This window comes from Panthera pardus, unplaced genomic scaffold (assembly GCF_024362965.1).
Source record: "Panthera pardus isolate Hobbes unplaced genomic scaffold, ASM2436296v1 HiC_scaffold_11, whole genome shotgun sequence".
Classification (NCBI taxonomy): Eukaryota; Metazoa; Chordata; class Mammalia; order Carnivora; family Felidae; genus Panthera; species Panthera pardus.
The window spans coordinates 75,561,713-75,619,389 of record NW_026526666.1 but is presented as its reverse complement, the minus strand read 5'-3'; the positions used below and the strand labels follow the sequence as shown (position 1 = coordinate 75,619,389).

The 57,677-nt window shown below is 41.5% G+C and overlaps 2 protein-coding genes and 1 pseudogene across 4 annotated transcripts; all 3 read left to right on the top strand.

Annotated features, from left to right (window-relative positions):
- Positions 1-3,099: 3,099 nt before the first annotated feature.
- Positions 3,100-6,868, top strand: TMCO2 (transmembrane and coiled-coil domains 2). The gene is made up of 2 exons (XM_019429104.1): positions 3,100-3,436; positions 6,465-6,868. Exons 1-2 carry the CDS (start codon positions 3,194-3,196, stop codon positions 6,777-6,779), a joined length of 558 nt encoding a protein of 185 aa, XP_019284649.1. The 5' UTR covers positions 3,100-3,193; the 3' UTR covers positions 6,780-6,868.
- Positions 6,869-13,587: 6,719 nt separating this feature from the next.
- On the top strand, positions 13,588-54,585 carry ZMPSTE24 (zinc metallopeptidase STE24). Of its 3 annotated transcripts, none has more exons than XM_019429108.2 (10): positions 13,589-13,901; positions 16,289-16,435; positions 23,066-23,152; positions 24,796-24,912; positions 25,726-25,878; positions 27,401-27,542; positions 33,575-33,759; positions 45,096-45,200; positions 48,081-48,224; positions 53,677-54,585. In XM_019429108.2, the coding sequence occupies exons 1-10, from the start codon at positions 13,779-13,781 to the stop codon at positions 53,716-53,718; spliced, it is 1,245 nt and encodes a 414-aa protein (XP_019284653.1). In that variant the 5' UTR covers positions 13,589-13,778; the 3' UTR covers positions 53,719-54,585. The 3 variants fall into 3 exon arrangements, with proteins under 3 accessions (XP_019284652.1, XP_019284653.1, XP_019284650.1); XM_019429105.2 differs by lacking the exon at positions 53,677-54,585 and adding an exon at positions 51,886-53,624 and having other exon boundaries at positions 13,590-13,901; XM_019429107.2 differs by lacking the exons at positions 16,289-16,435; positions 53,677-54,585 and adding an exon at positions 51,886-53,624 and having other exon boundaries at positions 13,588-13,901.
- LOC109254857 (60S ribosomal protein L30-like) lies at positions 27,555-31,152 on the top strand (annotated as a pseudogene).
- Positions 54,586-57,677: the final 3,092 nt, after the last annotated feature.

Here is a 57,677-nt window from a genome sequence, read left to right as displayed (position 1 = left end):
GTTGAGTGTCTGACTTCAGCTCAGGTCATGATCTCACAGCTGGTGACTTCAAGCCCCGCGTCGGACTCTGTGCTGACAGCTCAGCTGGCATGCTCTGTCCCTCTGTCTCTCAAAAGTAAATAAACATTTAAAATTAAAAAATTAAATGTGGGGGGCGCCTGGGTGGCTCAGTCGGTTAAGCAGCCGACTTCAGCTCAGGTCATGAACTCTCGGTCTGTGAGTTCGAGCCCCGCGTCAGGCTCTGTGCTGACAGCTCAGAGCCTGGAGCCTGTTTCAGATTCTGTGTCTCCCTCTCTCTGACCCTCCCCCGTTCATGCTCTGTCTCTCTCTGTCTCAAAAATAAATAAACATTTAAAAAATTAAAAAAAATAATAAAAAAAATAAAAAATGTGGGCTGAGATGTCTTGCATAGTGATAATTCATCTTTGGATATGTTCAGGTGTCTAAGAAGGAAGTCAAACTATAAATGGGTTTTTGGACTAGGTTCTTTTTAATTTTTTTTTAACATTTATTATTCATTTTTGAGAGACAGAGACAGAGCATGAGCGGGGAAGGGGCAGAGAGAGAAGGAGACACAGAATCCGAAGCAGGCTCCAGGCTCCGAGCTGTCAGCACAGAGCCCGACGCGGGGCTTGAACTCACGAACTGCAAGATCATGACCTGAACCGGAGTCGGACGCTCAACCGACTGAGCCACCCAGGTGCCCCTGGACTAGGTTCTTTTAAGGTATGTTATAGTATGGAGATTTACAATACCTTGCATTTGTTTGTAAATGTCACTACAAATAATAGTTGCACTTACCTCTATGTGTAGCTTATTCTTTTACACAAATTTTCAACTTCTCACTACAGGCCTACAAGGTAGAAGTTACCCCACGTCACAAGGTATTAAGGCTTGAGTTAAGTAATTTGCTCAAGGTAACAAGGTTAGTGAATAGGAGAGCCAAAAGTTTTAACCCAGATCCATTGTATTCCCAAAGGCCTATCCTCTTAACAGTTACTCTATAAAGATTCTATCCAGGGGCACCTGGGTGGCTCAGTCAGTTAAGCATCCAACTCAAGTTCAACTCAGGTCATCATCTATGGTTTGTGAGTTCCAGCCCTGCAGCGGCTGTAAGCTAACAGTGTGGAGCCTGCTTGGGATTCTCTCTCTCTTCCTCTCCCTCTGCCCCTCCCCCACTTTCTCTCTCTCCTTCCCTCTCTCTCTCTCAAATAAACTTTAAAAAATAAATAAATAAAAGGATTCTACCCAAACAAGTGCACAGATATGGTAATAGGCACTTGATGAATGAGCAGTGTAGGCCATAAAGATATTTTTAATTCTTCCAGGGGACTTTGCATTCATCTAATATTTTATTTTAAAAAGTTTTTAATGTTTATTTTTGAGAAAGAAAGAGTGTGAGCAAGGGAAGGGCAGAGAGAGAAGGAGACAAAGAATCTGAAGCAGGCTCCAGGCTCTGAGCTGTCAGCACAGAGCCCAATGCGGGGCTTGAACTCATGAACCGTGCGATCATGACCTGAGCTGAAGTTGGACACTTAACAGACTGAGCCACCCAGGCACCCCTCACTTAATATTTAGACTTCTCCTATGTGCCAAGCCCTAGAGATACAGTAGTCAATAAAAGGGACATGGTCCCTGTCTTCAAGTTGATAATAGGAAAGACAGATGTTAAACCAAAAATTTCACAAATAACTATAATTGTGTTAAGTGCTTTGAAAGTAAAGTGAGAGGTGCCATGTAACAGGGGGTCTAATCTAGTATAGAGATTCTCAAGCAATGATTTAGTTGTCACAGCCCTATCTTTCTCCAAAAAGTTTCTGGTTGGCATTCTTTAATAGTTTCTGACCTATTTTAACCTTTAATAGCCAAATCCAAAGTCTTATCTGAGTCCCTTTTATGCCTTGCTAGAAAAGATTTTGCGTTCAGTCACTAGGAGACTGTGGGTTTAACATCAATAGCAGTCACTCCTGAACCAGTAGGTCATTTCACCCTGATGCAAGTACATTTCCAACGGCACTCTGGACTCCATATTCTGGATGTGTCTCTGGCACCTCAAGCAACTTGCCTTACCTCCCCTTCTTGCAAGAACAAAACAGTTCTTGCCTCTACCAGGCCTCCCTCTTGCTGTCCTTTCAACCAGAATGAGCAGATTGGAATAGCATCAGACAATATTTTTCCAAAAATTGTCATAACTGACCCCTTTTCTTCCTTTTTCTGCCTCTCCCTCTTCTTGGTGCAAACCCACTTTTGGATTCTTGGCTGTCTTCACAATTGATCTCACAGTTCATACGCTTGTGTGTGAACTCTTTTCATGTAAGTTTTTTAGGTACAGACTATACATTTTGTATTTTCATACCTCCTTGTTGAAAGTACATAGGTAGTAGCCAGTAAATAGTTGTTTTGATAACATGTGATTTAAGTTATTGTACAGCACGCCACTGTTTACCAAGTGTTTAGAAAATGATATCATTTGTTTCCAACATAAACCTTGCAAAAGATGTGGCATTCCCATCTGTAAAGAGATGAGCAAAATGAGGCTCAAATATGTTTAAAGTCTTCCCAAAGATCACAATTTCTAAACAACAGTGACATGTGAAAAAAGGGAATGCGACAAAATGATCCAATAATATCCCCCCTCCACATTTGCCTAATCCCTAAAGAGCAAACTATTCAGTCTTCAGGAAAACTTTCTTTAAATCCTCAAATCTCCACTTAACCTCAGTTAATAATTGCTGTCTCTCAGTGTATTGTTGGAAGTGTTTTATATCTACACTCCCCAAGAAAGTGACCGCTAGCCACATTGGCTAAATAATTAAATTTATCTAATTATAATTAAATAAAATGTAAAATCCAATTCTTTGGCCACACTGTTCACATCGGACAGAGCAGATATAGAATATTCCCATCATTGCAGAAAGTTCGATTGGACAGTGCTGGGCTAGAGCTAGAACTTGCCAAAGATCAGAGAAAGCAGTATGACTGAACCGAAAATCTAGGCCAGTAGCTGGTTGGTTCTGAGTGAGAAAGTTCACTGGGTGAGTGGGAAGCAAGCTGACCTTTGAAACAGTGACATCACAATGTACAGTTCACAATGGCTCCAGAACACCTCGGCTCCAAGGCCACGCTCCCTAGCCCATATCTAGGTTCCTGAAGCCTCTGCACATGTAATTCCAGGAGCTGCTGTCTTACTAAAATGTCAACATCTTTGTCCTCATCTTCTGTCTGGGACAACCTCGTAGAATATCTCTCTCTGAGCTCAATATGGAAGTGGCTACAAGCAACTCTTCTGGGAGAGACTAGTCCACCTCAGCAAACAAATTTTGGAGTACTAGATACCCTTGCTCCAATTGTGCAAGTTATCCTGGGGATTTCTTTTTTGCTTTTGTTGGGAGTAGGAGTATATATCTTATGGAAACGAAGTGTTCGGTCAATTCAGGTCATACTCTTTTGTTTCAGAGGAATTTAAATAGTTAGAAATTGAAACTTGGTTAGTTCTCTCCCGCATTGCTGCCATACCCGTATTTTAAGACCATGCAGATGAGGAAAGGATGAACCCTAATCTCTGAAATTGGTTGAAACTAGGTTATCCTTAAAAACTTTTGCCAGTTAGGTTTCGAGCATAAAACGCTCTCTCTCTCACAGTGGTTTTTGGCCTGTTTTAGAATAAAACAGATGAAACAAGCTTATAAACTGAGAAGGCAGCTTAACCTCAAACTTATTTGATCACATATTCATCTTTGAGTTTTTACTATGTGCCTGACACCATTAGGGGCACCTTTTCATAGAATAGGCATTGCAAGGATAATTGGGATCTTGGGTTTGGCTTTGCGTTCTTACTGTGACATTGCTCTGTACCTGATGTCAAGGCATGTATATTCATTAGGCACCGATATTTTCATTATTTCTTTGTTTTCACAATATCAGGCTTGGGCACCTGACTGGCTCAGTCAGTTAAGCATCTGACATCGGCTCGGGTCATGATCTTGCTGTTCATGAGTCTGAGCCTCACGTCAGGCTCTCCGCTGAGAGCACAGAGCCTGCTTCAGATCCTGTCTCCCTCTCTCTATGCCCCCCACCCCCGCCTGCTCATGCTCTCTCTCTCTCTCTCTCTCTCTCTCTCTCTCTCTCTCTCACACACACACACACACACACACACACACACACACACATAAATAAATAAATAAATAAATAAATAAAACATTGAAAAAAAAACCAACAGGGGCGCCTGGGTGGCTCAGTCGGTTAAGCGGCCGACTTCACCTCAGGTCATGATCTCGTACTCCGTGAGTTCGAGCCCCGCGTCGGGCTCTGTGCTGACAGCTCGGAGCCTGGAGCCTGTTTCGGATTCTGTGTCTCCCTCTCTCTGACCCTCCCCCGTTCATGCTCTGTCTCTCTCTGTCTCAAAAATAAAATAAATGTTAAAAAAAATTTTTTTTAATAAAAAAAAGAAAAAAAAACCAACAATATCAGACTCAATAAATAGGGATTCTTCTAGGGAATAGGAGCATAATTGGCTGGGATTGTAAGAAACGAGGATTTTACATACTTCTAATCACCAATAATAATAACTTCATAGTTTTATCACCAGCAATAATAGCTATATTTACAATGTAGTCAAATGCTTTCTTTTTTTTTTTAATGTTTATTTGTTTCTGAGAGAGAGAGGGAGAGAGAGAATCCTAAGCAGACTCTGCCTGTCAGCAGAGCCCAATGGGGGACTCTAACCCATAAACCATGAGATCATGACCTGAACTGAAATCAGGAGTCTGACACTTAACCAACTGAGCTAGCCAGGATCCCCCCAATTTTTTTTAAGTTTATATGAGAGAGAGAATGTATGTGCGAAAGTATGCTCGGGGGAGGGGCAGAGAGAGAAGGAGAGAGGATCCCAAGCAGAACCCACGAACTGTGAGATCATGACTTGAGCCACAGCCAAGAGTCAGACACTTAACTGACTGAGCCACCCAGAAGCCCCTAGTCAAAATGTTTTTAGAATCCCAACAATAACATGAAGCGGATAGAGGTTGTTTTCATATAGAGGTTTCATTTTCATTATCATCTCCATTTTGTAGGCAAGCGAACTTGGTTATCACTGAACCAAGTTGACATAGACTGTAAAAACTGGCAAATCTGAGATTTGAACCCAACTTTTAGGATGCCAAATTCAAATCTCCAAAATCTCATTTAATGTAATCTAACTAATGTAAATCCCCAACAGAGATATGCGTGTATACATGCACTTCAGTTAGCTAATAGAAGAATATAAGGCCAAAAACCCAAACTGTTTTCTATAATTCTGGGTTCTGCTCTTGTCTGGTTAATGTTCAGCTCAATTAGATGAACCCGCAGCCCTCTGGACACCTCAGCCAAGAAAAAGAGTTGGTATAACAAGTGGTTAACAGCAAGGGCTTTGGAGTCGGACTGCGGGGGCTCAAACCTTGGTTCTGTAGCTTGCTGTGTTGACTGACAGCAACCAGCCTCCAAAACCCCACTTTCCTTTATCTGTAGGATGGGTTTGCTAACAGTGCCTCTCTTAGAGTTGTAGTGAGGGTTAAAGGAGATATTGTGTATGTAAAGCTCAGCACGCACTAAGTACTCAATAAACAGGGCCAGTTATCATAACAAGGAAGAAAGATGATTGGTTGTTTTTTTTTTTTTTTATCCTGACAGGAATCTATCCTAGATCATTAAAAATTTTCCCCCAGGGGCACCTGGGTGGCTCAGCCAGTTAAGCGGCCAACATGGGCTCAGGTCATGATCTCGTGGTCCGTGGGTTCGAGCCCCACGTCGTGCTCTGTGCTGACAGCTCAGAGCCTGGAGCCTGTTTCAGATTCTGTGTCTCCCTCTCTCTGACCCTCCCCCGTTCATGCTCTGTCTCTCTCTGTCTCAAAAATAAATAAACGTTAAAAAAAAAAATAAAAATAAAAAAAAGGTAAGGTAGGCTAAACTGAAAAAAAAAAAAAAAAAAATTCCCCCAGGACCAGGAAACCTAGTTTTTCAGACCACTGTGTCCTGAGGGAACCTACACGGAAGTCAGAATTCCTGGGTTTCAGTCCTGGCTCTACCATTCCCAAGTATACGACCTTGGACAATGGTAGGGTCCAAACTGGAAGGTATTTAAATGGCTACCCAGTTCTGGTTTTTTTCTACATAAACAGGTCATACATAGGCAAAACGCCCTCCTAGCACAGATCCCTGCCTGTGACAAATTTTTAGTAAATGGTATCTATTATTATCATCTTCACTAATTAAATGCAAATAATAATCCCTGACCTGCGTATCACTGTGTTTTGTGGTGAAGATCAAAAGACGAAAAGGATGTGAAGGTGTTTTGTTAAACAGAAGCCTTGGTGTAGGGATGAGGGATTATTGTTACTGTTAGGTTTTTGTTTTGATTCTGTTAGTAAACTGAGGCATTCGTGCGAATAAACAAGTAACGTTCAACTTCTGTTGTTTTATTTTAGAAAATATTGTTGTTTGTCATCACACTCTACAAACTTTACAAGAAGAGCGCAGATTTTTTTCAGGCTTTGCTGGTCAACCCAGAAGGGAACACTCTCCCGGGTCAAGACAATAACTTCTTCCTGTCCTTGGGTCTGCAAGAGAGAATTTTGAAAAAACTTCAGATGGTGGAAAACAAAGTGAAGGACCTGGAGGGGATGATCATTTCCCACAAACCTGCCATGAAGAGGGATTGCTCCTCTGAGCCCTACTGCAGCTGCTCTGACTGCCAGAGTCCCTTGCCCGCATCAGGATTTACTTCCACATCTGAAATGTGACGGACTCCAATCTCTTCCAGAAAAGCACTGTTTTTTCCCTCATGTGTGTGGTGGTGTATCAATAAAGATAGAGAACTATATTGAAATTACCCTGCAAGGACGGGCTCTCTATTCACTAGGGCCCAGCTTCTACTGACGTGTGCGGTGGGGTAATGTGGGGTATAGTCGTCGTTAAAAATGTCTCTGAGATACTGATGTCACTTGGTAGGCTGGAGACCATAAACAGGCATATTGCAACAAGGATGACCAAACCGGAATATGTGGGATGGGAAAAGAAGGGAAGGTGGGTCAGGGATGCAACCTTGGGCTCCACGCTGAAGAGGTTGGATTGGATACAATAAAAACAGCAAGAAAGTGCTGTTGAAGGGCAATGGTGTGGACTGTCCTGTAGAGGTAGGCTGGCTCTTGTGCTGGTCTTTGGTCTGAAGGTAAATAATGTGGCCTGGGAATCTGTGTTCATTAATTACTCAGAGGTGGACAAGGGTGGGGTGGACATAAAGGACACTATAATTTTATCCAACTTTTATTGATACTTAATCTGGGCTAAGCATTATAACCCTTGGGAATCTGTCCTGAGTGCTTCAGGAGCACCCAGTTTGGCTGGTTGGGCAGTTAATTTCAGAACAAGGAGTTATATGTGATACAGTGGGGTTATACCAACTTGAACTTAGCTGAATTCTCCTATGTGAATCCCAGCTAGGCAGGGAGGGAAGGAGGCACCTACCTGCCATTTCACTTGATGGGTGTGCCCCCCCGATAGGAAGGAGGGCCCACGGAGGGAGGGATGGTAGTAAATCATCCCTTCAGTGGGTGGGTCTCAGATTCCCCAAGCCTTATAGTGTGTGCATTTTTGCCACAATAAATGTGATTATAGTCATTGAAATACTTTGCAACTCTCTGCCACCCAAATGAAATACTTGGGCAAAGAAAGCAGCAGTGATTTATGGCCATCCTGGAGAAAAACTGGCTGTGCTGTTCAACAGGATACGATATAACAATCTCCCAAGCTGGCATCTTCCTAAGGGATTTCCAAGGGTAATTTTGATCATAAGTTTTTTCCAGTGCACTGGCATTAAAATGCAACCTCTGTAAGATGAGACATCACGGTATAGTGTACTCAGTGTAAAAACAGGTTAGTAAATACAAGGTAGGGCCAGGAAAGGCTTTGCAGAAGTGACACCTGAGTAGTCCCATAAAGGGTTACATAGGCAGACAATGAAATGGAAGGTATTTCTGCTGGTGAATCACCACAGAGCCATATAAAAAAGAGGGTGGCTTGGCTGGAGAAGGAGAGTTTCAGGGTGGCTAAAGCACTGGCTATTTTCTAAGCTACAATGAAGGATTTGGGCTTCAGGGTAAGACACACTAACTTCATCCTCAGATCAGCTTTAATTGATGATGTGGTGGGGCGCCTGGGTGGCTCAATGGGTGAATCATCCAACTTCGGCTCAGGTCATGATCTCATGGTTCGCGAGTTCATGTCAGTGCATGCTGACAGCTCAGAGCCTAGAGCTTGCTTCAGATCCTGTGTCTCCCTCTCTCCCTGCCCCTCCCCTGCTCATACACTGTCTCTCTCTGTCTCCCTCTCTCTCTCTCTCTCAAAATAAGTAAACATTACATTTTTTTTTTTTAAATTCATGATGTGGTGGGGGCGCCCGGGTGGCTCAGTCAGTTGGGCGTCCAACTTCGGCTCAGGTCATGATCTCGCGGTCTGTGAGTTCGAGCCCCGCGTCAGGCTCTGTGCTGACAGCTCAGAGCCTGGAGCCTGTTTCAGATTCTGTGTCTCCCTCTCTCTCTGACCCTCCCCCGTTTATGCTCTGTCTCAAAAATAAATAAACATTTAAAAAAAATTCATGATGTGGTGAACAGAAGACGGAAGTTACCAAGTATGCATTATCTGTTAGTGCAGGTGAGGAGTTTGTTCACTATGCTGCTTAAAGAGTGCCATGCAATCTTTTAAATAAAGTCAAAGTCTCAAGGCACCTGGCTGACTCTGTCAGTGGAGAATGTGACTCTTGATATCGGGGTCCTGAGTTTGAGCCCCATGTTGGATAGGAGACTGCTTTAAAAAAATTTTTTTTTAATTGAAGTCATTATCTCCATTTTTGCACAGTCCACATTTAAGTGTCTTCCTACATAGTTCTAGTCATCTTGTTTCAGTTACTTTTCTGGGGTATTTCAAAGAAAGTGTCAGAAGAAGGGCCCAGAAGAGTAGACTGATGTCATGTAATGAAGGGCCTTAAAGGTCATACCATATTGTTGGAAATGGGTCATTGTAGGTTTTTAGACAGGAGAGTGACATAGATTTGGTAGTCCGTATGGGAGACAGAATAGAATGATCTAGATGTAAAAGATAAAACAGGCTGGCTGCTTGTATGAGGATGCACGGTGTGGTAGAAACTGATGGAGTCACCTTGTTTCTGGCTCTCAGCTATCCAGAAAGGGTGTGTGGGTCACACCACAGTCACAAGAGACTGATACCAAGTGTTCGTTCCCAGTGTGGGGAGTGGGTCATTCTTGAGACCAGAGTACTTATGTCCAGGGCATCAATTAAGGAAACTTGGATGTGTGGCGAGCAGAAAATCAAGGCAAAATGGGGAAAGGGCTTGAGAGCTACTCTGTCGTTCAGGTCAGTTGGGCTAGACCAACTATCCTCCACCACTCCATAGGGAGGAGAATCCTTCCCCTCCACATTCAGTCTGCCTCCTTTGGGAAAACCCTGATGACAGCCTGTTGGGAGGCTCCCGTTTCAGTCTTCACACACACCAACCCTTCTATTTACAAACACTATCTCTCTGCACAGGGTAGGAAAGGATTCACTTTCCATAATTCACTTCTCCCTTTACTGCTACCACCCTAGTCAAAGCCCCCATCATTTCTCACCTGGATTCTCAAAATGGCCTTCTAACTGGACTCCCTGCTTCCATCTGTGTCCCCATTCAATTTATTCTCCACACAGAGGGCAAAGATACATTACTCCTCTGCTTAAAACCTTCCAATGGCTTCTTAGTTCACCCTGAGTAGAAGAGGTCAAGTTCTTGTCTAAAGGACTGTGCTTGATGACATGATCTGCCTCACCCTCCTTCTTACTCTCTCCTCTTTCCACACCCTCTTATTCCTTACATACTAAGCATTATCTGACCTTAGGGTCTCTGCACTTTCCCCAGATACCTATGTGGCTTCTTCTCTTACTTTCTTTTGGGTGTATGCTCAACTGTCAATCTGAGAGGTCTTCCTTGCTTATTTTATGTAAAGAAGGTGCCCCTCATGCCAACATAGTATAGCCCCCTTTTCCTGCTTTTTCTTCACAGTACCTATCACCTCCTCCACTTCTGTCATGCATTTGCTTATAATCTGTCTTCCCCTCTATCTACCCCAGCCTACTAAGAACGTAAGCTTCAGTAGAGAAAGGGGTTTTGTCTAGTTCACTGTTATATCCCAGGCACTCAAAACAATGCCTAATACTTAGCAGATATTCAATATTCATTGAATGAATGAGCGAATTCCAGTCTTGACTTTTAGCAACCTCTTACCAGCTTCCTGTTCCTCCATTTCTTTTTCTTTCTTTTTTTTTTATTTTTAAAGATTTTTTAAAAAAATTTTTACATTGATTTATTTTTGAGAAACAGAGTGAGACAAAGCGTGAGCAGGGGAGGGGCAGAGAGAGAAGGAGACACAGAATCTGAAGCAGGCTCCAGGCTCTGAGCAAGCAGTTAGCACAGAGCCTGATGCGGGGCTCGAACTCACAAACTGTGAGGTCATGACCTGAGCCAAAGTCGGACGCTCAACCGACTGAGCCACCCAGGCGCCCCTGTTCCTCCATTTCTTCAGATACATGGTGACAGATAACACTGTGATGCAGTTCTCTCGAGCTGGGGGAGCCTGTAGCTAGTCCTTTTTGTTTGTTTTGTTTTGAGAGAGAGGGAATAAGCTGGGGAGGGGCAGAGAGAGAGAGGGAGAGAGAAAGAATCCAAAGCAGGCTCCATACTGTCAGCACGGAGCCAGACGCAGGACTTGATCCCACAAACCGTGAGATCATGACCTGGGCCAAAATCAAGAGTTGGACGCTTAACTGACTGAGCCATCCAGGTGCCCCTGCTTTGTTTTTTTTTTTGTTTGTTTGTTTGGTTTTTTTAAAGTAGGTTTCACGCCAGTGCAGAGCCCAACGTGGGGCTTGAACTCATGATCCTGAGATCAAGACCCGAGCTGGGATCAAGAATCAGACACGTAACTGATGGAACGACCCAGGGACCCAGGTGCCCGAGTAGCTAGTCTTTATAAGGCACTTGTTCAGAGCCATATACATTGCTGAAAGCTTTACATGATTTTTCTCATTTGATCTTCACAATAGGAGGCGGTAAGTACTATTATTCTCATTTCACTGATGAGCAACCAATGCACAGAGAGGTTAAGTAACTTGCTAATATGTGGTGCAACTGTGGCTGGCAATCAAGCAGCCTGATTCTAAACCTGTGCTCGCTTTAGTCACAGCATTTGGTTGGCGGGAGTTTCTGTGAGGCTTTTGGACAAACTGCAGCAGGATGGAGCTAGATGAACCCAGACAGGTGAAGGCAAGAAAAACAAAGAGGGCGTGGCAATGATAGCCCAAGGGACAGGGAATTTTGAAAAAGTGTTTATCCCCTCATATTTTTAAGTTGATAGCTAAAGTTTTCATCACAAATGTATTAATTTTTTTAATGTTTTTATTTTATTTTTGAGAGAGAGACAGAGTGTGAGTGGGGGAGGGGTAGAGAGAGAGGGAGACAGAACCTGAAGTAGGCTCCAGGCTCTGAGCTGTCAGCGCAGAGCCTTGACGTGGGGCTTGAACTCACAGACCACGAGATCATGACCTGAGCCAAAGGGATGCCCAACCGACTGAGCCACCCAGGGACCCCCGATCACAAATTTCAATAGTTGCAATGAATGTAAACTCTGGCAAACTGTAAATAATGACAATTTAAGATAACACTGTCAAATCACTTTTTATAATGTATCCAACAGACTCTATGTTACAATTCAGTGACCACCATCATCCATTTAAAATTACACACAAGCTCTTTAACATTTGGTAATTCTATATTGTTCTTTCATCTCTAAATTATATTTACTCCACAAAATGTTATCCAAAGACAATAATTTTTACATTTCAAAAACCTTTTACTGATCACTTATTCGTGATAAAAATATGTATCAAGGGAAATTAAAAACATTTTTTCCCTGTAATTGTATGGCTTTATGTATTTGAGTTATTCTGAGCTGAGTAATATTACAATTATCTTTAATATACAGCTGCTCAAAATGACATGATTATAAATTTTGATAGTACATAAATATAAAAGGTAAAATTCTACTGGAAACACATCTCTCAGTGAGATAGATGAGGGTTCCCCAGAAATTAATTCATGTATCTAAATGACTGTTTCTTACTGCTAGATTAACAGGGTTTTTGCTTCAATTTTCTTTTTTGTTTTCATAGATACAGTGCCAAGAAATATGACTCACGAGGGAATGCTGGTAATTCTGTTACAGAATTGTCGATCAATTCTTTGGTTTTCTTCTGAGTGATAGCCAAAAGTCAAAGAGTGCTCCTTCCTCAGTGGGCAGTTCAAATAGACCTACTACCAATTCTGTTAAAAGCAAAGCAAACCAAGCAAAAACCCGGAAACAATCTAACAAAAGAACTTGTTATCCAGTCATTAGAGTCCTTCACTTTCTCAAGTGATTTTTAATTATACTGATTACTTTTCTCTTCGAGGCATTTAGGAAGAGTTGGGAAATTCGAGATATTGTTAATTTCAACACATCTTTAGCATTACAATATTACTGTAATTTAAATATATTTTAGTTGCAGCTGCAGATTTAGCTCAACTTATTGTAAATAATAATTATGCAAATTAGCAACGCCAGCCTCTTTGACAAACCAACTAACCAAATTAGGCTTCTCTTTGGGGAGAAAAAAATTTCCCTTTTCAAGTCAAATAAATGTGTTAACAGGCGCCCCCGTGACCACATGTCACTTCTCAATCCCAAAATAAACATGGCACTGAGCTTTGACAGGGGTTGGTCCCTAAGGAAAGTAAGGCTCTTTCAGTTCAGGTGTTTTTAACCCACGCCTTCCTTGCTTTGTTCCAGGACACACTCTCTTAGGCAAGATGCCACCCCGCCTTCACGTGGGGTGGCAGAGGCGACATCTTTAAACGCAAATCTCATCACTACCGCCCACTGTCTAACAGGTCTGCACTCGGAACACCCCAATATGGGCCCAAATCCCGCACTAAGAATGCCTAGTCTCGCTCTCCGCTCTCCCTTTCAGCCCTAAGGTGTCCCGGGCACGCCAAGCCACAGTTTGATCTGCGCCAGGTCAGAAGCACGGTTTCCAGAGCCGGCGAAGTCGGCCCCTCTGCGGCTCTTCCCCGCTTCCTCACGGCGGGAGTGGCGGCCCCCTCTGAGTCAGCCCCAGCTCAGTCCCGACCACCAGTGGGCTTGCGCTGGCCGGGAAGGTCCCGCGCAGGCTGCAGCCCTGCCAGGGCAAGCCAGGGACCGAACGACGCCACCTCCCCCTCGGGGGAAAGCGACAGCTCTGCTGCGTTGCCGGGCCCAGGAGGGAGGCCGGAACCCTCGGCGAGAGGGCGGCGTGGGAGGGAGGGAGGGGGAAGAATGTTGGTGCAACGCAGCTCCGAGTGATCTGACCTGGCGGCCGAGCCGCAGCGGCCGCAGGCCGGAACTCGGCGTGTGGACTTCGGCCCGCCTTGGGCCGGAAGTGGGGAAGGCGGGATTGTCCTTTTCCTGCAGAAAGTAGGAGGAACCGGGGGCGTCGCCGTGGGGAAGAGTGTTGGTGTAACACTGCCGGCTGCGCCGAGGGGTAGGATGGAGGCGGGTGTCGGTGTAGGGGCGCTCGGAAGGGACGGATATCGCTGTGGCACTGCGGGGACGCTCTGAGGGGACTGGTGTCGGTGTGGCACCGGTGCACGCTGAAGGAGCTGGCGGAACCGGGTGGCCATGGGGATGTGGGCGTCGCTGGACGCGATGTGGGAGATGCCGGCCGAGAAGCGTATTTTCGGGGCCGTGCTGCTCTTCTCCTGGACAGTGTATCTTTGGGAGACCTTCCTAGCGCAGCGACAGGTGAGCCTAGACGGGGCCCACCTGACCCCGACACCTGACCTGCCCGGGCCAGCGTCGGTCTCGACCCGCAAATCCCTGGATGATTGCTGCGGCTCCAGCATCAGCCTCGACCCTATGGGTCCCTACTAGGCCTCCTAACTTGGCCCGATGGCGGGCTTGGCCTTGAGGGTATCTGGTGCCTCTGGGAGGTTTTCCGCGACGTGATCCTGGGACCCAGGCCGGTTAGGGCCTGGTGAAAGGGAAGTCAGGGCCGACTTGAGTTGACTTGAGTCGTGCCTGGCGCACAGCTTTCTTAGGATCCTCAGGCCCAGACTTATCTCCTTTACCTTTGGCAGAGACCCATGAGCCTTTAAAAGGAAGATGCAACATTTTTACCAGTCACAGCTTCCCGGTGATGCTCAACCATGGGATTAGGACACCATTTTCTGAAAATAAAGACTTAACAAATCCTTCTAAGGACCTGAACTTTTTTCCCTTAAAAAACAAACAAACAAACAAACAAACAAACATGTATACAGTATGTTGGTTTGCCCAAAGAACAATATGTTCTTTTGTTTAAACAATTAGAGCTGTAAAATAGAAACTGGAAGTTACTTAATAACAGTTTCCTGGAGGTAATCATAATGAACGGCCTGCTGTTGGAGATGCAAACTTTTAAATGAGATAGATCTTAAGTTTGTCTGCTTTATTGTCTCTGATTGCTGATTTGTTTTATCTACATTCTTCTATGTTGTCATTGTGTCAACCTGATGGCTATGAGAACCTTTTTTTTAACTGCCAGAACTCTTTCTTGAGCATTACCTTCCTCTACAGTACACATTTCTTCTCTCGGGTTACTTTCTGCATGAATCTTTAAATTGGAATTTTTAGTTTTTCATCAGTGGCTGAGTTGTGTCTTGATCTCTTCTGTTAGCCCAGGATCTTTTTTTGTTTACTTATTTTTTAGTCTTTTGAGTCTTTTTTTTTTTTTTTTTTGTCTTTTTAAAAAGTAATCTCTATGCCCAATGTGGGGCTCAAACTCATGACCCCAGGATCAAGAGTCACATGCTCTACCAACTGAGCCAGCTGGGTGCCCCCTAGTTCAGGATCTTTAAAGAGGTATTAAGCTGTATAGCACTAAGTTCTCTGACATAGATATCTTTGGATAACTTTATTAGTACAGAATCTTGAGGTCCTAAAGAAGATCCTTTGGATAAGGTAAACACAGTATATAGTGTCTAAATTGAGGGGCTTATTGAACATCCATCTGTCTTACTTTAACGATAAGCCCAGTTACAGTAACTGCTTTTTGAGAATGTCTCCTTTACTCAATTATGCTTTAATTTTTTAAATGTTTTTTATTTATTTTTGAGAGAGCGACAGAGAATGACTGGGGATGGGGCAGAGAGAGGCTCCAGGCTCTTAACTGTCAGCACAGAGCCTGACGTGGGGCTTGATCCCAAACTGTGAGATCATGACTTGAGCCGAAGTCAGATACTTAACCGACTGAGCCATCCAGGCGCCTCCTCAGTTATGCTTTAATGTAATGCCTTTTATTGAGGGTTTGGTAAGGTGCCCAACAACGTATAGGGAAGCCATGTGTCATAAAACCATTGTAGGAGATACTGTCCATTATATTGCTTAGTTTCTGTGCCCTGTATTATGTCCCGTGGTCTGAAATTTACCATTTCGAATTTGGCATAATGATAAAGTTTGTCTTTTATTTTTTTAATTTTAGAGATAAGAGTGTGTGAGCAGGGGGGAGGGGTAAAGGGGAGAGATAGAGAACCTTAAGCAGGCTCCATGCTCAGTGCCAAGCTCCACCCTGGGCTCGATCCCACTACCCTGGAATCATGATCTGAGCCAAAATCTAGAGTTGGGTGTTCAACTGACTGAGCCACCCAGGTGCCCCAAGTCTGTCTCTCTTGAAGACCTGATCTGTTTCCATTTGTCATTCCTCAGATTTCTCTGAATTTAGCTTCCAGGACCAAGTTTAGTAATTAGCTACAATATCTGTTAATACTTATGGCTAGCATGGCTTCCTTCTCCTTTCCATGAATTTGTTTTCTATATTATATAGGATGTATGTTTTTCTTGGAGTGAGTGGTACCCTTTGTGATGTACAGTTTTGGTTTACATGTGCAGACTGAAGTGTGATGACAGCCCTGATTTTAATTTTCCCTTGTCAGCTAGCCTCCGAGTCTCTTGTTCTGCTTTTACTTTGCTGTGTCAGTTGTCTTCGCGGTCAATGCACTTGATCAAACGTAATATTTGTGTATCTGTAAAGCAAATTCAGTAGGCTTAAGTGACAGGTTAAGGCTGTAACTACTCAGTGTTTGATCATAAATGACTGTTGTAATAAAGCGTTGGCTTGAGTGTCTCAAAGTGTTTTCTTCAAAATATTTCAGAGACGGATATATAAAACAACAACTCATGTACCACTGGAGTTAGGACAGATCATGGATTCAGAAACCTTTGAGAAATCCCGACTGTATCAGCTGGATAAAAGTACTTTCAGCTTCTGGTCAGGACTCTATTCAGAGATTGAAGGCACTGTGAGTAAATTACTTTCTGGAGAGACAACTTATCGAAATGTTTAGTACTCTGTAATGTTGGTTTTCATTTTGTATTCTTATGACACAAAAGAGGGTACCATATCTACACATCCCAGAATGTTTTTTAACCTTTGTTACCAGTAATAATGGGTGTGGAGCAAAAGAGGCTCATACATAATTGTTAGTGAGTTGAAAACTGTGGCATATGATAACTATCGTAGGTCAGGTGTGAAAAAGAACCTTCTATTATAAGATATTAAGATCTTCTTCTTCTTCTTTTTTTTTTTTTTTTTAGTTTATTTATTTATTTTGAGAGAGAGAGAATCCCAAGCAGGCTCTGCACATGAGGTCAGTGCGCAGGGCCTGACACAGGACTCGAACCCACAAAACCGTGAGATCGTGACCTGAGCCAAAATTCAAGAGTTGGATGTTAAACCAACTGAAGCACCCAGGCGCCCCTCTGAGATATTCAGCAGTCTTTACAGGCCTTCCTGCCTCCGTCTTAACTTTTCTTTTTTTTTTTTTTTTAATTTTTTTTTTTAACGTTTATTTATTTTTGAGACAGAGAGAGACAAAGCATGAATGGGGGAGGGGCAGAGAGAGAGGGAAACACAGAATCGGAAGCAGGCTCCAGGCTCCGAGCCATCAGCCCAGAGCCCGACGCGGGGCTTGAACTCACGGACCGCGAGATCGTGACCTGAGCTGAAGTCGGACGCTCAACCGACTGAGCCACCCAGGCGCCCCCCGTCTTAACTTTTCTACTGCCCTTCACACGGCAGCCAGAGGAACCCTGAAGGATAATTCTGATCATGCTGTTCTCCTACATAAAACCCATCACTGGCTCACTGTTTCCTTCTGGGTGCAGTCCAGATTTTTTGGCATGAGTTTTGGGGGTACTTTTGACCTGGCCGTTGCTTACTTCAGCTTCATCTTTTTATTCGTTCCCCCAAATTCTTTCTCCTTTTTTGTCCAGCTTGGTTTCTTGTAACTTTGAATTTTTTCACATGCTAGTATCTATCAGGGGTGCTCACCTCTACAAGTCCACTCTCTTGCTGGAGGCTGATTAATCCCCACTCTTCCATTAGGTTCCAGCTGAGACATCATCTCTTCTAAGAAACAGTTTGAGGGGCGCCTGGGTGGCTTAGTCAGTTAAGCCTCTGATTTCACTCATGTCATGATCTCACGTTTCGTGAGTTTGAGCCCCACATCAGGCTCTCTGCTATCAGCACGGAGCCCACTTTGGATCCTCTCTCTCTCTGCCCCTCCCCAGCTCACGTGTGTGCAACGTGCTCTCTCTCTCAAAAATAAACATTTAGAAAAATTATTAAAAAAAATAAAAGAAACCATTTGAATCTTCCCCTGTCCCTCGAGACTGGTTAAGGCAGCATTCTTCCATTATTCCTGTCAGTACTTATCACATGGTGAGACTGATAGTTCTTTATTTTTATTTTTTTAAAGTTTATTTCTTTATCTTGAGAGAGAGAGAGGAAGGGAGAGGATCCCAAGCAGGCTCCGCATCAGGAGCATGGAGCCTGACATGGGGCTTAAACTCGCGAACTGTGAGATCATGACCTGAGCTGAAACCAAGAGTCAGATGCTCAACCAACTGAGCCACCCAGGCACTCCAGACTGATAATTCCTTAAAGAAAGGATACTTTAAGGTCTTGTAATCATTTGGCATCTAGTGACTGGCATAAAATAAGCATATAATCCATATTTCTTCAATGAAACAAGTGATGGGTCATTTTTTACTTAGTAAAACAGACCCAGTCTTCCCCCCATGCTGAAAGAAGAGAGGCTGTATAGTGTAGAGCAGTGTTTCTCGGTCTTTTTCTCATGATCACCCCTGGCCCTGTATCTTTTTAGACATTTTTTTCTTTTATTAAAAAAAAATTTTAAAAAGTATCTATTTTTGAGAGAGAGACAGAGCGTGAGTGGGGGAGGGGCAGAGAGAGAGGGAGACACAGAATCCGAAGCAGGCTCCAGGCTCTCGGCTGTCAGCACAGAGCCCAACATGGAGCTCGAACTCACGGACCGTGAGATCATGACCTGAGCCAAAGTTGGATGCTTAACCGTCTGAGCCACCCAGGTGCCCCTAGACATTTTTTTTCTTAATCACCCCTCCATGAAATTTTAATACCACAGATAAACTGTATATCTGTTTCTGTACTGTATGTATGTATATCTGTGCTTTATAAATAAAATGAGTAAGGTTTCTTTTCATTCCCAAACACCAGTTGTTGGTTTTCCACCTCCAAGAACAATTGAAGGTACATGGTGTGGAGGTTAAGAACCCAGGTGGCTTGAGTCTGAATCTCAGTTCTGCCATACCAGCTCTGGGGCCTCAAGCAAGCCACCGCTTCTGTGCCTCAGTTTTCTCGTCTGTTAAAATTGTGTAGTGATATTTCCTCATTTGTAGTGTTGTTGAGAGGATTAAATGAGTTAATATGTGTGAGAAGATTCGAACAGTGCCTGATCCATTATCAATGCTCTGTAAGTGTTGGCCATTATTATTTTTATCATCATGATCGAGATTGTCATCACTATTCCTCTAGACCTCTTTTAAATCTCCAGTACCACTAAGAGAAAGATTCCTAAATTGAAAATAAATGAGGTCAGCTACCATAATTGTTTCCTCAGTTATAGAGAAGAAACCAGCTGTTCAGAGCTTTGTTAAATGATGAAAACATTTCCAGCTAGTTTTCCTTGACAGTTACGGACTAGTGTGATTAGAACCAAATTATTACAAGTCTTTCCTATTTCCTCAGGATGATGCAAAGTAGCGAAAAGTTAAGGAGAAGAGTTAAATCTTATCTGAAAAACAAAATTCATTTGGCTTTTAGGATATGTTGCAATTACTAGTAATTAGTCTTCTCAATGTTGATTTTTTAAATTATATTTTTTACAAGTCCAAGCCTGGTTTAGTTACAGAGATATTGAAGATTAGTATCGAAACTTGATGCTTTCCAACCAAGCCAGGCTTTATTGTGGTTTATATTTGGCTTTGATTAGTTTATCTGAAGCATTTCTTTTGTTAAGGTCCAACTGTGAAATCATCCTTCAGAGGGAGAGATGGAAGCAGAGGTGGTGAATTTAGACACCGTTCTCTTTCCTCACTGATGTTTGATTCTGTGAAGTTCTTTGGCTTACCCCTCACAGGGCCATTATAAAAAGACAGGCAAAACATTTTCAGTCTCTTTCGTTGTCACTAGTAAACAGTTCCAGGAAAGATGGGCAGTAGCTTGGTTGTTATAGTTGGTGAGCATGGGAGTGGTCTAGTTTGTTCCAGGAGATGACAGAGACAGGGAAAACACATATAGAGAGTTTTGTAATGTGCCTGTTTGATGTTACAACAGTGCTTTGAGGTAGAAAGGGTAGGCATTGTTATTCCCTTTTTGTGGATGAGAAGGTGGAGGCTCAGAGAAATTAAATGGCTTGTCCATTTAACGGCCAAGTGACGATAATAAGTGGGAGAAGTGGGTTTCAAACTCTGCTCTTCTGAGTCTTTAAAATTGCATTGAAGAAACCATTCTTAAAACTCTAGGGACCACATCATAAATGTGCTGAATTTATCCTTGAGGAATTAGTAGCTCTATTTACCGTTCGATGGGAAGCATTTTGTGTTACTTTGAAATCCTGTTCTGTTTGAAGACAGGTTCATTAATTCCTATTTTGTGTTGATTAAAGTTAATAAGTTTTTATATTTTGGTCACAAAGAACAAGTGCAAAGATTGATTTAAACTTTTTGTTGCCTCTTTTCTTCTATCCGAAGGAACATAAGCAGAGGCCTTGTGTGACCAATTACAGGTGCCACTGTTCACGCAAATGTGACAGAGCACCCAGAGAGAAGGTGTCCAGCCTTTCTGAGACAGGCTTTCCTGGTGTCTCACAAATGTCAGTGAAGAGCCTGATCAGGAAGTGGAAGGGCTGGACAGTCGAGGAGGGCAGTGTAGAAACATTGAAATTGTTGCTTTTCCAATTTCTGTGGGTTTCTGAGTGAGCACCTTGGCCTTCTTGAGCCTCGTTTTTTCCCCCCTCTTTGTGATGAGAAGCCGATACATATTATACCATATCTCACATGGTTTGTGGCAAGGACTGAATGAGTGAGATGATGTCGATGAAGCCATTAGTACACTGCTCAATACATAGCAGTCACTTCGTCACTGGGTTTCTTTGGGCAAGTAACTTTAACCTCTGATTTTCAGGTGTCTCATCTATAATGTGGTAATGACTATATGTCTTGCCTGCTTTCCAAGAGTCTAGTGGGATCTTATGTTTAAGAGTGATGGAGTTGTGGGGCGCCTGGGTGGCTCAGTCGGTTAAGCATCCGACTTCGGCTCAGGTCATGATCTCACAGTCCGTGAGTTCAAGCCCCGCATCAGGCTCTGTGCTGACAGCTCAGAGCCTGGAGCCTGTTTCAGATTCTGTGTCTCCCTCTGTCTCTGACCCTCCCCCATTCATGCTCTGTCTCTGTTTCAAAAATAAATAAACGTTAAAAAAATATTATAAAAAAAAAGTGCTGGAGTTGTTTTTGTTCAGCTCATTAGTTCTTGTTATAAGACATCCCAGCAGCCTGCTCAGTGAGATTATCAATAGAGGGAAACTTTACTGTACTGGGTTTTATATTTCATTTCCCAAAGTATACTAAACAAGGTTTGCCACAGCAGTTTCTAAAAGCATTCCGAGATGCATTTGAAGTTCATATTAAAACTACCCTTGATACATACTTAAAAGCTGGACTTTTAATAATAGGTGTTTTAACGTTTCACCAGAAGGCTTATAAATCCTTAATTTTGCATTATTTATTAGGATTAAGAACAGGATGAAAGAAGTGCCGTCTCAAGTCGATTAGTTCAACAGGCGGTGCATATACCAGACAGTGGTGCCAAAGCATATCTTTTGGGAAGACGGGGTTTACATTCAAGATTGGGTTAGGTGAAATAGCTGGACGAAGAGTTAAGGGAGCCTTTAAGACAGCAATTTATTAAACCCAAGATTTTCAGACTTTGGTGACTGGGCCTGGAGACTGCTGGGCTCCACTTCCAGTTCCTGATTCAGTGGTTCTGGGGTGGAGCCCGAGTATTTGCATTTCTAACACATTCCCAGGTGATGCTGCTGCTGCTGCTGCTGCTGTACAGAAACTATATTTGAGGTCCATGGTATTAAACCAACCCAGCATACAGGGAAACATCTAAAAGATGGATGGCACCAAGTGTGGGTGAGATTGTAGGGAACAGGAGCCCTCAAGTACTGCCGATGAGGGTGTAATTTGGCGTAAACACTGCAGAGAACAAGCTGATAATAATAACAAATACATTTACCAATCATCGTCGATCGATCTAAAAATATGTAGAGTGCAAAAAGCAAGTTGTAGAATAAGTACAATATGATGTTATTTATATATAGTCTCAAAAAGCATATATAAATCACTATATTATTTATGGATACATATATAAAAATGGAAAGTAGATTGGAAGGCTTCCCGTGAAATATACGATAGTGCCAAAACCTGTCAAAACCACAATGAACCGTGTGTGAACCAATGAGAATATTGTGCTTCTAACCAAGGAGTGTGATTGATCGTTGTGTTCCTGAGACTCCAGGGAAAGGAAAACTAAACCGATTCCTCTTTAGTTCCATAAACTTAGTATCTGTTGTGGCAGGTTGTGTTTTGTAAGCATGCGTTCTTTTCAGATTTTAAGAGCAGCTTGCTCATTCGAATGTCATGGTGATTTGGTGAATATCTTTGTTCACTTTATCTGCCCAAGACAAAGGGTGGTGCTGAGAAGGGGGCCTCCTCCTATGAAACCCTGACTCCTACCTCAAGATTCACCTTTTCCTTACCTGGGGAAAGCACAGATATCCCATTCTGTCCCTCAGTTTGGTAAGTGGACCTGACTCTCCACTTACACTGATACTAATACTTTGTCCTGACGGATGGGGGCTGTTTCCTTTTAGGCGAAAGCCACTTAGGGAGCCACATAGCCTTGGTCAGATCCCATTTATGTGACTCATTAGCCGTGAGATTCTGGATAAATTGCTTACCTTTTCTAAGTTTAGTCCCTGATCCATAAAACTTTTGTTGTGGTCTTTTGTCAAATTTATTGATTTATTTATTTATTCATTCATTCATTCATTCATTCATTTATTTATTTTACAGCTTCACTTTATAGAGACATAATTCACATACCATGCTAATTTATCCGTATAAAATGTACAGGCATAAATACTTTACCAGGCTAAACTTAGTATCTCAATTGGTTTGTATCCACGTAAATGCATATTTTAGCCTAAATAAGATAGGTCTCTTTTTTCTTCAGAGATAATTATTTTGTCGTTTTTTTCTTTTCTTTTTTATGTTTTATCTATATTTTGAGAGAGTACGAGTGGGGGAGGGGCAGAAAGAGAGGGGGACAGAGGATCTGAAGCAGGTTCTGCACTGATAGGCTGACAACAGAGAACCCAATGCAGGGCTTGAAGTCACGGACCACAAGATCATGACCTGAGCCGAAGCAGGATGATCAACCAACTGAGCTACCCAGGCGCCCCCTGTCCCTTTTTCTTTATGAAATGTTCTCATCTGATAATTTCTAGTCTTCAAATTTAACCAAAGTATGTCTTGTTTTATAGCTTATTCTTCTTTTTGGAGGAATTCCTTATCTCTGGAGACTTTCTGGACGGTTCTGTGGCTATGCTGGCTTTGGACCAGAATATGAGGTATGTGATTCATTAGCATATATTTTTTAGAGTCTTACTTTTTGCTTGGCCAGCTATATATGGAAGTTAATTTTTTGGCTCTGTCTTAGGCTTGCTTCTCCGTTTGTACAATCCTTGTCCACACATGCTATGTTAGGATAATGCTAGTTATTGTAGCACACTCCAGAATTTCAATAGCTTATCACAATACTTTATTTCTCAATCACAGAATAGCCTCGCATGAGTATTTTTGGCCAACAGGTGACATTCTTCCACATGGGGAGCCAGGGACCCAGTCTCTTTTCATCTTATGGCTGTGCCGTCTCCTGAGTGCCCCAGAGTTCTCTGCGTCCAACAGGCAGGTGGAATGAGGGGGTGGAGAAAGTACACCCTCTTCTTAATTCCCTTGGCTCTGTAGTATCCTTTGCATTCACATCCTGCTGGTGAACCAGTCATTTAGTCTCAGATGTAAGGGAACTGGGGAATGTGTGCTTCAGTTAGGCAAGCTATTTCTCAGGGACAACCCCTTCCAGTGAAAGGGGAAACAAGAATTTCGTTGAACCCACTCAACAGACGCTCTGTACCATACGCAGTTAGCAGATACTTCAAACAAGGACAGAGAATGTATCTTTCAGAGTCTCCTTGGAGCTCTTTGAGTCGACTACCCATTCTTACAGAAGTTCCATTCCCTGGGCAAAGCCCTAAGCCTGAGACTCCCTGACCTGTGGTGGATGCTAGGACACTGCCTCCTGACTTCTTGTTGGAAATTGCCAACTCTCTTCCCTCTTTCCTGATTGTTTATTTGAAATGATGGCTCTCTTCTACATGTATAGGTACCTTGGGTTTTAATTCAGCTCATCCTGTGTCCCTTTTCTGTATACCTTTTTCTAAATCAGCCAAACTCTTTAATTTTTTTTTTTTTTTTTGACATTTATTCATCTTTGAGATGACAGAGAGAGACAGAGCATGAGCGGGGAAGGGGAAGAGAGAGAGGGAGACACAGAATCCGAAGCAGGCTCCAGGCTCTGAGCTGTCAACACAGAGCCCGACGTGGACTCAAACTCACACACCGCGAGATCATGACCTGAGCCGAAGTCGGACGCTCAACCGACTGAGCCACCCAGGCGCCCCTCAGCCAAACTCTTTAAAGACGTGATCTAGTATAAGTTTCTCTGCCTTGTCCCAACCAGGCTTGCCATCTTGTCCTCTTCCACTTACAGGGTGCTCTTTTCTCTCTCCATGCTTTTGTAAATTCCAAGGAGTTCTTCCTTTCCTTGTCTCTCCTGTCCCTTTAGTTTACCTCTTCAGAGTGGCATCCTGAGTCTCCTCAGCTTTGTAAGCCTTGCAAGCCTTGCTTGAATTCACCAGCATATGTAGCTGTCTCTCATTTTTTCGTTCTTTTAACCATTTTGTCTATATGGCTTCAGGTGACTTTCACATAGTGCCTATGTAATAAAAGAAACATTGTTTTATTGCCTCCTCTGGCAAGTAAACTCTGAGGTACAGATGTTGTTTCAGACTTTGTAACCCATAGAATCAAGCACATTGCTTGAAATCCTGTAAGTACTCAGCAACTACCTATTGATTTGTTCACTGATCATTCATTTGAAGAAGGAATTAATATTACAGTATAAAAACCGCTGCTGTTTTCTTCTTGTGTTTAGATCACTCAGTCCTTGGTGTTTCTCCTGTTGGCTACGCTTTTCAGTGCATTGACTGGTTTGCCATGGAGTCTTTATAACACTTTTGTGATAGAAGAAAAACATGGTTTCAATCAACAGGTAAACTAGAGAATACAAATATTCTCTTTTATTTATTTTTTTATTAAAAGTTGTTTTTAATGTTTATTTATTTTTGAGAGAGAGGGAGAGAGAGTGCGAGCAGGGAAGGGGAGGAGAGAAAGGGAGAGAAAGGGAAGGGAGAGAGAAAGGAGACACATGACCTGAGCCAAAGTTGGACGACCAACTGACTGAGCCACCCAGGCAGGCGCCCCTCAGATATTCTCCTGTAAATATAAAGACTTCTTTGTGCTTTTTTTCCCCTCTGCTGGTAATAATTGAAGCATAATTTGCTATTTTAGAGCATGAATTCAGTGAAGGAAAAGGAACTACAGATCATAGGTTAAAGTCTTGCCATAAACTTTTCTAGTACTAAAGTCTAGTATCCTTTTGCTAACATTTAAATGGGTTGATTTTGAACTGTAAAATGCCAGACATTTACTTGTCGTCTTAGACTACCTAGTGTCATATAATATAGACTCACTGCCTTTTAACTGTTAAAATTGCTTTAATAGGGGCGCCTGGGTGGCTCAGTTGGTGAAGCATCCGACTTCGGCTCAGGTCATGATCTCATGGCTCATGAGTTCGAGCCCCGTGTTGGGCTCTGTGCTGACAGCTCAGAGCCTGGAGCCTGCTTCAGGTTCTGTGTCTCTCTCTCTCTGCTCCTCCCCGACTTGTGCTCTGTCTCACTCTCTCTCTCTCAAAAATAAATAAACATTAAAAAAAATTAAAAATAAAATTATGTATCCTTTATATTCACTTATTTACTTTAAAAGCAGTTTCTCATTTTCTTGTGATGATCTTTTCTTTTTTCAGACTTTGGGCTTCTTCATGAAAGATGCAGTCAAGAAATTTATCGTGACTCAGTGCATTTTATTGCCTGTGTCTTCACTTCTACTTTATATTATTAAAATTGGGGGAGACTATTTTTTTATATATGCCTGGCTGTTCACATTAGTTGTTTCTCTGGTGAGTAAAATCTTTGTTTCATTTTCTTTTACAAAATTTTCTTGGCAAGATAACTATGATTTAATCTTCATTAGCATGTAAACAGTTCTTGAGAAGCAAATGAAATATAAATAAGTGGTCATCTAAATTTCCCCCTTGGTTTCTGCTTTTGGGTATAGAAATAGGAGAACTGACCCTGACCGTAGATTTTTTTCTCCTTATGCTGACTCGGATCCTAGAAGCTGGTTATTAGTTACCGTTAATAGTTGTCAGGCAGTTTTGGGCTGTGCATTTGTGAGTTGTCACCAGAATGGGTGACTAGGTTTGATCATTCAGTCATTCTTTACTGAGCTCCAGTGCCTAAACATCATGGATGTTTTGAAGGGAGACTAGATTTAAGAGCGATAAGAAAAAGAAACCCTAAACCTGCCTGATTTTTTTCTGCCCTCTTTCCCCTGCTTTTTCCCTCCTCCATTCTTGCTTTTTTATCCCTTCTTCTCTGTTCCTTTCCCCTTTGCTCCTCACTTCTCTTCTCCCTTTTCTCCCCTCCCCTCTCTTCCTTCTCCCTCCCTTCCCTCTCACCCCGCATCTTCCCTTCCTCACATCTTTGCTTCTTCTCTCTACCATATTCTAAACCACTTCACAACGCACACACTACAACACAATGAAAGCAGTCTGTTCACAGCTCCCAGAAAATAGCATCTATCAGCTCTTCAACTCCTCTGATGATGAGGTGTATTTTAGTCTGAATTGCCATGGTGCTCACTGCTTCACTTTCCACTGGTGGGATCAAGCTCCAAGAACAGGTGCTAGTTGGATTTGCACATATCTGTGTATGGCCAATGAAGTGAGAGGAAAGAGCAGACGGAATGTTCCAGAAATGCTTAAGGAAGTGCCATTTCAACCTCAGTGTACACTGTGGGTAATTAATTTTGTACACTACAGGTAATTAATTTTAGTAGACCACCCAAATAACAGCACACAATCAAGGTCTAGTAATTAATTTTTAGCAAAGAATGCAGGTCTCTCGTGATTACTCTGAAAGGCAGAATTCCAAGTTATGATGGGCTTATGAAGTAGCAGAAAGTCCCAAGATAGTTTTTGAATGGACCATTTGACTTTTCAATTATTACCACATAGAGACTACTCACTTTGATTTAATTTAACAGATACTGAGCACTTATTATCTGGTAGTATTTGGGTTGGGAATACCAGAACAAATGAAAAGATCCATGTTCTCAAGGCTAAATCGTGTAGTTGTTTCAATGATTGAATCTGTATAAATAGCAGTGTTTCTTCAAGAACATATTCATAGGGCCGCCTAGGTGGCTTACCCCGGTGGGGCTCTACTGACAGTTCGGAGCCTGCTTAGGATTCTCTGTCTCCCCTTCTCTCTTTGTCTGTCTCTCCATCCTCCCCTGTGCATTCTCTTTCTCTCTCTCTCTCTCTCTCTCAGAAATAAACATTTAAAAAAATGATGGAAAATCAGATTTCTAAAAAAAAAAAAGCATACTCATAGGTTGTTCTGACATTTATTTTTCAGGTGCTTGTCACAATCTATGCTGATTATATTGCCCCTTTATTTGACAAGTTCACACCTCTCCCTGAGGGAAAGCTTAAACAAGAAATTGAAGTAATGGCAAAGAGTATTGACTTTCCTTTGACTAAGGTGTATGTTGTTGAAGGTAAGGCTATCCGGGGGTAAGGAGGTTTTACTCAAGTGTTTTGATTTGTTAGGATTTTACATTTTGGCTTCTGAAGATTTCTAGGACTTGGTGGCAGAGTCCAGGGATAGAAACTGGTAGCCTGATACCAAGCCTGCTCTTACCTGCAGCTGTGTTGGGTTGGCTTTACCGTGTTGGTTTTAAGTTTTGGCCAAGGCCTTTTTCACTGCTAGTTGTATCGTGTATATGACACTGGTTTATATACTTCTGTTACCTTCCTGGCTCCCTCAGGGAATGGAGTTGGACTTTCGCATAGTCCAGTTCCACTTAGCTCTAGTTGGGGGCTTATAAAATAAAACCAGTGATGCTGGCTTTGTCTCATCCAACAAAACTTCCAGTGTTCTGGAGGAGTCCGATTTCACTTGCACGTACACCAGAAACTGTAGTACCATTGGATACTTCAGATTAGTAGTTCTCTGCTTTTTTGATGATTGCTTTTGAGAGTTAAGCTCTGTATTAGCTTACATAAGACTACTAAAGTCTCAAGCCCAAAAAGACATAGAGTAAAACTGTTGTATGATACCATGACTTTCAGAATCTATAATTAAAGGCCATGTAAATGTGTGAGGCACTGGTTCTGCCTCTGCCAGTGGGATCTTGGACGAATCCCTTCACGCCTCTCGGTTTCGCTTTTGCTTCTCCTAAACCATAGTTTGGCAAACGTTTTCTGAAAAGGGCTAGTCAATAGATATTTGAGGCTTTGTGGGCCACATGGTCTCTGTTGCAGCTGTTGAACCCTGCCATTAATTAGTACAGAAGCAGTCACAGATAATGCATAAGCAAATGAGCATGGCTATGTTCTAATAAAATTTTATTTATAAAACCAGGTGGGAAATTAAATTTGTCCTGCAAACCATACTTTGCCCATCACTCCTTTAAATAAAAAAAGAAAAAAAAAATCAGTGAGAAACAGCTGTACTGAATGAAGGACTAGAACCTGAGAAGTAACTGCAGGGCCAGGGAGAAGAGATGACTGCGATGGGAAAGAATGAATTAACAGCAACTAGAAGAGCATAGAAATCTCAGACTTGTAGTGGCTTCTGAGGTTATACAGCCTGGCTGACTGCACAATTGGGACATTTCCATGGGGGAAATGGTAGAAGAATGACAATTCACACTACTTTTTTAGCCTCTGGGATCACTATTTTAGTGAATAGTAAACTGGAAGTGCAGTAATCAGTGCAGAAGCATGGTCTCTGAGGGGTTTTTATTGAAGGGGGTGGCCTGAGTTGCTTATCACTTAAGTTATAATCAGAGAATATGAAATGACAGCTAATGATACCAGAATAGAGGTAATCGATGTGTAAATATATACTGTCAGTGCCATATGGTTTTAGATGAAATAAGGACGGCTTTATGGAGAATTACAACATGAGCTGGGACTTTATGGAAAATAAGGATTTTTTTTTTTTTTTTCTTTTTTCTCACTCCCTGGCCATCTTGTGGGGCCAGCCCACACCTAAGGCAGGAAGATGGTGGCCGCAAAGATGAAAAAGCCACTGGAGTTGATTAACTCTGGGCTGCAAATCAATATGAAAAGTGGAAAGTATGTGCTGGGATACAGGCAGACTCTGAAAATGGTCATCCTGGCCAACAACTGCCTAGCCTTGAGGAAATCTGAACTAGAGTATTATGCCATCCTGGCTAAAACTGGTGTCTGTCCCTACAGTGGCAATAGTATTGAACCGGGCATAGAACGTGGAAAATACTGTGGCGTATGCACACTGGCTATCATTGATCCAGGTGATCCTGATACAATCAAAGCATTCCAGAACAGACCAGTGAAAAGTAAATCATGCAACTTTTTTTTTTTTAATATAACTGGCCAGAGCGTGTTTAAAAAAAAAAAAAAAAAAGATTTGAGTAGGTGGAGGGTGGCATATGAGAGGTCAGGTTGTGACATCAATAGGCTTGGGTTTGAATGCTGTTTTGTTCTGTTTTTTTATAGTTTATTTTTTAATTTACATCCAGGTCAGTTAGCATATAGTGCAACAATGATTTCAGGAGTAGATTCCTTAATGCCCCTTCCCCATTTAGCCCATCCCCCCGGAATCCTGTTTTTATCACAAATTACCTGTGTGACTTTGACAACTTACCTTTGCTAAATGGAAGTTTACTGATCTGTAATGTATGTTTTTGTTCTTAATGATGATCACAGTCCTCAGAAATACTTTGAATGACTAAGTGTTGTTACTACTAATAACAATACACATTATGGATTTGTAAATTGACAGGGATATTGTAGTGAAAAGTCAACAACATTCTGTTCTCAGAAGGTACCAGATAGCAGGTGCTGGGCAGAGAATCTAGTGTGATGTGATGCAGGATGACTGCGTAGATACTTTATTGGGTCATCAGGCAGGACCTCTCTGAGCAGATGCGTGTTAGCTGACACCTGAAGGAAGGAGCCATCCATGCTGAGATTAGTAGGAAGACCTTCTAGAGCTTTGTGTCTTCAAGAAACAGAAGAAAGTCCAGTGTGACTCAGCACCGCAGAAGGGTGTTGTGACATGAACAGTGTGAGATATACACAGGAGTCAGTCCACACAGGCCTTTGTAAATCACAGTAGGACCTTGGGTTTTATGTTAAGTTCAAGGGGGGAAAATCCATTAAAGATTTTAGTGACATGGTCTGGTTTGTAGTTTTTAAATATTGTGGGTTGCTGTGTGGAGAAAAGGTTGTAGTGGGAGGGCAAGAGTAGCAGCAGGACGAGCAGTTAGGAGACTGTGGTAGGGGTCAGCGAGGAGGTAGGGCAGCTTAGACTAGGACAGTAATTTCCAGAGTGAAGTGGATGCATTGGAGATATGTTTCAGAGGTAGAGTTGATGGAATTTATTCAGAGATTACCTGTGAAGGAATTGGGGAAAGGGAGACACTTAGGGTAATGACCTAGATTTTTGGCCTGAGCAGCTGAAAAATGATAGTTTACTGAGATGGGAAAACTGAGCAAAGAGCAGGTTTGTGGGGGATTAAGTTCTACTGGATTAAGTTCTACATTTTGAGGTATCTGTTGAACACTGTATTAGAGTTCCTCAAGCAATGATTAGCTCTGAGTGAGCAGTAGAACCAACTGTGGCTAAGTGAAGCAGGAAAATTCCTTATTGAATCAATGTTTGATAACTCACAAAGTCACCGGGAAAGTTAAGTTTACAAGCTTGGAAAATGGACTGTTCCCAGGGAGATGAGGAGGTTAGAATCACATTGTAGAACCAGTCTGGTGTGGACCCTGCTCTTGCCTCCTGCTGTTGAATTCAGTAGTTTGCTCCCTTATATCATCCCTACCACTGGTATCCATAGCATTAATTCCTCACTGCCCTGGTTCTTTGCATAATTAGCTAAATCTTGAGAGTCCCCAGTAGGTGCATCTGATTGAACCAGGGCACGGGCTAACTGCCAGAAGTGCTGGGGATGTGAATATCTGGCCTTTTAGATTTCTCAAATGAGAAGCAGTCTCCCACAAGACTTACATGGTGAGAAATTTCCTAAACTCTGAAAGGAGAATTCAGCATGGAGCAGGAAAACACACACACACACACACACACACACACACACACACACACGAATATAAATAACAAATCTGCATTAAAGACCTCCTTGTGGAGATATGCAGATGTCAGATAGGCAGCTGGATATGAGTCTGGAGTTCTAGGGAGAGGTCAGGGCCAGAATATTGATAGGGAAGTATCTGGCACATAGATGGTGTTTAATGCCATGAAGAGGGCACTTAGAGAAGAGAAAGGGGCTCAGGTTGAAGTCAGTAGGAGAGGAAGAGCCAGCAATGGAGGCTGAGGAGGAGAGACCATTGAGGTAGCAATAAAGCCAGGAGAAAGTGGTGTTTCTTTTAAGACAGGAAAAGAAAGTCTTTCAGGGAAGGAGTGGTCAGCTGTGTCAAATGCTGCCGAGGGGGTGCCTGGCCGGCTGAGTTGGAAGAGCAAGTGACCATTGATCTCAGGGCTGTGAATTTGAGCTCCCATGGGGTGTGGAGATTACATAAATAGATAAACAAAAAATGCTGCTGGTAGGTGAAGGTAAGACATCATAAGACATGAAGACACAAATGGCGGTGCCTTACATTGGTTTTTCAGAATTCTCAAGTATATTACTTCGTATCTCAAGTGGTATCATTAACCCATTCAGTAAACAAGCATTATTGAATATACTACATGCCAGTACAGTGATACAAAGAGCTTATGGTCTAGAGCAGGGACTCTTAAACTTTAGTGACTATAAGAATATTCTGGAAGTTTTGCTAAAAGACAGATTCTTGGGCTCCATTCCCAGGTGTTTTATTATCTACTTTTAACAAGCTCCTCTTGGTGATTTTGGTATAGGTATTCCTTGAGCTACACTTTAAGATATTAATTTCATTTTATTTTATTTATAAGCGTACAATTTGCCTACTTCCATAAATAAGGCAGCTTCTAAGAAGTATTTTTAATTTAAAAATTAGAATCGAAGGAGACATAAATGAGATAGAAGTGTAAGACCTCTGAATTACACATAACTTTCCAGATGCTGAGGTCCTGAACTACTGACAAAATTGGACCACGTGTTTGACTCTTAATTTCTAGGCAACAAAACCAAAAGATGAAAAAATAAACACATAAATAGGCTAATATTTATCAAAGTCTTACTATATTCTAAACATGTATACTTCTATATATGTAAATATACTGTATTCTAAATATATTGTTGGGACGCCTGGGTGGCTCAGTTGGTTAAGCATCCAACTCCGGCTCAGGTCATGATCTCACCGTTTATGAGTTTGAGCCCATGTCAGGCTCTGTGCTGACAGCTTGCTCAGAGCCTGGAGCCTGCTCCAGATTCTGTCTCCCTTTCTCTCTGCCCCTGCCCCACTCACAGTCTGTCTCTGTCTCTCTCAAAAATAAACAAACATTCAAAAAAATAAAAATATAAATAAATAAATAAATATATATATATATTAAGCATATTTTATACTAGAAGTGTGAATAGATACAAAATACACATTTTCTGTGAGACATCTCAAATTCTCAGGAGAAACAAATGTTTTATCATTTCTTTTTAAGAAATGTATATAAGTAATAGTAGTAGTTTATGGATCAGGTGGTATACAATTGATTTACTTAGAATTTCTCATGTAATCTTTAATCCAGTTCAATGAGCTAGAGATTAGCTTTTACCATGAACAGGTAAATGAAGCTTAAAGAGATTAAGGAAGTTTCTTACATTTACACAACTAGTACATGGCAGAGCCAAGATTTGAACCCAAAGTCTGCTTTTAACCACTAATGTCTCTATACAGTGTAGAACATTTAGAAAATAAAGAAAAATATAAAGAATCAAATAAAAAAATCAACCATAGTTCAGCTCCTGTTAGCCACATACTGTTAAGTATGTTCTTTTTTTTTTCCAGTCTTTTTAAAAATAGCTTTAATTTTCTTCTGATTCTAGAAGTAAGTATACTTATTTTGAAAAGCCTTGAAAAGTATAAAGGATGGAACAAAAGTCTATAGTTCTAGCAGCCAATGGTAAACACTTCAATATTTTGATATATGTCTTTATAGGCTTGTGTTTATGCTTTTCTATTTACATGTATTTTTTTTTTCATGACAACAATGGAACCTTATATACATGAAGTTTTGTATCCTTCACAGTATATTGGTGAACTTTTTTTCTATCTTGTTAAGATTCTTTCAAAAGTATTGCTTTTTTCTGGCTGTTTAAATTCCATTTCGCAGCTTTACCGTAATTCAGTCATTCCACTACTGTTGGATATTTAGACTTTCCTTATTGCTGTAAAGCTGAGCTGAGCACAAATATTTGTTGGCAGTATGGCAGGAAAACAGACAGTCTCCACTGCTGGTGGTGATTTATGTTGATACATTTTTCTTCAGGTATTAAACAGTTTGAAAATGTTAATGTCCTTTGCAGTAATGCAATTTCTAGGAGTCTCACCAGAGGACCCCAGACTTTTTAATTCTTTTCCATGCTTTGAACTGTCTTTTCCTTAGGATCTAAACGCTCTTCCCACAGCAATGCTTATTTTTATGGCTTCTTCAAGAACAAGCGCATAGTTTTGTTTGACACTCTACTAGAAGAGTATTCTGTACTAAACAAAGCCATCCTGGAGGAGTCTGGCATGGAAGCCCGCAAAGATGGAGAAGGGGACAGTGAAGAAATAAAAGCTAACGTTAAAGTGAGTTTTTCTTTTCCTAAGAGGCCCTGGGCTCAGTTTTTATAAGCAGTTACTATGACAGGTCAGAATAATATCAGTTTCTGTGCAGTGAGTGGTGAATTAAAAGAGACTACCAAATAAGAACACCGTGGCACCTTTATAATTCTGGTATTTGGGAGAGACTGTCACTATTATTACATGCTAACTACCTCTCAAGCTTTTATAGAATGTACACATGGAAATCGGAAGTGTAAGACAGGAAAATTCTTACGATTATAAGCTGTCTTTAAAACAGGACTTCATATATATTCTTGATATGTTTATGATCAAAGACTTCCCACAGGTAGGCCAAAGAGGAGATAAACATTTGATTTTTACCTCATTGAGATGCAGAAATGATAGGCTTGGCAATGGAGAGACTTGGATTTGAATCCTGGTTCTGTCATTTAGTAGATGTGTGTCCTTGGGTACACTATATAATGTGGTCGGCTTTCTTTTGTTTGTTTGACAAATATTTATGAAACCTATATTCTGTGCTTAGACACTTTGCCTGGCACTAGAAATGCAAAAATAAAGAGGGAAGATCTCAAGAAGCTTGTGATCTGAAGGGGAGAAATATAATTGTAACAGTGAAGCTATGTATACTGAATGCAGGGGGAACACAGGAGAAGACATGTCTTAAATCTGACTTGAGTCTCAGAAAGCTTTTTCGGGGGGCTCCTGACTGGCTCAGTCAGTAGAGCATATGACTCTTGATCTAAAGTACCAAGACTAACTGGGGGAAGAAGGGACAATGATAAGAAACAGCACAGTTTTAATCAGGAACAGCCAGCAGTATTTCTATATGTATTGGAATATGCTATTGGCCTTGGTGTCATTCAGAGATGATTTCGGTTCTGTATAACTCTAGGCAATATGTTAAGTTCTCTAAATCATTGATCATTGATCTGTCTCTCTCTTTTTTTTTTTTTATTAAGTTTATTTATTTATTTTGAGAGAAAGAGTTGGGAGGAGGGGCAGAGAGAGAGGGAGAGAATCTCCAGCAGGCTCTGACATGGGGTTCAAACTCACAAACCATGAGATCATGACCTGAACCAAAATCAAGAGTTGGACCCTTAACCAACTGAGCCACGCAGGCGACCCTAGATCATTAATTTCTTTTTTTTTAAGTTGATATATTTTGAGAGAGTGAGCATGCACGTGTGTCATGTGCACACGACGGTGAGGGGCAGAGAGAAGGAGAAACAGGATCCCAAGCAGGCTCTGAGCCGTCAGTACAGAGCCTGGTGCGGGGTTTGAACTCATGAACTGTGAATTCTTAACCTGAGCTGAGATCAAGAGTCAGATGCTTAACCGACTGAGCCACCCAGGCACCCCTGAATCATTGATTTCCTAATTAAAAGATGCTGCTGCAGGGTTTCTCACCTTGGCACTATTGACATTTTGGGCCAGGTGATTTTTATTGTGGGAGGGTATCTTGTGCATCATAGGATATTTAGCAGCATCCCTGGCCTTTCCCCACTACATGCCAGTATCAACCTTCCCTACCACCAACACCTGTTACAACTGAAAATCTCTCCAGACATTGCCAGATAGCCCTTGGGGGCAGGGCTTGGGGGGCAAGAACTAGGTAACTAGTTGGGAAACTAGTTCCTAGGAGAACTAGGAAACTAGTTGAGAAACACTGGGCTGAAGCTGCCTGCCTTTAGGGCTCTGAGGATTAAATGAAATAATATAGGTGAGATACTTTGTACTCCATTTTATACATTCTAACTACTAGGAAATATTATCATTTGAACATACATTTTGATCCTGAAAAGATAGTCCAATAAAGTGGCCTTGCCTGTTATAAAATGTACACGGGGCAAGATTCTGTGAAGGGATTAAATAGCATTGGGAGAGGGTTAACTCCTGTAATTTAGCTTATTTTTGAAGTAGGGTTATCCTGCCAGTTAGGACGTTGGAATAAAAGTCACTTTGGTTTGACCAAGAGTCAGGATTTTAAGCTAAGAAGAGATCTTAAGGTCATGTCATCAGTAGGAACACTGAAGTCCAGAAGGGGTAACTCGGGGACAGCACGAGGGAATCATGCAAGGTCAGCAGGTCACTCTGCTTAAGAGGTACCCACATCCAGGGATGAGGAACAGGGGTAACATTATAGCCAAACCATGATGTTAGATAGTGGCCCACTGATTTCAAACAGTGTGTTGAAATTACTGATCTTGAGTATCTAGGAGAACAGTATTCTTTCTTTCTCCTGTTTCTAGTATTTCTCCTGTTTCTAGGAGAACAGATTCTTTCAGTAAATCTTAAAAAAGATTAGTCTTTTGAAATGTGTTGAGTGGAGTCTCTGAGTTATTTTGCTGGCTTTTTTGCTGTATTTCATTGATAACTACAAATATTTTAGCACCTGTGTATAAGTTACATGATTAAAATACTTTAGACATAGTCCTGAAGAACCTTTAGTGGAAGAGATGAGCCCTGTACACAAATAGCCCATAAATTAAAGCAGAGTGTGGTAAACATCATGAATGGCTGGAATAGTGTGGCTTTGAGAAATTAAGAGGTTAATGAGGATTCTAATAGATAGTTTTCTTCTTTTTTTAAAAATTTTTAACGTTTATTTATTTTTGAGAAAGAAAGACAGAACATTAGTGGGGATGGGCAGAGAGAGAGGAAGACACAGAATCTGAAGCCGGCTCAGACTTTGAGCTGTCAGCACAGAGCCTGACGTGAGGCTTGAACTCAGGAACCATGAGATCATGACCTGAGCCAAAGTCAGACGCTCAGCCAACTGAGCTACCCAGGCGCCCCCTAGTAGACCATTTTCTTAAACGAGAAGATATTTGAACTAAGCAGAATTTTGACTTGGGAATGGGGCTTTTCAGGTCAAAGTTATGAAATGAATAAAATGATACAGACATAAAAACTACACACTGGCTCTTCTAAGACTAATGATTAAATGTATTCTTATAGATGGGGATGGAAAGGTACACTGGGACCAGTTTGTAAAATTCTTCCTGAAGATGTTGAGTGGTTGTCTCCAATGGCCAGGAAGGTTATTGATTTGGGTAGAAGCCAAAGCTTGCTTTAGGAAGATTACAATTTGGTGGCAGCATATAGGATAGAACAGATTGGAGGCAGAGAGACTTCTGGGGCCTAGTGCATCAAGGTAAGCATGAAATAAAGAGAGTCTGCATAGAGTGAGAGGTCAGAATAAGTTCAAGAGTCACAATAAAAGATGGATTTAAAGTACCTGGTGATTGTGCTTGTGGGGAGTGAAGGAAGTCAAAGATTGACTCAACACAGAGAAAGACAAATACCTTATGATTTCACTCATATGTGGAATTTAACAAACAAAGCAAATAAGCAAAGGGGAAAAAAGAGAGACCGACAAACAGACTCTTAAGTATAGAGAACAAACTGATGGTTCCCAGAGGGGAGGTGGCGTGGGGATGAGAGAAATAGGTTAAGGGGATTAAGAGCACACTCATCATGATGAGCACTGAGTAGTGTATAGAATTGTTGAATCGCCATATTGTGCACGTGCAACTAATATAACACTCTGTTAACTATACTGGAATTAAAATAAAAAACTCAGTAAAGAAAAGAACAAAGATTGACTCAACACTCATTAACTGCAGTGCTTTCCAGTGTATGTGCCATACTATTTTAGGGAGTATATTAGTATTTTAAATTTGAATAGCTATATCTTTATTAATGTATATTAGGACAATGATAAAACTAGCATATAGTGATTTCATAAATATTGTCATTTAGGACAAGGCTAAGTTTTAAAAAGTGAATTGGTTTAGAGAAAGCTATTGAGTAAATAGTCACATAGAGAGTACACAGATGTAGCAGAAGTTTAGGAAACAGTGGGTTAGTCAGGACCTGCTACTGAACACCTACTATGTACAACACATCGGGGGGTGGGGCGCGTTCAATCTGGATGAGGTGGAGAAAATGAAGCATTTCATTTTCAACAGAAGTTTAAAGGAGAAAACTAAGTTATCTGAAATCCCTTCTCTCAGGGAGAGCTAGTACATTTTGATGAATGTTTCCATACTGGTTATTAACATTTAAAAAGATGTCTAGGAAACTTGACTCTAGGATTTTACCCTTCAGCACACAAAGAGAATATTTGGAACAACCTGTCTCAAAAGTAGTTTAAAAAGAAAAGTAAAACTATAGAAAAGCTGCCCCTTTGTAGAAGAAAGTATTTCCCAGCAAGGGCTAGGGTTATGTTAAGTCTTCCCAGTTAGTAAGAGTAAATGGAAAGTGCACAGGCTACAGAGATGTGGGTTCAGGTTTTACCCACGACATACTATCGAGATGATCTTAAGACATTTAAAAAAAAAAATTTTTTTTTAATGTTTACTTTGGACGCAGAGAGAGATAGAGCATGAGTAGGGGAGGGGCCAAAAGAGAGGGAGACACAGAATCCACAGCAGGCTCCAGGCTCTGAGCCGAAGTCAGACGCTCAACCGACTGAGCCACCCAGGCACCCTGATCTTAAGACATTTTTAATTTCTCAGCTTCCTCTTCTTTATCTCTAAAATGAAGATAATATTCCTCTCCTGCCCAGTTTGGTGGTGTTGGGATCAAACGAGTCAGTGTATGAATCCTGTGAAAAAGCAAGTGCTATAGAAAGTGGTGCTTCTTTCTGTTCTGTTCTGTGAAATTAGTGTGGGAAGAAAAGAAAATTCAGTTTTGTCTAAGAATCTGTCACAAAAAAACAAGAGTCCGTTAGTGGACCCTGTTTAAGCTCTTTTCATTCCGTATCTTTGAATGTGACTCTGTGCACTTCTAAGTAGCTTCCTAGTAGTACGTGAGTGACTCGGCTGGTTAAGCGTCCTACTCTTGATTTCGGCTCAGGTCATGATCTCACCTTACGTGAGTTCGAGCCCTCTGTTGGGCTCCATGCTGGCAGTGGAGGGGCCTGCTTGGGATTCCCTGTCTCCCTCCCTTGCTGTCCCTCTGGCATTTGCGCTGTCTCTGTCTCTCTCAAATGAATGAACTTAAAAAAAAAAAAATAAAAAAAAAAAAATATATATATATATGTATATATATATATATGTATATATATATATATGTATATATATATATATATATATATATATATATATATATATATATATGTATAGCTTCCTAAACCTAGATACAGGAACCTGCACCATCTAGTAGAGAGCTGGTTGTTTAATGAAAGAATTCATAGTTCATACTGGGAAGCTGGGAACTAGTGAAAACAGAAGCCTGAGGACCAAGTTACTTTATATAAAATGAGGCAAATGATAGCTGCCTTCTAGCGGTGGAGATTAATGAGCTGCATGTAAAATGTCTGATCCACACATAGGCCATTAATGGGTGGGAGCTATTATTTTTATTATTAAACAAAACAGCCATATTTTTGCTTATGAAAGCAATAGAAAACTTAGAAAACATGACTAATCTGCCTGACCATAAACATCTTACTATATGTATTTCTAGTCTTTATAAACTCATTTTTTCCATCTTTCTCCTCCTATTGGATATATGGATTATTGCCAGTGTTTTGTTGTTAAAAATATTCTTGCAGCAAATATCTTCATATGTGGATCTTCAGTCTTAATTTCCCCCTTAGAATAGATGTCTACTAATTGGTGCTTTAAATTGTGATTCTTTCTTAATGGCCCTGAAGGTGCAGGTGCACGAATGTCTCTCTGTCTTTTAAAGAACTAGGCCAGTTTTCTTATCGGTTCTTGCTCTGGCCTAAATTCTAATACTTGAAAGGAAAAGAGATAATAAATGTCAATACTATCTTGCAAATCTCTTTATCCTCTTTCTCATGTATCTACCCAGCCTCACTTTAAATGGACATCTCCTTAAAAAGGAGGAATTGGGGAAGGAGGGGAAAGGTGGTAGAATATCTAGATCTAGAATATCTAGATAACCTAATGCATTAGGTTGCATTTTTCTAAACTGCATAAAACAAAATCAATTCCACAATTCATCTGGGTTTTTTTGTACCTCACCCTTTTAAGTATCTGGAGTATATTTCAAAACCCTTGGCCTTTACTTTCTAGGATATAAGTTCTCTAATTGTTGCAGGATATTGTGTGTGTCAGTAGGTCAAGCTTCTTTAGCTTACTTGGCTCACATCTTTATATCTTTTTGATATTTTATTTGCTTGGTGTTTCAGTTATTGAGAGAAGTATGTTAACATCCTCTATTATGATAGATTTGTCAGAATAAATGTATTCTGAGGAAATAATATTAGATACATGTAAATTTAGAATTAATGCATCCAAAGGTAGATTGAACCTTTGGCGAATTCTGTAGTGACCTTCTTTAGTAATGCCTTTAAGTTTCTTTTCTTTTCTTTTTTTTTTTTTTAATTTTTAAGTAATCTCTACACCCAACATGGGTTGGGTCTCTAACTCACCGTTCTGAGGTCAAGAGTCCTATATTCCACCTATTGAGCCATCCGGGCGCCCCTTAAGTTGCCGTTTAAGTTGATTTTGTCTGATGTTAATACAGCTACACCAGTGTTCTTTTGGTTAATGTTTGCTAGATGTCATCCATTTTTTAAAAAATTTCTTGAGCTAAAATTTACCATTTCTACCATTTTTGAATGTATAATTCAGTGGTTTTTATTTATTTTTATCACGTTGTGCAGTGAGCCACCACTAACTCAATCATCCTTTTACTTCTCAACTTACCATCCTGTCTTAGATGCCTTATACATAGCATGTAGGTAGATTTATGATTGAGAGTCACTATTTTTTTTTGACCAGCTTAGTTTATTTATATATGTTGTGATTACTGATACTTGGAATTGTTTCTGCCATATTACTTTATGCCTTTTTCTTCTGTCCTTCCTGTATCCCCACCCCACCCCTGAACATACACATGTACATCTTCATGCCTTTTTTTTAAACAACTGACTGAGGGTTTTAAAAAATTCTATTTGAGGGGCGCCTGGGTGGCTCAGTCGGTTAAGCGTCCAACTTCAGCTCAGGTCACGATCTCGCGGTCCGTGAGTTCGAGCCCCGCGTCGGGCTCTGGGCTGATGGCTCAGAGCCTGGAGCCTGCTTCCGATTCTGTGTCTCCCTCTCTCTCTGCCCCTCCCCCGTTCATGCTGTGTCTCTCTCTGTCTCAAAAATAAATAAAACGTTAAAAAAAAAAAATTAAAAAAAAAAATTCTATTTGAGTTTTAATTCAGGTTGGAAGGTTCTTGTATGATTGTGCTTTCAGTGACTGCTGTTAAAAATTAGGATTGCCCGGGGGTGCCTGGGTGGCTCAGTCGGTTAAGCGTCTGACTTCAGCTCCGGTCATGATCTCACAGTCTGTGAGTTCGAGCCCCGCGTCGGGCTCTGTGCTGACAACTCAGAGCCTGGATCCTGCTTCAGATTCTGTGTCTCCCTGTCTTTCTGCCCCTGCCCCGCTCACACTCTGTCTCTCTGTCTCTCACAAATAAATAAACATTAAAAAAAAAATTAGGATTGCCCATATAACTTAAAATCTTAAAATATATAGTATGTTCATTGCTTCCTGAACAATCCAGGGACCATATACACTTTGATCCAATTCCTCCTTTCATCTTGTGTTTTATTTTTATTTTATTTTATTTTTATCCCCCAAATTAGTATTATAATTATTATTTCATACAGTCATTTTTTAGATTTACTCATATGCTTACCTGTTTCTTTGCTTACCATTCCCTATTCATCTTATACCTTCCTTTCAGAAATAACTTTCCTTTTTCCAGAAGTATATGTCTTAGCAACTTCTTAAGAAATTTTTGGATTTTGTTTTTATTTCATTCTCATGCTTAGATGTCAATTTAAGACTATCTTTTTTTTTTTTTTTTTTTTTTTTTTTTTTTAGTTTATTTTGAGAGAAACAGAGAAAACATAAGCAGGGGAGGGGCAGAGAGAGAGGGAGAGAGAGAGAGAATCCTAAGCAACCCATGAGATCATGACCGCAGCCAAAATCAAGAGTTGGATGCTCAACCCACTGAGCCAGCCAGGCGACCCAGGACTGACTGTCTCATTGAGCTATTTATATTAGCACTTTAAAGATGCCATTCCATTGTGTTGTGGCTTTTGTTCCTGTTGAAAAAGTCTACTCTGAGCTTGTGTCATTTCTTTATAGTTCTCTTTGGTGGTTCTTAAGATTTCTCTTTGATTTTCATGTTCTGCAGGTATGGACTTCTTTATCTCAGTCCTACTTGGGATATATTGTGATTCCTAAATCTAACAACTTAGATCTTTCCTGAAGTTTTGAAAATTCTTGGCCAGTTGTATCTGTGAGTGTTGCTTCTCTCCCATTCTCTCCAGTCTGTCTTTCTGGAATTCCAGTTAGATGAATGTCACACTATCTCATTCTGTCTTCCACAAGTGGTAAACACTATTTCGTATTTTCCCTCTCTTTATTCTTTTCTCTAGGTATATTTAATCCATTTATTCTTTAGCCAGCCTGTTGTGTTTCAGTTTTAAAGCTCTGTTTGTTTCTTTTTCAAACCAGCTTGGTTGTTTCTGGAATTCTCTAGTTCCTTCCTCAGTGTTTTTAGATCTCTTCTTTGTGTAAAGCATGCTGTTTTTTTTGTTTTTTGTTTTTTTTGTAGCTAATAGTTCCATTATCTGAAGTCTCATGGAGCTAATGGTGCTCTTTATTGTTTCTGCTAACTTACTCATTGTTCCATTGTCTTCTGAAGTCTTTGGTAATTTTTATTGTGACCTCATAATGCATCACTGATTTTAATCTTTAGGAATCCTGAGGGGTCTGGGTTTAGGGTACAATCCTCAATAGAAGATTTACATTTGCTTGGGTCATCTGTCCCCAGTGCCAACAAACCAGAAGTATTTTAATCGGTCAGCTTGGGATTTTTCTGGACCATATTATACAGATAATGATTTTGAATTTTAGTAAGAAATATTTTTTTTCCACTTTAGGTGAGACTTGACAAATTTGGGTTATTTTGCCACTGTAGTTTTTCCTAGCTCACTCTTTGACTCAGAGTGTAGCCCTTCGTGGATTTGTGCGAGGGATCTCAATTTCACCTCCTCACCTTTGGCTTTTCCTTTTTTTTCTGACGTACTAAATAAACTATATATTTAAAAGGATATTTATAACTTAGTATTTTTAGATGTCTGAGGGTTTTTCAGACTATCTAGTTAGTAACATTGCCAGACTCAGGTGTCTAGGGGTGTGTGTGTGTGTGTGTGTGTGTTCGTGAGTGAATATGTGTGTGTACATGTGTGAGTGTGTGTAAGATTAAATTGTTCATTGTGTCTTGGCACTATTTACATTGAATCTGGGAAATTTATGGACAGAATTTTATTTGGCTTAGTAAACATTATATATCATTATCCATATGACCACCTGCCATTTATGTTTAATTTTGTAATATTGTAATAATACGCAAATGATTACATATGTGTCAACTAAAGTTATTTATCTTATTTGATTGATGAATATTGAATACTTTTACATTCATAGTTTGTAAAAGTTGAAAGTACAGGTCTCTGGCATCAGACCACTTGGCTTCAAATTCTAGAGTTTGGCTTTGTGGTTAGAGGAAAATTAGTTAACTTCTCTGTGCCTAAATTTTCTCATCTATAAAGTGGTATGGTAAGAATACTTTTGTCATGGTGATTTTGATGTATAAATGAGATAATTAAGTATTTAGCACAGAGGGCATATGTATGTAGTCACTGTTTAATAAATGTTAGCAATTTTTGTAGTTATTTTTTTTTAATCTTTCCCGGCCCGGTCTTCATATGTGTTGAAGGGAAAAAAATTCAAATATTTTCCTTATATAATTTCTATGTCATCCATACTGCTTTTTTTCAGGTTCTAGTGTTCTATCTTAACAGCTTCCTTCATATATCTGGTAATTCTTGGTTGTCTACTCCTTAGTAAGAGAATGGGGGCTAAAAACTTGATTGGAATCTCTGAGCCTGTAGCTAAGGCTTGTCCACTTTGAGCTTCACTGTAGGGTGACCTGGGTGGGCTTCTTGCTGGAGAACACCTGGGTGTTAGTATCCTCAGGTGTTTCCTGGTAGAGTGGTCAGAGTTCCCAGGGAGTACTCATCTGATCCTCTGCCTGGGGGGTAGTGTTCTGGGAGCCCAGTGTGGGGAGAGGGCTTGGTGGGGGAGAGTCCTCAGTGTTCAGCATACCCTTACAATAGCTAACCTAACACAGACACATAGTCTGTGTACGCAGACCATGCTCGTGTGCCCTGGCCCTCCACTAGGCCTACTTGCTAGTTGAAAGGTCCTCTTTTACCCAGAGAGAATGAATGTTTAGGCTCCTTCCAGGGACAGGGGCAGTTGCTTTTTTGTGTAGAGTTGGAGAAGGAATCTATAGCTTTAACCACTGCTGAAATCACTCTCACTCAATTCTTATTTTAGCTGCCTTCCCCCTTCCCCCAGTTCCAGAAGTACCTAGTGCTGTTAGTTCCCAAGCCCTGTGAAGACTGTGTGGGATAAATCAGGCTGCTTCTGCTTGCTGCACTGCTGGCTTGTGAGTCAGCTTTCTTTAGTCTGCTAAGTCCATATCACTTGTCCATCTGCTTTCCTGCTTCCAAAATGTTGCTGTTGTCACCTCTCCTGTTTTCCCCTTCCTTGTGGGTTTAATATCTTAAAAATCTCTTGATCATAGTTTTATGGGGGATTTTGTTCTTTCTGCTACCTTAACTTGGAAGTCTTGATTTTTTAAATGGCAATTCATGGTGTATTTGTGATCATAAATGATATGTGCTTATTTGTAGATAATTTGGAAAATAGGAAAGATATAAGCTAGTCACACATCACTATAATTTCTATCACATAGAAAAAACGACTGTTGACATTTGATGTACATCATTTGTTTCTGTGTTGTTCATTTTTATATGCACATTCACATTTTTTCATCATTGGGATCACTATTTTTAGCTTTGTATCATGCTTTCTTCACCTAGTAAACTGTTTTCCCATGTCAGAACATAATTTTTGAAACATTTCTAATGGGTTTATAATATAGCTGTCATATAAATTTGTCATGATTTATTTAAATGTTGTCCTACTGATAAAGATTTATATTTTTAACATTTGTTTTTGTTTTTGTTTTTTTTCAAATCCAAGTTAGACTATAAGTTTCATGAAGTCAGGGAATGTCTATCTTGTTCATGATTCTCTCTCCAGTGGTTAACCCAATGTCTACCATGGAGTGATTCAGAGAATGTTTTGTTAAATGAATGAACAGTTTTGCACAAAAGTCTGATTGTTTTTTTTTTTTAAGTTAGAATCTAAGAAGGGCTCTTACTGGGTTAAAAAGGATAAACTTTGTGAAGGTTGTTAATAATTTATTTGCAACGTGTTCTTTGATTTAGAATAAGAAACAAGGATGTAAAAATGAGGAAGTGCTTGCTGTACTGGGCCATGAACTGGGACACTGGAAGTTGGGACACACAGTCAAAAATATCATTATCAGCCAGGTAAGTTGGGAGTGACAGTTCCCTTTTTATGGCAAGGTAGTCAGAGGAGAAGTATGGCAGGCAGGAGAGGTGGTGTAGTAGAGAGGTTAAGACGGACTCTATAGCCAGGATACCTGGCTTCATATCACGGCTCCTTGACTTCATCCCTGTGCCCTCAGGCAAGTTCCTTAACCTCTCTCTGCCTCCATCCCTTATTGAATGATAATACTTCCTAGGATTGATGTAAGAATTCACTGAGTTAATACATGTAAAGACTGTGGAGTAGTACTCGGAATGTGGTTAGGACTGTGTCAGTGTTGATCGTTATCACCACCATCACTGCCTGCAGAGTCACTCAGCTGTGAAGATCAAGAAGCATGAGGCTTGATAAGCTGGATTTTTTGGTAAACTTTTTTCTCCTTTAAAAGTCATTATACATCTATTGAAAAGAAGTTGGAAAAATGTAGTAAAGATAAAGAAGAAAATAACTATTCCTATAACATTCCTCCTCTGGGACCTAAATCAACTCTCTAAACCAACTGTTACCATAGTTGTCAGGCTCCAGGTGAAATAGCACTATATCTTGTTGACTGGTTTGGAGCAGGTGTGGCCTTCACTGAGTCTAAAGTAGGTCTTTGTACCTTTCTAAAGGGCCGCTGGTTCTGGAGGACGGTGTGTGTGAGGATTTGTAAGCCCCCATGGGCCCTTCCTGTTGCCTTGCATCTTTCAGCAGAAAATGAGTTCCTTGGCTTGAGGCTAGTTGTATGGATACATGGCAGTAGATAAGAAGATAAGTCCAAATCCAAGTTCAGAGTATTCAGTCTGAAGAGGAAAGTCTCAGCCGCCTTCATGGAGAAAGGGGTCCAATGGAATTAGGCTACCCTGAGGTGGTCGGCTGGTCCCTGAGGTGTGGTACCTGATGTGGGTGGGGTTGACTGCCCCTTCTAATAGATTGAGCACTCATCAAAAGCCAGTGGGGGGAATGTCTGGGTTGTTGACCAATGCACTGACTCCATTTCTGGCACCTTGGCCACTTTGTTCAAGAGTCCCTTGACCAAGTCCTAGAGTGTCTAGGGAAAGAGGCTGACTGACATCCACAGAGCAGGTATCTTCTCCACCTTATCGACAGCCTCCTTTACCATGGACTCCTTTGGTGAACATTCACATTGGGCCAATATATCATCGTACTCTGGGCTAATTTTGGAAGTTTTTCCACATACCTCTTTTCCAGATCTTCTTGTTAGCCATCCTTGAGTTTGTTCCGAGGCCCTGATCATCCAGCCAAACCAATATTTACCCACTGCCAATGATTTTATCCTCAGCTCAGGCCTTCTCTTCTTCCAGACTGAGTGGGCAATGAGGTATACTACTGAAGTTTCCTTCACTGAGAGTATTTCCTTCACCACTGTTTTCCAGGAACAGCCCTGAGTGGTTCTGTAATGCCATAGCAGTTCATTTCAGCTGGTGCCAGCAAATTGTATTAAGTTATTTGTAAAATGGGCTCAGATTTTTCCTCCTCAATCAAATGATTATAGGGAGCTCCCCATGAATAGGGTTGGTTGAGGGATGGCAGAGGGTCAGGAGTTGGCATACTAGGTGTTTGGGCTACCTGCTCTTTTAACTTCTGCCTTCATGACATCCTTCATTCCCGCTCACATATATGCCACTTAGGCGTGATATTGGGGCGCTTCAGGACATTCCAGTTTCCTGGCTAGGTGAGCCAGCATAGCATCCAGTGTAGGAGAGGCAGCTCGGTTTGCAGGGTCCTGCTGTCCCAGTCAGGAATCAGTCTCTAGTAGGGTACAGTAGCAAACCCAGAGTTGTTTTTCAGAAGGACAGTAGTTACTTGACAAAAATGATATGCATAGCTCATAATTCTAGGATCTTCATAATTCTAGGAGCTTGTTATGTGGATCCACGGGGTTACAAGGGCTGAATGGCGAGCTGCTTGCACTTCATCCTGGGGCTGGCGAACCTTATGCTGAGCCCCACTCTAGGCTGGTAGTGTTTGAGTTCTCTGGCAAATGATTTGGAGCAACACCCTCAAATATGGTACCTATGGTCTCCCAAGATCCTGACCTGCCAAGGGAAAGAATGGTATTTGTTCTCTACCTTACTCCAGTACCCCTTTACTCATATTTTGGTACAGACTTTTGACTCTTTTTCTCTCATTTATTGTTAAAGATACACCATTTTTCTCTTGGACCTAACTGCTCAGTACAGCTCCAGTGGTCCTAAAAAGTATTCAAGGGAAGCTTGTTTCTTGGAGCTTCCACATCAAAGTCAGGTGGAAGGCCTTGTATCTGATTATGATTTAATGCAAACAAAGCCAGAATCCATTCTAGCCATTTAACTTTTTACAGAAAGAAAATATCTCATTGCTGTTGGCCACTTTATTATCATTATTTTTTTAAATGTTTTTATTTTTTTGAGAGAGAGAGAGAGTGAGAGAGTGAGACTGAGCGCGAGCAGGGGAGGGGCAGGGAGAGAGGGAGACACTGAATCCTAAGCAGGCTCCGGGCTCCGAGCTGTCAGCACAGAGCCTGACGTGGGGCTCAAACCATGAACCACAAGATCATGACCTGAGCTGAAGTCAGAAGCCCAACTGACTGAGCCACCCAGGTGCCCCTGCTGTTGGCCACTTCAAACCCTCAGTTATTAGAGCCTCCATTTAAACCTGTCCTTCTAAAAAACTGTACAGCTTATACATTTGGGGAAATTTTATTTTTCTTTCTAAAATAAAACTATAAAATTACCTAAATAACTTGTTTCTCTGATTACACTAACACTATTGTTAAAATCGCACCGTGATGCTGATTCTAGTTTTTTTTTGGTATTTCTGATTCCACAGTGAGATAAATCACCTTAGTAATAACTTAGATTTTGTATCTTTCTTTCCAGATGAATTCCTTCCTGTGTTTCTTCTTGTTTGCTGTATTAATTGGTCGAAAGGAGCTTTTTTCTGCATTTGGTTTCTATAATAGCCAACCCACTCTAATTGGATTATTGATCATCTTCCAATTTATTTTTTCACCTTACAATGAGGTAATGTATAATCTTTATAATTATCTTACATATGCCCTTGTATTTCAAATCTAGAACCTTTAGGATAGTGAAAAAAGAAATAAACAAAACTGTAGTTTTAACAAGTAGATGAAACAAAACCTTTTAGTCCCTTGATTTACTGGCCAGTAGAAGAAAGTAGCAGAAAAACCCAAGCCCAAATGAACAAATGCTTGCATGCTGTTAATGGGGGAATAGTCGAGGACTAGACTTTGGTGGTGAAAACTTAGATCCTAACGTACCTCAGAGGCATGGTAGGTGGAGATTAACTAGGAGAATGCTAAGTCCTAGATGACATATTCACCAGTGTTTGGCTGAAAATCTTCTGTGTGTGAGGGGACGAAACAATGATAGTTGAGTGCCTGTATGGCTGGATAAGGGAGGCAGTGTGACAGTGTTCCCCTGATCGTGTCCTCCGCCCATCCCCTTCAGAATGGCCTTAGGGTCCCACCACAGGCCCTCTAAGTCAGAACTGGGTGGGGTGTTATGGTAAGTGAGGCTTAAGAATCACTGCTCGGATTGCCCAGTAGGGAGACTGCATACAGGTGATATGGCATGGATTAATGAGACTGTATATTAACAAATATGATGGCAGCATGTCATGATATTTGATAAATTAAGCCAGGAAATAATATTGGGGATCTTGAGTGATCTCCATTGACAAAAATTCTCTTTGAGACAGGTTGTAGAGTTAAGATTTTTAGATAAACTAAATGAATCCTATTTCTCCATTAAAAAGGGGGAGGAGGTTTGGAAGAGAAATAGGAATAGATCATATTTGCATAGCATTGTCCGCATAAACTAACAAAGTTTTCCAGAACACTGAGATTTATTACCTTTAAATTCTTTTTTATTTTAACTGAGAATATTTATAAAATGCCTTATGTAGTTTGTTACTGCTTAAAGAGGTTAAAGAAGACTTTTTTTTTTTTAAGATTTTAAGTAATCTCCACACCCAGTGTGGGGCTTGAACTAACAACTCCGAGATCAAGAGTCCCATGCTCCACTGACTGAGCCAGCCAGGCACCTCTAGAGAACTTCACAGTTCAGGAGTGCCTTAAGGACACTGAGCTATGTATACTGAGTGACTCCCGCTGCTCTGCTTTTGAAGCAGTTGTGCTATTTATTTAACAAATTTTTTTGTTTCTTCCCTCACTATCAGGCTGATGATCCTGTCAGTGTGACTTTCTTGTATGTCATTATCCCTTTCTAGTTGGTATCCTTAACCTACCCTAGACGAGAAAATCAGATCATCAAACTCATTGGGTCGCGGTTACTAGATTGACTGATTTGAAGGGTCCTATTCTAAGTACAGGCATGCACGGTGTTAGTGGTTATTCTTTGCCGCAGCTAATTTGACTGCTCAGAGATTTTTGTTTTGCTTGTTTGCTCTCTTATATTGAGTGGTTGAGTTCATTTCAAAAACCACCCAAATAAATGTGGGGTATTAGAGTAATTTGAAACGTGATTAATCCACAGAGATATTAGCAACTGTTTAAAAAATCTTGAAGAGCCCACGAGATTTGTTTCAAAAGAACTAGGTATTTAAACAAAAAGACTTATGTTTAATTGTCAGCATTTAAGAGGGCCTGATAGGATGGGGCGCCTGCCTGGGTGGCTTAGTCGTTAAGCGTCCCACTTTGGCTCAGGTCATGATCTCACAGTTCGTGGGTTCAAGCCCCACATCGGACTCTGTGCTGACAGCTCACAGCCTGGAGCCTGCTTTAGATTCTGTGTCTCCCTCTCTCTCTCTGCCCCTCCCCCTCCCCCACTTGTGCTCTGTCTCTTTCTCTCAAAGATAAATAAACATTAAAAAAAAAATTTTTAATAAAATTTAAAAAGAGGGCATGATAAGAAAGAGCTATTTTCCTGGGAAAGATGGGGAAATTGCCCTTAATATTAAGAAAAGTTTGGCAGTGTACAGCAGAGCCAGCAAGTGCAGGTTAGTAAAGAATGCTTTGCTGGGACACTTATAATCAGGAGAAAAATTGATCCATCGATAGCTTGACGAGGACCACTTAATGATTCTGTCCCAAAAAGTCTATTCAAGATTTGGAGAGAAATTTCAGGCAGAATTCAGATATTAGCTTTGAATATGTCTAAGAAGGGATTAGGAACTCCCAGACTTCATTTTGAAACTCTCTATTTGCTAGTAGCAGTGAGAGGTACAAATGAGAGACTTTTTTTAAACTTATGTTTTGTCTTAATGCTGAAGTATTTTAAGGTAAGAACTAGAACTCATGTCATTCAACCTGAAGTACTCCAGTATACAAATAAATTATTTTTCCCTCAGAAATGTGTATTTTCAAATGAAGTTTGTCCCCTTTGTAATGGTCCGTTCAGAGACTGGATATTTATTCTGGCAATGTTGTCATAGCTCAGAACATTTTAGAAAATTCTGTTTTGAGGTTGTAGACTATAGCCTCTTATATGGAATTAGTGAGCAAGAATTTTTTTTTTAAGTTTTTTAAAATGTTTATTTACTTTTGAGAGAGACAGAGAGAGAGAGGATCTGAAGCGGGCTCTGTGCTGACAGCGGGCAGCCCGATGGTGGGGCTCAAACTCGCAAACTGTGAGGTCATGACCTGAGCTGAAGTTGGACACTTAGCCGACTGAGCCACCCAGGTGCCCCAAGAATATATATATACATTTTTTAATTTTTGAGAGAGACAGAGAGAGAGAGGAGGAGGGGCAGAGAGAGAAGGAGACACAGAATCTGAAGCAGGCGCCATGCTCTGAGCTGTCAGCACAGAGCTGGATGTGGGGCTCGAACTCACAAACTGTGAGATCATGATGTGAGCTGAAGTTGGACACTTTAACCAACTGAGCCACCCAGGTGCCTCCCAAGAATGAACACACACACACACACACACACACACACACACACACACACACACATTTATTTATTTATTTATTTATTTTAATGTTTATTTATTTTTGTGAGAGACAGAGACAGAATGCAAGTGGGTTGGGGCAGAGAGAGAGGGAGGCACAGAATCCGAAGCAGCCTCCAGGCTCCAAGCTGTCAGCACAGAGCCTGACGTGGGGCTCGAACTCACGAGCCATGAGATCATGACCTGAGCCAAAGTTGGACGCTCAACTGATTGAGCCACCCTGGCGCTCCAAGAATATATTTTAATAGAGAAAGAAAGGGTCTGTATAGAAATCACTGCGACTTAACTCTGACCCCGAGGAAGGTGGTGTGTGTGGGCTATGGAGGTACCAAGAATCTCAGCGCCACAACCTCCTAGCTGTGTGACTTCCACCAAGTTAGTTCACCTCTCTGAACATGACCTTCCTCATCTGTGAAACAACAGTAAGACTAATGACCATGTAGGATTGTTGGGGAATACATAAAGTGCCTACAGCAGTGGCTGGCACCTGGCAGATGCTTAAAAATTAGTATTTTTTTGGTAAGAAGAACATTGATTTGGGTATATATCTGTTTCTGGTCTGTTTGCTTGGGGGAAAAGTCTCAATTTATAACAATTCCCCACCTTCGTTCCCTAAATACTAGTGATCTTCCTTTGGACCTGTTGTTTCTCTTATCCTGAGCTGGACTATGCCCGCACGCCTTGCTCATGCGCCCACCAGTGGCCGCAGAGGCAGGCAGTGGTCAAACCCCTTCTGTTTACTTTTTCAGGTTCTTTCTTTCTGCCTAACAGTCCTAAGCCGCAGATTTGAGTTTCAAGCCGATGCGTTTGCCAAGAAACTTGGAAAAGCTAAAGACTTATATTCTGCTTTAATCAAACTAAACAAAGATAACTTGGGATTCCCTGTTTCGGACTGGCTGTTTTCAATGTGGCATTATTCTCACCCTCCACTACTGGAGAGGCTTCAAGCTTTGGAAAGTTCAAAACAAGACTGAGGTGCCCAGGGTCTGCGACTGAAGACATTTCCGATTATTTCTGTCCTGGCAGCATGTTCCAGCTCTTGATGTTTTTAAACCTTTTTTTTTTTTTTTTTTTTTTTAAGAAAAATTATTAAGTACAGAAAAACCCAGATTTAAATACATTTAATATCTCATTTCAAAAATGATTTTAATAATCCATTTCTTAAAACACTGGATGAAATTTTGAGGCTTAATGTTTTTAAAAGCATGGTTTTATCTCTAGCATCTAATTTTACCATCAACTTTTAAAATTATTTGAGAAAATACAGAACTTGTTTTATTTACACACTTATATGGAACCTGCATATAAGGTGTTTGGGGGCCTGTGTTTAAAAGAGGAACACCACCCAGAGTTTTGTCTGTGAGGGAGTGAGACAGTGGTCCCAAATCACTGTGCTCCGACCTGAGTTGAGATTTGTTTTTACTTCCATGTTCTTGTGATCTAACCTGGTGAATCAGTGTTTTACGTAAGGAAGAAAGGTAATAATTGGTACGGCTGATGTGATTTAAATGAAACCAATTAGAAATATGTTCTGTTCTACCAAATGTCTCTGTTCCCTCTCTTGCATCACACCGATCAGGAGCTTCTAAATAGTGCTTTGAAATTAGAAATTATGTTTAGAAGGCTTTAAATCACTGGGTTTTGTTTTTGTTTTTAGGAAAATCTCCGTCTTTATCTTTCTTTCTACCTGGTGGATATGATCTCATTACGGCATAAACTAGTATCTTTCAGAACATTTCAGCTTTTTCCTCATTTATACTCTGACTCAATAAACAGTACATCCTTTCACTTAGCAGCAATCGCCATATTGAAAAGGTTTTGCTATTTTTAAAGTGGCAGAATGTGGAAAGAAGAACAAAAGGACATTTTAAGAGACATAGGGTGAAATACTGATGGTTCTTTTATGGTATTTCAGGAAAAAATGTAGTTTTATATCTCTTTCAAGAACAGAAGAGTTTCAGTTTTTATTTTTGTAATTTTTATCGGGAAGTCGTAAGTACTAATCAGGCCTGATTCCATTTTTGAAAATTACAGTTCTTGATGTGCAGCTAATTTTTATTTTCAAAACAAATGTCACAAAAGATTACTTTTCCAGTTTTCAAAGCTGTGTGTTTGACTGCTTCGAATCTCTGTCCATTTTCTGAATGAGAGCTTACTTTGTGCCTGGAGCTCGCACCCTCTGGTAATGTTTCCTTTCTGGGCATTCATCCCAAAGCGGATCAGCTGTGCACCTTTGGTATCTGGCCAGAAAGTCTTTTACTCAGCTGATATTTGGGTACTGCCTTTACATGGAAATATAATAAAAATAAAGCTAGTTTAGTACTGCATTATTTATTTTCCTAAGGCTAAAGAGGAGCAGTCTGATGATTTTATCCAGCACCCTTTATCTGTGAATTCACGCTGTGATAACTGCCTTTCCTTCCTTCTGTGCCTTTGAATACAAATTTCAGTTCTGCACAAGTGAAACATTAAAAATTGCCAATGCGGATTGATGGACTCTGTGCTTAATTTGACAAAATCGTGTGTCATTTGTTACCTAGACGTATGTTTGTTATCCCAGAGGGACCGAGGGCTGGTCGTGACGAGTGGGAAGAAGCGGCCCTACTGCTGAGCGACGCCACTGCCGCCCTGTGCCTGATGCGCACAGCCGTCTCTGTGCCTTCCTCCTGCTCCCCTCCGGAGGGCCACCGCTTCTTGAGGTTTCCTCAGAAGCTTCCTTCGGAACCACTCCTCCACTTCCATCAGCTCAGGTTGTCTTGGGTCTGTCTGGTCTGCTCCAGCTGCCTCTTTGGGCTCCCTTACCTGTGACAGCAATAGCTAGCTTTTTGATACGTGATTGTTTGACCTAGTCACCTCCAGTTTATGGATGGCAGAGGCATAGGGATGGCTGGCTAGTACTGATGGGTTCCCTGGATTCTGACCTGTCAGGGGCAAGAGTAGAGAGGCCAGCTAAGGAAGGAGGTGGCACTCTGTACCCTAATTCTCCCCCTAATATACAGGGGACAGGATAAAGCAGATTAAGGCCTCGGGTAAAATGGCAGGGCCTCGGCAGTGTTGATCTCTGAATAAGGTCGAGTCTGCTGAGGTAGAGTATATACTGTCTTTTTAGTTTTTTTATTTTTTAATGTTTATTTCTGAGAGAGTGTGTGAGCGGGAGAGGGGCAGAGAGAGTGAGGGATATACAGAATCTGAAGCAAGCTCCAGGCTCGAGCTTCAGCGCAGAGCCCGATGTGGGGCTCAAACCCACGAGCCGCGACACGAGATCACGACCTGAGCTGAAGTCAGATGCTTAACCAACTGAGCCACTCAGGCTCCCCAAGTATATATTGTCTTTGTATCAAACTTGGCGCTTTGCAGAAGTCTGAGAGCTACTAGTAAATTTTCCCTCTGTTGAGGATGGGAGCAGAATTCCTAGGATTAATTCAATAATGTTAGTTCCAGTGATGGTGCCAGCTTGCCTGTGGCCTTTATGTTCTCCCCATCATCCTTAATCCTGTAGGTAGCATTCCCCTCCCTGAGGAAGCCTTCTTCCATTTGGTCTTCATCAATCCTTTGGATTCTTCTGCACATATGTTTTATGTAGCTTTGACTGTTTTGAGTGTTTTATCATTATTAGCAGAAAGCTTAATGAGTACTACCTGAGGGTTTTTAAGTTCTGTCCTAGGTGCTATACAAAGAAAATTACAAGGAACTTCTATCTCAAAGCGTACATTTCAAGACCACAATGATGTGAGCAAGTAACTTGTGTAGCAGGCTATATATAGTTTGGTGGGAAGGCAGGTACGGCCCGTAGTGGAACAGTACCATCCTGTTCAGACAACACAGATAGGAAAGCCTCTGGGTCTTCTTATCCAGGATGGGTTCCAGGGAGGAGGATTTCCCAGTTTGACCCGAGACAGATAGGAAGATACATATTTTCTAAAAATCTGTGAAACCAGGACTGCCCACACCCAGTAAGCAGGATGAAGCTTGCAGTTGGCAGTTGGAGAGGAGAGGATTGCTAGAGGACCTGAGCAAGTTTTGAAATAGGAGTAGGAATCAGCTGAAGAAGGGTGGGGGTGGTATTCCAGGGAACAGCAGGTATAAAAACAAGAGAACTGGGGCAGTTTAGGAACTGCAAGAAGTTAGGAGTGAGAAATGAGCCTGAAGAGGAAGATGGGCCAGGCCCAAGGGGCTTGTGTGCCATAATGAGGCTTATGGATATTATCCCAAATAATACTCATTTAGCTAATATAAAGTTCCTGTTAAAGACTGTATATTGTTGGAGGCTGAGAATACAGCAGTGAAGAGAACAGCAACAACAAAAAAAACTGCCTTCGTAGAGCTTACATTCTAACTGGGGAGACAACGGTATTTGTGGAATGAATGAATATTTGCTGAATGAGTGAAAAGGAGAGATCAACAGGGTTGGAAATGAATTAGCGTTGGAGGTGAAGGCAGGAGTTAAAGATGATGTGGGTTTCAGGCCTGGGCACCTGGTAGATGGTAGAACTAGTCACTGAGGTAGGGTACGCTGAAGAAGCAGTTTGGGGGAGGGGAATGACTTCAGTTTTGGACAGGTTGAGTTTGAGGTGCTTATCACATAGGGTAGGCAAAGGGGCAGAGGACACATTTCTCCTCATCCACCTGGAGCTAGATCCACTAGCTTTGGTTCAAGGTGACCTCGTGAGTAGCATGACACAGGCCCAGTAACTAAGGCAACTGGCTGTGGGTCCTATCACCAACAGAAGCCTTGTTCTGTGGCTAAGAAACAAGCCCACCATTTATCCTGGGAATATTTCTGCTCCTACCCGGTCTTTTAGAGCAGCCTCTGGGCTGCTGGTACACCATTCCTGTGCATGCTTACCTGGCAGAGGGCCTCATCAGCTTCTAAGCCCGCCCAGTGCCCCGGTCTCAACACCCCCTTTGGAAAGTGCCAGAGTACCCAGCAGACAACTGGAGACCCTGTTTGTCGGTAAAACACCAGAGCTCTGGCTGAAAGCCCTTGTCACTGTTGATTTTAGCAGCGTGGGTTGGACACTGGCCATCTGGGTTGAAAGATTAGTGACTTACTAAATTACTTGAAACAAAAATCCCATCATCCGGACTCCTGGAGTTCTGCCAGGGGCAGGTTTGAGACCTGAGTCTCCGCAGGCCGCATGGAGGAGAGACTGCTCAGCCTCTGAGAAGGAGCTGGGCTGTCTCGGTGCAATACTGGCTTGCTGCAGTTCGGGCTTCCTGAATCCCCCTTTTCCTGACTGCAAACCGGGAGGGGTGGGGGTTGAGTTCCTACTGCCTTTTTGTTGCACTAGACTTTTGTCTCTCAAGGTCCAGTGGTGGCTATCCATTCTTTTTTTTGTTTTTTAAAGTTTATTTGTTTTGCGAGAGACAGCATGAGTGGAGGAGGGGCAGAGAATCCCAAGCAGGCTCCCTGCCATCAGCGCGGAGCCCGATGTGAGGCTCAAACTCAGGAAATGGTGAGATCGAGATCAGGACCTGAGCTGAAAACAAGAGTCAGACGTTCAACGGACTGAGCCACCCAGGCGTACCTGGAGGTTCATTCTCGATGGGAAGGGAGGAACCTGGATGCTCTGGGCCATCTGGGAACGTGCCTCAATCACACACAAGCTGAGACCAAGTCCTTCCTGGCTTGATGATTGGTGGCGCCTTCCTTTCAGCATCCTGAACATACTAGTCATTTATTTAACAACTATTTATCGAGTACTTACCATGTGCCAGGAATGTCTCTTGTTTGGTTTTTGGTTTTGTTTTTCAAACTTTTCTCTTTTCAAATTGTGTGTGTGTGTGTGTGTGAACATTTAAGTTCTATTCTTAGTTTTAATTATACAGGGCAGTGTTATCAGCTGTAGTCACCATGTTACTAGATGCTCACACCCGGCACTGTTTTATGCGCTGGGGAATGGAGCAGCAAATGAGAGACCAAAGTTGCTGCCCTATGGAGCTTATATGATGTTGTTGAATAGCAATAAATGCAAAGGAGAGATAATAAAGGGGTGTCTGGAATATTGGTGGGGGCGGTGAGAAGGTCACTTTGAGTAAAGACTAGAAACAAGGGCACTGGTTGTGATGGTATGTTGGGAAAAAGCAATCTTTTGGGGAAGAGCAGGGGGCACAATACTTGTGTGACACAGCATGTTCAAGGAGCAGCGTGGGGGCTGGCATGACTGGAGTGGAATATACTGGGGTCCCAGCGTCAACATGAGGTCAGAGAGGCTTAGGAGAGTCATATGGATCATAAGAACATGGGTTTTTCCTTAGTGAAATTCACCCTCCAGGCTGGTGCCTAGGAATCAGCCCCCCTTTCAGCCCCTTCAGATGCCTGAGTCCTAAGGAAGGAGGTGTAACACTTGCATAAGATTTGAAATCTTCCAGTGGACCCGGTCTCTGGAAAGTTGCAGAGAGGGACATGGAAAGAGCCCCAGCCGGCGCATGAGGAAACCTCCAGGAGGCATACACTGGCTAAGCCCAAGGCTTCAGGCACTAGGACAAGTACAGTGACTTGGCTTAGGGAAGGGGGCACCCCCTCCTACTCCCACTCTCT

Excerpts from the sequence above, each read along its gene's own strand:
- ZMPSTE24 (XM_019429105.2), top strand. The coding sequence starts at position 13,779 with ATGGGGATGTGGGCGTCGCTGGACGCGATGTGGGAGATGCCGGCCGAG. Across the intron at positions 16,436-23,065 it reads ATTCAGAGATTGAAGGCACT|CTTATTCTTCTTTTTGGAGG; the intron begins GTGAGTAAATTA and ends CTTGTTTTATAG. Across the intron at positions 27,543-33,574 it reads TAAGGTGTATGTTGTTGAAG|GATCTAAACGCTCTTCCCAC; the intron begins GTAAGGCTATCC and ends TCTTTTCCTTAG.
- TMCO2 (XM_019429104.1), top strand. The coding sequence starts at position 3,194 with ATGTCAACATCTTTGTCCTCATCTTCTGTCTGGGACAACCTCGTAGAA. Across the intron at positions 3,437-6,464 it reads GAAGTGTTCGGTCAATTCAG|AAAATATTGTTGTTTGTCAT; the intron begins GTCATACTCTTT and ends GTTTTATTTTAG.